At 32.9% G+C, this 72,089-nt stretch overlaps 3 protein-coding genes across 4 annotated transcripts; 2 read left to right on the top strand and 1 right to left on the bottom strand.

The window, feature by feature from the left end:
• Nucleotides 1-6,514: 6,514 nt before the first annotated feature.
• Nucleotides 6,515-9,239, top strand: LOC107478123 (DEAD-box ATP-dependent RNA helicase 8-like). 2 transcript variants are annotated; one of them, XR_008007223.1, is made up of 3 exons: nucleotides 6,515-7,035; nucleotides 7,194-7,465; nucleotides 8,864-9,239. XR_008007223.1 is itself a non-coding variant. In XM_052259454.1 (2 exons), the coding sequence occupies exons 1-2, from the start codon at nucleotides 7,412-7,414 to the stop codon at nucleotides 9,098-9,100; spliced, it is 291 nt and encodes a 96-aa protein (XP_052115414.1). In that variant the 5' UTR covers nucleotides 6,515-7,411; the 3' UTR covers nucleotides 9,101-9,239. The 2 variants fall into 2 exon arrangements, 1 of the variants encoding a protein (XP_052115414.1); XM_052259454.1 differs by having other exon boundaries at nucleotides 6,515-7,465.
• A 19,831-nt stretch (nucleotides 9,240-29,070) lies between these two features.
• LOC107478245 (probable serine/threonine-protein kinase At1g09600) lies at nucleotides 29,071-31,865 on the bottom strand. The gene is given in 5 exon segments (XM_052259586.1): nucleotides 29,071-29,154; nucleotides 30,081-30,308; nucleotides 30,710-31,027; nucleotides 31,214-31,502; nucleotides 31,789-31,865. Coding segments are annotated over 4 exon segments (801 nt in total). The 5' UTR covers nucleotides 31,385-31,502; nucleotides 31,789-31,865.
• Nucleotides 31,866-48,657: 16,792 nt separating this feature from the next.
• Nucleotides 48,658-49,675, top strand: LOC107478124 (uncharacterized). The gene has a single exon (XM_016098275.3). It carries the CDS (start codon nucleotides 48,819-48,821, stop codon nucleotides 49,368-49,370), a length of 552 nt encoding a protein of 183 aa, XP_015953761.1. The 5' UTR covers nucleotides 48,658-48,818; the 3' UTR covers nucleotides 49,371-49,675.
• Nucleotides 49,676-72,089: the final 22,414 nt, after the last annotated feature.

Here is a 72,089-nt window from a genome sequence, read left to right as displayed (position 1 = left end):
AGGGCACGCGGACCCGTGCCTGACGCTCACGCGTCATTAAGAAAAATCCGCGACCCACGCGTACGCGTGCTGCACGCGTACGCGTCGCCTGCGCCGCACAACTACACTAGTTCGCCACTCAGTTTTAATTTTCTTTCCCCCTCTCCCAATCCTAATTTTCTCTTGGTCTTTTATCCTTTTCTTTTTCTTTCATCATAATATTTGTCTCTTTCTATTTTCAGTTCTTCTTTGCTTGAGGACAAGCAAACCTTTAAGTTTGGTGTTGACGCTTTGCTTAAGGGTTTTCTGTTTATTCCTATGGCACCAAAAGGGAGGCGAATCATCTTCACTGAGGAGCACAACCTAAAGAATAAAGCGACCGCTAGGATAACTAAGGTGGTTGAGTTCCTTTCATTTTTTATTCCTCCCCTCTTTTTCTATGTTTTGTTCCGGTTTTCTACTATTTTGCTTTGTTTGTTGCATGATCCTTTATTAGTTAGAATCCTAGTTTTCCCTTAATTGCTTTAATTCTGAAAATATGTCGCATGTATTACTCATTGAGCTTGAATCCAAATAAAAAAATACAGGCGTGATATATTGCATGAGAAAGTGGGTCTATATTGAAGTGTAGTCTTATTTACTTAAATGTGGTGGTATTAATTGTAATTCTGAATGCTTGACATGAACAGTGCATATTTAAATTTTAATCAAAGAATGTTGATGTACAAGGAATAGGAATTTAGAGAATTATTATGATTTCTCTGAAATTAATGAAAGTTTAATCCTTGAAGTAAAAGAAACAGCAAAAGAAAAATAAAAGCAAGGTCCAAGGCTCTGAGCATCAATGACTAGGGATGTCAGACATGATTAAAAGCTCAAAGAGTTGTTTTCCTAGTCACATGCTTGTGGTGTTCTTGTGTCAAGTAATCCTTGAGACAAAACATTTAGAGTCGAGATCAATTGCAGAGGACAAAATATTTAAAGTCACGGCTAGGCTCAAGGTGCAAAGCACCAAAGAAAAAAATTGTTGTATTCAAGGATTAAAATTGAGTTACAAAAGATCAGAGAATTCATAATATTATCCGGATTCTAATTCCAGATGACATAACATTCTTCTGATTCAAAGGAGAGTGAGATGCCAAAACTATTCAGGATTGCAGTTGTAAACCCCACTATAAGAAGAGACATGAGCTTAATCGAATTCTCATTCTCATGCAAATTCACATCCTAAGCTTATATTAGTTTTGGTTACTTGAGGACAAGCAACAATTTAAGTTTGGTGTTGTGATGCGTGAGCATCTTTCCTATTTTTTCTAGTGAATTTGCATCTAATTTGTTGAGTTTAATAAAGAATTAATTATCTTTTAGACAATATGGATGCTACTTTGAGTCTTTTGTAATTTTATTTATTTTAGGTAACATTCGGCTGGATTTGATGGAGTTTCTGCAGCACAAGAACAAAAGAAGATAGCAGTGAGGAGCAACGCGTACGCGTGATTGACGCGTGTGCGTGATTTGAAGATTTGCTCAACGACGCATGCGCGTGACTGACGCGTACGTGTGATTTGAAGATTTGCTCAGCGACGCGTGCGCGTGACCGACGTGTCCGCGTGACTTGCAAAAAAGACCATCGACGCGTACGCGTGACTGATGCATACGCATGACAAGCACCACGTGAAGAAAACACAGAAAAACGCTGGGCGATTTTTGGGCTATTATGACCCAGTTTTCAGTCCAGAAAACACAGATTTGAAGCTGCAGAATGGACAAAACATGTGGTTCCCACCCATCAACTTAAGACCTACTGATTATTCTGATTTAAATTCAAATATTATTTTTAGAAAAACATATTATTTTTAATTTTAGATAATTAGATTTTAAATTTATTAGGATTAGTTATAAAAAGGGGTTCCATTAGTTAACTTTAGGGGCCATCAGATTGGAACTCTGTACATTTTATGAGAATCCTATTTTTCTCTGAACCATGAGCAACTAATCCTCCATTGATAAGGTTAGGAGCTCTGTCTACTTGTATGGATTGATTTTATTACTTTTTCTATTCTAATTCATGTATGGATTTATAATTTAAGAATTATTTCGCTCTTTATTTTATGAATTTGGGTGGAATGGAAGTATGACCATCTTTCTATTTGAGTTCTTGTAAAACTTGGAAAATCTCTTTACTTGAACGACAGCTTGAAAACATATTCTCCTAAATTTTAATTATTTGGATTTAACAGAATACGTGACATATAATCCTCTTATTTTTGGGTAATTAGAATTTTTGTGGCATATAAATTGGAATTTGAACTTCACCCTCTAATTGGAATTAATTGACCAAGGCATTGGCAGTCGATGAATTTTAGAGGAGATTAGAAAGGTCTAAGGAATTAGGATCTAGTCACATGTAGCTTGCCATAAATTAAATTCTACATGATTAAAATAGTTAGTAAGAAAAGTTAATCCGAAAAAATAGATAACTCTAAAGCCTTAACTGTTTCTCCAATATTTTATTTTCAACGTATTTACTTGCATGCCTGCCTTCTGATATTTTCAATTTAAACCTTTTGAATATCTCAAAACCCTTTTCTGTCTGCCTAACTGAGCCAATCACTTAATCATTGTTGCTTAGTCCATCAATCTTCATGTGATCGACTCTCACTCACCTGAGGTATTACTTAGTACGATGTGGTGTATTTACCGATTAGTCTGTGGTTGTTAAATCACCACGCACCATATGTGCCCTAAAAACACATGATAAGTTTATCATTAGTAAAAAATTCTAAATGTTTTCATTTAATAAAGACATATAAAAGCATTGAAATCTTAAATTTTTTATATTTTTAATAAAAAATATTTTACTAAAGATAAACTTATCATGTGTGCTAAGACACATGTTAGGACACATGTTACCTAAACCCTTTAATTAATGGTCAAAATAGTCATTTATTAGCCAATCAAGTTTTCACCATCTAATCATAGAAATGTCAATTTGATTCTCTGTTTTAGAAACATCTTTAAAGCGTCTATCTTTTGAGGTTCGAATTGACACATTTTTTTATAGATGAAATGAATATTACCGCTCTCGAATTAATGATGATACTTTCATTTAAAAGATTTTATTTTCAATAGAATAAAGTTCTACATCCAAGTCATAATTTTAACTAAGTTTAATTAAGTATTTTAAATTTGCACATGCACATTTCTTTCTCTTTTATTATTGTCATCACCAACAGTAATATTTTTCTAACATCTTTATTAGTTTTAATTTTTTCTGGTGTCATTATTAAATAATTTTGGTTCCTTTTTAGTTTATTTGAAGTTTATTTGGATCTAGAAATGAATTCAATGTGTTTTTGTTGATGATTGAGTTTTTTTACTGCTTATTCAAATTTGAACTAATTTCAGTTCGTTTGTGAATTAACTGAGATTCACTTGATGCTACTATTAAGTATTAACCAAATTTTTTATTCCTTAAAAGATTTCGATTCATTTCTTAGTTTAATTAGGTTTATTTGGTTTCTTTTCGTTTGAATTTTCTGAACTTGTTCATGTGTGGTTGTTTAATTAGTTTTTGTTTAAACCTGAACTAATTTCTGTTCATTTGTAAATTAACTAAGGTTCACTTGATGCTGCTGTTAAGTATTGACTAAATTTTTTATTCCTTAAGAAATTATGGTTCATTTATTATTTAATTTAGGTTCATTTGGTTTCGTTTTACTTGAATTTGCTAAACTTGTTTATGTGTAGTTGTTTTGTTAGTTTTTGTTCAAATCTGAACTAATTTCAGTTCATTTATGAATCAATTGAGATCTACTTGATGCTGCTATTAATTATTGACCAAATTTTTTATTTCTTAAGAAATTTCGGTTCATTTCTTAGTTTAATTTAAGTTCATTTGGTTTCATTTCACTTGAATTTCTCCTCCTCATCTTCCGCTTTGTCTTCTTCTTTTTCTTCTTTTTTTTACTTTATCTTCTTCTTCTTATTTCATTTTCTCAAAATTCTTTTTGATTTATTCCCTTTAGAGGAATAAAACTAAGAAAAAAAGAAAAAATATCAAACAAAAGAGAAGAATAAATGACTGTAAAAACATGAAAAAGAAGAGGAGAAGAAAAAACAAAAACAAAATGCAGCAACAACATCACTAATAGAAGAAGGAAGAGGAGGCGCGCAAAGAACAAACGCAAAGTGAAGCGTAGTTTTGTTTGTGTTAGTGAAGCGCGTGTGTACATGTTACGCTACGAATAATAAAAGTAGTTTTTGTTGAGTTTAAACCAATTTAGTTAGACTTGATTGACAAAATTGCTTGGATGTGTAGCAACTCTCGTATTGATAGGATTTTCACATTCACATCTTAATGTTACCATAACGACCCTAGTAAGGAAAAGAAAGTCACAAAGACCTTTTGGTAATTTTATTGGATGAAATATGTGGTATTTTCTAGAGCAACAAGGTAATGATGGACATTCTTTGAATTCTAGTTTGGAGTTTTAGCAATTCAAAATTTTCAATTGGTGATGCCTTGATAACCAAGAATTTACCTACCTTTGTGAATCCAAAAGCATGGAAACCAAGATCCCAATGATTCATCGTCACTAATATATTTGTGCTTTTTTGTCACTATCAAGAACCCTAAGGAAAAGAAAAGAGAAAAACACTGAATATTGTGAATTTGAGTACTAGCTAAATAGAATCATCTATAAAGAGATGTACAGAGCTCTGGAAAGAAGAGAGATTACAATAAAGAGATAATCTACCATGATCTATAGCATAGTAAGCTAGAATTTCTAGTAGAAATTTAAAGCCTAGGAAGAATGAAGCATAGAAACTGTTTAAAATCAGGGAATATGCATGCTTTTTGACAAGGACTTAAATGCAAGATTAAGTGGTTCTTATCTTGTCCCACGTCCAAGTTAGAGTGCATTAGAAGGAAGGTAGAAACTGTTTAAAAGATTTTCCAAATACATATTCCCTTTCTCTTTAATGTTGCTATGAATCAAAGAACCACTACAACATTTTGGGTCTATGGTCACGGTTATCCTTTATAGTCACGGTTTTTTAGGGTGACAAAAAAAAAAAAGCTATGGTCACGGTTTTTTTGGAAATGGTGACCATAGAGTACCTATGGTCACGGTTTTTTAAAAAAGGGTGGCCTAAAAGGGTCTATGGTCACGGTTTTTTAAAAAAGGGTGACCTAAAAGGGTCTATGGTCACGGTTTTGGGGGGTGACCTAAAGGGGTCTATGGTCACGGTTTTGGGGGGTGGCCTAAAAGGGTCTATGGTCACGGTTTTGGGGGTGACCTAAAGGGGTCTATGGTCACGGTTTTTTACAGTGACCAAAAAGGGGCTATGGTCACGGTTTTTCAAAAAAGGGTGACCTAAAAGGGTCTATGGTCACGGTTTTGGGAGGTGACCTAAAGGGGTCTATGGTCACGGTTTTGGGAGTGGCTTAAAAAGGTCTATGGTCACGGTTTTGGGAAGTGGCCTAAAGGAGTCTATGGTCACGGTTTTGGGGGGTGGCCAAAAAGGGTCTATGGTCACGGTTTTAGGGGTGACCTAAAGAGTCTATGGTCACGGTTTTTTACAGTGACCAAAAAGGGGCTATGGTCACGGTTTTTAAAAAAAGGGTGACCTAAAAGAGTCTATGGTCACGGTTTTGGGGGGTGACCTAAAGGGGTCTATGGTCACGATTTTTGGGGTGGCCTAAAAGGGTCTATGGTCACGGTTTTGGGGGTGACTTAAAGGTCTCTATGGTCACGGTTTTTTACAGTGACCAAAAAGGGTTTATGGTCACGATTTTTCAGAAGGGTGACCTAAAAGGGTCTATGGTCATGGTTTTGAGGGTGACCTAAAGAGGTCTATGGTCACAGTTTTTTACAGTGACCAAAAAGTGTCTATGGTCACAGTTTTTCAAAAGAGTGACCTAAAAGGATCTATGGTCACGATTTTAGAGGGTGACCTAAAGAGATCTATGGTCACAATTTTAATCATTTGAGTTTAAATTAATGAAGATTTTTATATACTTTTTTATAATTTTAAATATTTTATCTTTTAAAAATTTTAATAATTAAAACTAATAATAATTTATATGATTTATTTTAAATTTAATTTTATAAATAAAAAATTAAGTTGAATATTATTAATCTTAAATTAAAAAAAAATTAAAACTTAATAATATAAAAAATGATTTAATAACTTAATAATGGAAGTGTTATATAATTAAATTTAAGAAATTTTTATTATAAATAAATTATGGTTTATTTATTAAATTGAATTCTTAGAGTTAGAGATTAGTTTATTAGGAATGATTAAATAGATTTTTGTAAATACTTTAGATTTAAGTCAATTAATATTTATGTATAATTTTTATTTTAATTAGTTATTTTATATAAATTGAAATTAAAGTTATGATAAAAAAATAATGAAAGGTCATATAATTTAATTTAGGTAATTGATATTTTGAATGTAACCGTATTTTATAAAATGTAATTAGTATATTTACTTTATAATTTAAAATAAAAATAATGCGGCTGGGTCCTTCCCGCCGTCGTCGTTGTCGTTGAGGCGCCGGAGGAGAGAGAGATTTGCTTTGCAGAGGCGTTGAGGGAGAGAAGGAGCCGCGCTCTGCTGCCGATCCGCCACCGAACTGCCGCACGCGGGGAGCCATTGCCATCGCGAGCTGTAGCGCCGCACAGTCCAGCCACCGTGACCTCCGTAGAGCCACCGTCGTTGCGCTGTTCCGCCGTCACCGCTGTTGCCCTAGAGCTCGCCGTCGTCATTGAGCAGGACGGAGATGAGAGAGAGCGCGAGCGAGAGAACAGAGAGTCTTATTGAAGACCTCCCTTTGAAGGTGTAAAGTGTACAACCTTTAGACTCTGGTATTTTACCTTAAACTTTTGATTTTCAGTGCTTCTATTTGCATTTACATTGTAGTTCACAATTAACAAAACTATTATTAGTATTTTTTTTCCAGCTTCTAATGAAAAATTTGAATCTCTGAGACTTAATAAGTATGTTCCATCGTGCATTGAACCTCTGGAAGTCATGATTCAGGTATGGATTTATTCTCCGGCAGAAAATTTTATTTCTGGAAATTACAGGAAATTTGTGTCTATGATTACAGAAAATCTTATTTCTGGAAATTATCTTTTGTTGTTTGAGTATATATTTGTTACTAACTTTATTATTGCTTCTTAATTTGTATGATCCAGTATGGTAAAGATTATGAATTTGATGCTCCAGTGAAGCTCCTAGAGAAACATCTACATGCTATGGCACAATCTGTTGATGAGCAACTTCTTGTTGTTTCTCAGGTCTTGGCTTCTTAATCAATGGTTGATTTGAAATGCTTACCCCTCCTCTTTTTGGATTCATATAGGTTATTGCTTTCAATGATAAGCCTGTGAAGAATTTGAAGGGCTTGGCCACCATGATTGAGAACTGTGATGATGAGTTTCTAAAGTTTGATCTGGAATACCAACAGGTTCTCTCTCATGGACTCAGTCGTGTGAATTTTTTTTTGACTTTCTAAAGTTTTCTGAATTAACATTTAATCTAACTTTCATGTATCAGTAAGCTGCCCATTCTTCTCTTTACCCATTCTTTACATATTTCGTTTAAGCATATATTTTTCTAGTTTCTTATGTGGAATTTGACTTGTCATATCAATTAGAAGTTGTTTCTTTCTCTATCTTTTACATAATTAAATTGAAAGTAAAACTACACTTTAGTACTAGGAAAATTTTCATTTAAAAACTTAGCCTGTAAAAGATTAAATGTACTCGCTTTAGTCCTTGTAATATTTATGTTTCAACACTTTAGTTTGTAAAAATATATCAGTTCTAATATTTACTTCATGATGTGATAGTTACTGCAATAGGCACTTAGCGCATGTGTATTTAGTATGTAATAATACTAATTTCTGTATTTTACTAATTTTCTATTTGTTAATGAAGTTTATCTAAAAGTAATAATACTGATTTCAATTTCTCAATCATTCATTTCATCTACAAAAATTGAATACATGAGTTCAAGCATTCAGGCTTCTATTTTGTTTAGATTCATTAATAAATAATTAAAGGCAATGACTAAGAATAATATCAGTTCTAATAATACATAGAGTCTAAGTTTGTGATACTGACTTATAGTTTGTGATATGACTTATAGTCTAATTAAAGGCAATGACTAAGAATAATACGTTGAGTATGCGAGGGGGTGGATCTAGCTTGATATTTTAAATTGATATTATTTGCGGTTGCTGAAATTCAACCTTTAATGCTTTGATTTGTTAATGCTAAAATTGGATCGTTTAGATTAGTATTCATTTGTTGTTATTATTGTCATTATTCGTCTGCTAATATTGATAGTGTCTTTTGGTGTCGGCTAATAGCTAAGTGTTTGGAGGGTTGTTGTTTTAATTTGTCCTATTTTGTGTGTTGATTTTCATATAATGTGCTCCAATTCCAAGATCAACAGCAGTCTTGATCTTCACTAAGGGGGGGGGGGTTTAAACTGAAAATAATATCAGTGCATTTATAATGAAATGCTTCTTGAAGTTTTGGTCATAGAATTTAACTAGCTTCTTTTTTTATTTACCGATGTCATTATTAATATCCTAATTCCTGCTCTCTATTAGGCATTCAGTTCACTGTTTTCACTATACAAACTGCTTTAACTAATTTACTTAAATTGCTGAGAAATTGAGATAAACTGATTTAGTTTTTTCATATTTACACGTTTCCAATATCCACTTGAAAGGCATAATTAATGATACCATTTATGGGTAAGCCACTTAAGGTTCTGTGGTTATAAGATTTGCAGGTAATTTCTATGTTATATGCTCTAGTGTTGGTATTGAATCTGCTTTAATTTTATTTCTCAGGATGTGACAGCAACTAAAAGAAATGAATTTGAGGATTATTTTTTGAAGCGAGAGTTGCTCATGGGAATATATGAGAAGGTTTTTGAAAGGCCTTCTCCTATCCAAGAAGAAAGCATTCCAATTGCTCTTACTGGTAGTGACATTCTTGCAAGGGCTAAAAATGGGACAGGCAAAACAGCTGCATTTTACATTCCTGCATTGGAAAAAATTGACCAGAAACAATCTATCCTGGCATAGTCCAAATTGTATTGCTCTCACGCCTGTGGAACAATTTTGTTAATAGTGTCTACTTAGTGTTAGTATATATATCATTGTATAAAACTAAGATTAAGACAAGTGTATTTACTCAACTATATTGATATGTTAGCTGGTTACTTTAATCACAACTTATCTTAATTGTTGATTATCATTTTTTATTTTTAGATTTATTTTGTAATCATCATCATTTTGGGATGTGATTATTCTTTAAAAAAAAAATTAAATCTCATAAAACAAAATAGATTTTGGTCACAGTAAAAACCGTGACCATAGATAAGGTTATGGTCACGGTTTTGTGGGGTGACCATAGATAATCTATGGTCACGGTGAAAAACCGTGACCATAGATAAGGCTATGGTCACGGTTTTAAGGTGGGGTGACTATAGAGGCTATGGCCACGGCGAAAAACCGTGACCATAGATAGGACTATGGTCACGGTTTTAAGGAGGGGTGACCAAAGAGTCTATGGTCACGGTGAAAACCGTGACCATAGATAAGGCTATGGTCACGGTTTTTACGCGTGACCATAGATTAACCTATGGTCACGGTGAAAAAACGTGGCCTAAAGTGTCAGAATTTGAAAATTGAAACCGTGACCATAGATAAAAAAACTGTGACCATAGACCTATGGCCACGAGAGAATAGACCACGGTAAAAAACCGTGACCATAGGTCCAAAACCGTGACCATAGATCTATGGTCACCCTTTTTACTAGCTATGGTCACGGTTTTTTACCGTGACCATAGGTCTTTTTTTTTGTAGTGAACTTGCTCGTGATTGGGGAGGCAATTAAATTAACATAAAGAGCAAGCACATGTTGATACTCAAGTGGCAAGAACGAATATAACAAATATTATAAATTAGATTTCTTTTAAATCTAAAACTGATATTAATTAATTGAAGGTTAGTTAGATTGCTTCTATATGCATATGAATAAAAAGAAACAAATTAAAAACCAAAGAAAGAAAAAAAAAAGATTTTTCTTATACAGATAATAGTTTACATATAATACATGCTGTAACGAGGGTTAATGCACTTTCTTCTCCTTATTTCTTGCTACGTATTGTTGAGAGATAAATAATTTGTCATGAATAACTAAAGCAACTGAACAATTGATCATCAGTTGTTAAATAATCTGCAAAGGCATATTTTTTCTGAGTTTAGGTGCATGTTGTAGTGTCTGAGTTGAGTAAAGATTTCAGTAAAGTCATAAATATGTTTGCTGTCGATTTTTGTTTTGGCCACCATGTCATCGATATAGATTTCCAAGTTTCGTCCTATCTTTTTTGTAAATACCTTGTCCATAAGACGTTGATAGGTCGCCCCTGTATTTTTTAAGTCAAAAGGCATAATTTTATAGTAGTAATTACCATATTCAGTAATAAAAGCAGTTTTATTTTGATCAGATGGGTACATAAAGATCTGGTTATACCCAGAGTAAGCATCCATAAAACTAAGTGTTGCATAACCAGAAGCATTATCTACTAAGGACTTGATAGATGGTAAAGAGTAAGAGTCTTTTGGGCATACTCTGTTGAGATAAGTAAAATCAATACACATGCGCTATTTACCATTGTGTTTCTTTACCATCGCGATGTTGGCCAGCCATGTTGTGAATATGATTTTTCGAATGAATCCGGCATTGATGAGCTTTTGGGTCTCTTCCAATGACACCTTCTTTTTTTCTGTGCCAAGGTTCTGCTTTTTCTGTGCTATAGGTCGGGCAGAGGGATTGAGTGCCAACTTAGATGATCAAAGGATCAATCCCGGGCGTGTCAGCAGGTGTCCATATGAAAAGGTCAACATGTTGCTGTAAGAAGTTTTGAATTTGATTCTTTTCTTTGGTGTCTAGTGTTGTACCTACATAAGCATATTTGTTAGGATCATTATTGAAATACACTTTTTGTAAGTCCTTTGTTGGCATCGGTAGTTCGAGGAACTCGGCTCGTTGGTCCAAATATGCCATTATTGATACCTCATTGGAACTATGGACGTTATTTACTTGAGCCCCAAAGCTCGGTTCAGTAACTTCAAGCTGATGTTGTAGCATAGTTGCTTCGCGATGATCGCTGTGAATAGTTGCAATGAGATCGTTCTGCACAGGAAACTTAACACATAGATGAATTGTAGATACTATTGCGCCGAACTTATTTAAAAAAGGTTGGCTAAGTATTAGATTATAAGGCCTGAAACAGTTGACAACTAAATACTGAACATAAGATGTTTTGGATAAAAGGTGCTCACCCAGTATGGTTTGTAATCACACAGATCCCAATACCCGAACTCGTTCACCTAAAAATCCGACCAAATCTCCATTGGAAGGTTAAAGTATGTTATCGCTGAGCTTCATTTTTCAAAATGCTGAATAAAATAGGACATCAGCACTGCTCGCTAGGTCGAGCAGGACTTTTCGAACCAAGAGGTCACCCAACTGAAGAGTTATAACAACAGGGTCGTCCAAATTTGTGATGTTCATATTAAAATTGGTGGACTCAAATGTCACTTATGGAAGATGAGGAGCAGAGTTTGGCCCATTTGAGCCTCCTTCTACTGACAACATTGCTTGGTAGGATCGTTTGTGTGCCGAGCTTGATGCTCCTCCTCCTGCAAAACCTCCAGATATACAATTAATAATACCTTGTGGTTGATCAGGGTGTTGGTGAGTTTCTTTATTCTTTTCTTAGAAATATTGCCCTGTAGAGGTGTGTTCAGCGGAGTTAGCGGGTCGTTTCTATATGTGGCCATTGATGTACTTATCCAGATGACCGTGCCGAGCTAATCGCTCCAATAGGTCCTTGGCGATGACACATTCATCTGTGGTATTCCCATGCTTTTGGTAGAACGTACAATATTTAGACTTGTCTGTATTCTTTGCATCTGGGTAAATTCCAGCCTTTCTAGGGGGTTTGATGAGTTTTGAGTTAAGGATTTCTTTGATGATTGATAACGTGAGAATTCTTGTATAGTTTGGAATCAATCAAAACAAGCATCAATTAGTTGGTAGCATAGTCCAAACCAACAATGAATTCTCACGATCAAATGTTAATTCAAATTTAAAGTAACTGAGTGTAATTAAACCTCGGGTTGTTCTTCCCTAGGAGTTGCAATTAAGGTGATCAATTATTGGCTATGAGGGAGCATGGGGAATTGGGAATGCAAGAGAAGCAAGGAATGTAAATGGCACGGAATGTAAATAGACATGCAAGGAATTAAATGGAAGCAAGTAAAAGCAATGAAAATAGAAATTGAATACTAAAAGGGACTCTTGGCAAGAAGTGGGTAATTAAGGATTCCTATCCTAGTTGTGGACCACAAACATGGAAATTGTGTGGAGTTAATCCCAATCAGTTAATCCTACTTGAGAATTAGTCAAAAAGGCATAATTGATCCCAATCCCTAAGTCCTAAGTCAACATTAGTGGGTCACTTAAAGTCAAGGAAAACCAAACTAATTAACAATTCTCACACAATGTGGAATGGACATCCACAACTCAATTTCACCCAAATACCCAATTTCTCAACCAAGAGTGTGAAAACTAAATATGCAAGAAATTAAACATCAAAGCAATAAAAGTCAAAGCAATTAAATGCAAGGAAAGGAAACTTCAAATGCAAGAAAACCTCTTGGCAAGTAATTGAGGGCTAAGGTTACCTATATATCCTAGTCATTGACCACAAACACATGATGATTATGAAGAGTTAATCCTACTTAGTCAACCTTACATTGTAGATAAGTCAAATAGGCATAGTTGATTTCAATCCATAAGTCCCAAGTCAACACTATTGGGTCACTCAGAGTTAATGGAAACCAAATCAATTAACTACTCTAATATATCAAACAAGAATGGATATCAATGACTCAAGGGTCACCAAAGTCATCAATTGCAAGCCAAGAGTATAGAAAAACTAAGTGAAAACTAAGCCAAGCATTTTATCAAACACTTGGTGTGCATAAAAATAAAATAATATTAAATTATATTAAAAATAAATTCTAACTACCAAATGCAAGAAAATCATAACAACAACTAAAGAAAGCAATAAATGAACATAAAACATAAATTGCATTAATTGAAAGTAAAATTAACAAAGAGTGTTCATAACATAAAAATGACAAGATAAAGAAAATAACAAAGGAAATGAAAAAGAATAAAGATGCAATAACAATAAATGACAAGAAAAAGTAAATGAAAACAAGAATTAAAGATAGAAATTACAAGAAATTAGACTAAGAAACCCTAATTCTAGAGAGAGGGGGGAGCTTCTCTCTCAAGAAACTAAGAGAAAAACATGTAAAAGCTAAACCTAATTTCCCCCTTCATTCCTCTTCACTTTGGCCTTAAATAGCTTCAAAAAATGAGTTGGACTGGGTTTTGGGGGCCTAGAAATCGCCCCTAATGATTTGCAATTAATGACCTACGTGCATGCAGTCGTGCGTACGCACGACCTACGATGCGTACGCATCCTTGCACGAAGTCACCGTTGTGCGTACGCACGCATCACTGTGCGTACGCACCATTGCAGCAGTTTTCAAACTCTATTTCTTCATGGTTTCTTTTCTTTTGCATGCTCTTTTCCTCAATTCTTCAATCAATACTTGCCTTGAAAACCTGAAATCACTTAACAAATACATCAAAGCACCAAATGGGATTAAAGTGAATAAAAATTGATTAAATTAAGCACAAAAGAGCTTGTTTTCACTTTTAAGCACATTTAGGAATAAATCTCAAAAGCATGCTATTAGATGAATAAATGAGGGTTTATATGATGAAATCCACTCAAATCAAACCAAAATATATCATCAAATATGGACTCATCAATGATGTCATCTCTTTTCGCGTTGAACTGTGTATATGAGTCGTATCGAGGAGTTAGCTTGAAAGTTTTCTTATTGTCTCGTGTTCTGTCCTCATCTTTTGTAGTTTGAGGTTTTTCTGATTTTCGAGCTTTGTAGAGCTCTTCGATATCCATCTGTCACTTGGCCTTTTCGCAAAACTCTGCGAGACTTTGGCTTGGCCACGGCGATCTCTTCTTGGAATTTTCCCGGCCAGAGTCCATTCTTGATGGCATGTAGATGTACTTCGGGATGCAGGTCTGGTATGGTGATAGCTACCTTGCTGAAACGGGTGATGTAATCTTTCAGGCTCTCATTCTATCCTTGCTTTATTATATTCAGATAATTGGAATCATGCAAGTAGATAGAAGAAGCAGCAAAGTGATCTTCAAAAAGTTTTGCGAGTTCCTAAAATGAGAAATAAAATCTACAGGCAAAGAACAAAACAAATCAAGTGCAGGACCGTCTAAAAAAGTAGAAAAATGACATAAAATAGGGTCAGAAGCACCGTTTACTATCATTATCGATCAAAATTTTTTGACGTGCTTCTTTGGGTCTCCTAACCCATTGTAAGGAGTTAGGGTCGTCGGCAAAGTGAATCTTCTGGGCATTTGAAAATTCATGATGTCAGCTGTGAACGACCCTACAACATTGTTGGGTTGATTGTCTTCATCTGCTGGCCAAGCTTCTTCGTGCCGAGGAGTTTCAAAAATGTGAGTCAGATCCAATTCATGGTCTTCATCCTCCATCGGTTCGATGTGATCACCATTGTTTTCACTCCGGGCATTAGTAAGATCACCTATATGGTTCACCATCCTTTGATTTTTCTTCGCCATGCGTTAGTTTTCTTATTGCAGCTCAGTTACCATTTGAAGAAGTTCGGAGGGCGTTAGATGGGGTTGATCAGCCATGGATGACAAAGAAATTTTGAGGTCAAGAAAAGGGTAATAAGGGTTTTATTTCTCGAGCCCCACGGTGGGCACCAATTGTTCTGACCTGGGTAACCGAGGTATAAGTCGCTGGTGATGAGTCTTTGTACCGAGCTTGCAGGTCATTATAACGAACTTATATATCCAGCAGGGATGTGCCTTGGCGCGGAAGTGAACAATAAAAGAAGGAGGGAAAGTACCTGCGAAAGAAATCTGTCATGATTATTTTGTCATTGAAGAGCAATTATATCGTATTGGGACATTGTGATACTTAGTTGAGCGTTTGATTCCGATTTGTACCGTTTGGGCGAATTATAGCTCATTAAGCCGAGCTATAACATACGATGCTGAGTTATGACTTTTGATTGTAACAACCATACCACAAGGTATGAAATGATTGCAGGAATCTCACATGAAGTGGATAAGTGGTTTGTTTTGAAGAGGTCTTGAGGATTGATTACATGCAACAACCTTGAATTTTCAATACATGGTCGAGTTATGACAAATGTACCCAATTTATAGGAACGGATCACAACCTCAAACTTGGCCTGTTTGTCCAAAAAGCTTATGTAAATTAAGTGGTCAAAACTTGGTATAACTAAGCCAATTATGCATATGAGCCCCCAAGGTTAGAATGATTTTTTGAAAAAGAGGGCAAGATGGTAATTTATTAGCGTAGTAATGACTGTGTTGAAGTGACATAAAGTGGTGCGTCTTTTGAGGAATGGTATGCACCATTAGATGTATTTGTAACCAAAGAGTTTTTTAGATCCAATGGCTGAACTTGGTGCATGATTGATCATGGTGTAACCGTTTGAAATTAGTCTAAAAACTACTTGTGATGCAGTCTGGTCAATTTCCTAGAAGAAACTTTGTCAAGGAGAAAGTTAAGAGACATTCAGAGGGAAAGTCATAAGTCATCAAGGTAAGCTAGTTTTGTTTGGTTGAAAATTTTGCTCTTTAAAATAATTTCATTGGTCTGCTTTCCCTTGCTTGCTGTTGTTCTACTATGTCAAAGGGTAAGGAGGTCGAAGGAGGGTAGTGGCTCGTACAGGTGGGTGAATATGAAAGTGAAGTTACGTGTGTGAATGCTTGATGATGTTAAGTTGCTCTTAAAGTTGAGTTTTGGATACTAGGTTAGGGAAGGGGAAAATATCAATGTCAAGTTCTTTCCGTATGAAATAAATGATAGGGTCTATGATCATCGTGAGGATTGTGCTTTCTTCTATGTGTACACATGTCTCCTAATTGAGTTGGGGGTAAGGTTTTCGTTTACTCCATTCAAGTGTGAAGTGCTGACTCGCATGATCTGTGCACCTTCCTAACACCCTGATTCTTGGGCATTTGTAAAGGCTTCGAATGGCTGATGGGATCTTGAGTGCCCTCCATTTGTTCGAGTATTTCTTTCGATGTTTCAACCAAAAGGCATTTGGTGAGGGCTATCGATTAATCTGAGTAGTCACCCTGACCAAGCTATCTTTGCTCTGTATATGTCTTCTTTTAAGGACTTCAAGGAGATGTATGTGAAGGTTAGGAGTGTTGTAAGTGAGTTTCTATTTTACATGAATGAGAATGTGGGGGAACAAATTTCACTCTGTTGGTGTTCAGAACCTCATCAAGCACTAGATATGGAAGATCGTAGTGAGGATGATAATTTGATTATGGATTTTCTAGTAGAGAATATCTTAGCGAAGAAGTTATTGGTTGTGTCTAAAATGTTCAAGGTGAAAGTCGATAGGGGTACGGTCGATTGGCATATAGGTAAGTATGTAATGTTAAGATAGAGGTGTCATTGTGACATGTTTAATTGAATTTTGAATTGAGTTTTCATGCAAGTGAGAAAGCATCCAATGTAACATCGGTTGGACTTAAGGCTTGGATGCAAAAAAGAAAAGCTGTGGAGAAAGAAAGTTTGACTATTGTGATTGAAAAGAATAGTGAAGTGGAGGTCGCACAGCTGAGTACGAGGGTTAAACCGATTTTAATAAAAAGAAAAAAAGGCAGATGTGTCTGGGCATGAAAAATTGGTCTCTGCATAGAAGAAAGGAAAAGGTGAAGAGATCAATGTTAGAGATTCCTTGGCAATTCACAAAAGTCAAAAAGCGTTGCATGGCCATCGCGGCGATGAAGACTTCAAGTCATTATGGGGTGAGCACTACCACTTTGTGACTCTTATTGACCAAGTGGCACAATCCACTGAGAATATTCAACTAGTAAAGGGAAAAGAGAAAGACACCAAACTGGTAGAGATAAAAAGCAAGTTGTTGAATTAAAAGAAAAGGTGAAGAAGGCTGAGGGGACTTCGGATCAACTGAAGCAAGATGTGAAGAGATTGGAGGAGCTCATGACAGAGAAAGAAGGAGGAGTATACAAAGTCTTTTTATAAGGCTTCGAATGAGATGTTTGCCAAGTAAAAATTATTGTTCCAAAAGATGACCTTAGCACCATGGATATCACTAGGGTCATTGTAAATGGAGCTTTGGTTGATGATGATGTGTTGGCCGAAGGAGATGATGAGTTGGTAACCATGGTAGAGAAAAAAGATTGATTCTATATGTATGAGTAGCTTGAATACATAAGTTTTGAATGACCACTAATGCACCAAAATAGAAAACATGCAAGAAGTCCCTAGTTAAGGGAGAATTCATGAAAACCTAGATTCCCTTATGTTGCTATGGTACTAAAGCTTTATCAACAAATGTTCTAGCAAATAATATTCCTAATGGAACCTCTCACAAATTAAAGCCATATAATGAGATCTAGAATAAGTTGATTTTGTTCCCTTAATAATCAATACTTTTATTCTTGGTTTGACTATTTTAGTGTTTGAGTGTTTTATGATAGTTGTTTATGAACCGATGCCAAGGTTTTCGACTATATTTGAAATAGTTCTTCGGTTCAATAGTATGGTTTGAGTATTTATTAATTGCGTAGTTGGGGTTTACCAAGGTTCATAATGCTTAGATTTCACCTGATTGATGGATAGTGCACTATTTCATTGAAAGATATGCAGAATATATGATAAAAAAAACTGAGTTAATAGTGAATAATTGTTTGATCATTATAATTGGAATTTTGATGATTTGAATATGTAATTGAGGTGTACAGAGTATGCAGATTGTAGGATAGAATTCATTGTACAAAAATAAAGGAAAAATAAGGCATGAAATAATTGAGGAAATAATAAGTAGCTCTCATTGTGGGAGGTGTGGGGTGATGTGACTTGCTAAAACCTCTCCCAACCAAAACCCAATATGGGAAAAAAGACTTAGAAGTAGGAAAAAGAGTACATCCTCATCCCTAAATTTGAATTTATAAATATATTCTAACTATAATATCTCCGTAATAATGTGACATTCCATGTATTTGGTAGGTCATTACCTAATAATGTCTGTAAAACATATGTGCTCTTTCCTATAACACGACTGATCCAAAATGGTCCCTCCTAATTTGCTGCGAGCTTCCTATGTCCTGGTCACTTGCATATGTTCTCGACCTTTCTGAGGACAAGGTCACCTACATTGAATGATTGAAGGACGACTTTATGGTTGTATTTATGTTGCATAAGTTGTTGCATGGTCCTAAGTCTGACTAGCGCTTGTAGTCGATCCTCATCTATCAAATCAAGTTCTGCTTCTCTTGCCATGGTATAAATAGTTTCGACGTGTAAAGGTATTCAAAAAGATTCTTGTGAAATTCAACGGGTAACATTGCTTCAGCCCCATATACAAGTCTAAAAGGAGTTTCATGGGTTGTTGAATGTTTTGTTGTGTTGTAACTCCACATAATCCCTAAGATGAGCTCAGCCCATTCCCTTTTTGCATTGTCAAGCTTTTTTCTCATACCCTGCAAAATGACCTTATTAGCCGCATCTACTAACCCATTTGTGTGTGGGTGTCCGATAGAGGATTAATGCTGTAAAATGTGGTATTGCTGTAAGAAATATTGAAGTTTTTTATCTATGAATTGGCAACCATTATTGGTAACTATTTCTTTAGGCAAACCAAAACGACAAATGACAGACTTACAAAAAAAAATCTTGTACCTTTTCTTTCGTGATTTTGGCTAAAGGTTGTGCCTCAATCCATTTAGAGAAGTAATATATAATGACAAGTAAAAAATTTACCTGTCCTGGCGCTAATGAAAAATGGTCGAGGATGTCAAGCACCCACTTATGGGACTTGTGAGTATGGCGGTTGAGGGCTATGTTGAGGAGGGAGTTCATATGCATATAGTGGTTATGGTTAACAACCATAAGGAGGTCCATCACATCCATTAGATTGGTATGCATTATGGTTCAGATTGTAATCATAAGAACCCAGAGGAGGTTATTGCCAAGAATATTGTCCAAGCACACATTTACAACTCCCCTGCAACGGCATCAAAAACTTGACGCGAGGATTATCGTCAGTTCAAAATTTTACAAAATAATTTCATTGCAAGTATAGTCCAAACCAACAAATAACTCTCGATCAGAGTTTAATTTTGTTTGTCACAAATTCAAACCAATAAAAACCAAGAGTATTAGATTTAACGTCGTCTCTCAATGGAATTGCAGTGAGGTATGCATGTTATCGGTTATGAGAATCAGGGTTTTCCAGATAAGCAGAGAAGAAAATAAATTGCAAGAAAGTAAAACTAACAACTAAAGAGATATAAATGCTAAAAGGAACTCTTGGCAAGGATTGAGAGTTAAGGATTTTCTATCCTTGTCATTAATCATAAGATAACAATTATCAAGAGTAATTCTACTTCGCCATCTCCTACATCAGGAGAAAGTCAAGTAGGCATAGTTAACCTTAATCCTTAAGTAACATTAATGGAAACAAGATTAACTAACAACTCTAGATTGCCAATCCAAATTGGACATTAATGACTCAAGGTCACCTAATTTCTCAATTCCAAGCCAAGAATGCAAAAATCTACTCTAAAACTAAACCAAGCATTTTATCAAACACTTGAAAGGCATAAAAATAAAACATGGTAAATTGCAATAAAAATAAAATCTATGACTACCAATTGCAAGAAAACAATAATAACAACTCAATTAAGCAATAATAAGCATCAAACAATCAAATTGCATTAAAGAGAATCAAAATTAACAAGGGTTCATGAACATAAAAGCAACAAAATAAAGGAAAATAACAAGTAAAGCTAGGAGAATTGAGGCAATAGAACATGAAAATATAAATGAACTGCACTAAAAGAAGAATTAAAGACTAAAACTAGAGAGAAATTAGCCTAAAAACCCTAATTCTAGAGAGAAAAAGGAGCTTCTCTCTCTAGAAAACTACCCTAAAATATGCTTCTAACCTATTCTAATTGCTCCCCCTTTGATCCTTCTTGAATTTGCCTTCAAATACTTTAGAAATGAGTTAGATTTAATTTTGGAAGGGCTGAAATTGTGACCCATGTGTTGCATTAAATGAACTCACGTGATTGTAGTCGTGCGTACGCACGCCTGACCATGCATATGGATGGTTGTACAAATTTGCAAACGTGCATATGCATGCCTGATTGTGTGTACGCATGATCCTGAAACACTCCAAATTTTATTTCTTCATGGAGTTTTCACTTTTGCATGTTTTTTCCTCACTTCTTCAATCCATACTTGCCTTGTAAACCTGAAATCACTCAACAAACACATCAAGACATCAAATGGGATTAAAGTGAATTAAAACTAGCATTTTAAGAGCCTAAAAAGCATGTTTTCGCTCGTAAGCACGATTTAGAAAAAATTCACAAAACCATGCTATTTCAGTGAATAAATGTAGGATAAGTTGATAAAATACACCAAATTCAATACAAGATAAACCATAAAATTGTGGTTTATCACATCTCATCTCCCACCATAGTGAAGAAGCTAGCTCGGTATTTGAATGTTTGGTGGTCATCTACGATAAGGGGAATTATGCCAGTTTGTAAGTAAGTGATATAAGGTGTTTGCCAATCTAATTCCTGTGAGACACTCATAACAAACATTGAACTAATACTCAGCTCAGCAAGTATTAGTTGCAATAATGTTGGAATATTTTTATATTTTCTTGTTGTTGCTAATTTAGATAAGATATCAGCTCTACTATTATGTTCCCTTATTATATGAATTATGTCATACTTATGAAATTTAGAAATGAGATGCTTAACAAGGGATAAGTATTATTCTAGGAAAGGATATTTTACCTGATAATTACCTATAACTTTTTGTACCACCAGGAGAGAATCAGAGTATACCATTATGCTCATCACCCCAAAGTCTGTTGCTAACCTTAAGCCAGTGTGCAATGCTTCATATTCGGCCTGGTTGCTACTTGCAGAAAATGAAAAGTGTAAGGACTATTCAACAACGAAGCCTTTATCACTCTGAAGGAAAATTTTGGCACCACATCCTTCAGTGTTAGATGCCCCATCAACAAAAAGTTCCCATTTTAGTTCAACACTTGTAGGGTTAGGTATAGTGAATTCATTGATAAAGTTAGCTAATATTTGTACTTTGAGAACTCGGTGTGGTTTGTATTCAATGTTGAGTTTGGAAAGTTCAACGGACCACTTAATGAGACATCTAGCTAACTCGGGTTTGGTTAAGGTTTGCCACAGTGGATGGTTGGTTTGAACTATTATCATGTGACTCTAAAAATAGTGTCGTAATCTTCGAGCTGTGATTAATATATCTAAGGCAAGCTTCTCTAGCGTTGGATAGTGAAGCTCGACCTGTTGCAAGGCCTTGCTCACAAAGGATACTAGCCACCATTCCTCACCTGTTTCTGTAATAATTACCGAGCTCGCGACATAAGTGGAAACAGAAATATATAAGTACAATGGTTTACCCTGTATTGGTTTGTGAAGGATTGGTGGGGCAGCTAGTGTTTCTTTGAACCCTTGGAAAGCCTTTTCACAGTCTGATGTCCACCTGAACTATTTCTACTTCTGTACGAATTGGAAAAAATGATATGACTTCTTAGCTAGGCATGGAAGGAATCTTGAAAGTGTTGCCAACCGATCTATTAACTATTGTACTTCTTTTATCGACCAAGGACTTTGCATGTCTAGAACTGCCTTGCATTTATATGGGTTTGCCTCTATTCCTCTTGTAGCCAACATAAAGCCCAGAAACTTACCACTCTGGACACCAAATGTGCATTTTTTTGGTATTGAGCTTATTGAAAGCTCAGAGTTGATTGAAAGTCTCAAGTAAGTCATTACAGTGACACCCATCTATCGGAGTTTAGTCACCATGTCATCTACATACACATCCATGTTCATGCTGATTTGTTGCCTAAAAACTCTGTCCATGAGACATTGGTATGTAACACCTGCATTCTTAATTAACACCAAAGGGCATGACTTTAAAATAAAAGTTACCATGCTCAGTGATGAAAGCTATTTTGTTTTGATCCTTAGGGTTCATTGAAATTTGATTATAGCCTAAATAGTGTTCCATGAAGCTTAACGGCAAAAAACTTGAAGTGTTGTCCATTAGTTGATCTATGCACGGTAATAGGTATGTGTCCTTTGGGCTTGCTTTGTTCAAATTGGAAAAGTTAACACAAATCTGCCACTTTCCTGAGCTCTTCTTTACGATGACCACATTTTCTAACCATGTGGTGAACCCGATATCCTTAATAAAACTTGCATTAAGAAGTTTCTACGTTTCTTGTATTGCTACTACCTTCTTTTTGGTTCCCAATTTTTTTCTTTTGTGCTATTGGTTGAATTGAAGGATTTATTGCTAACTCATGGCAGATGATATTTGGGTCCGCTGGAGTCCATGCAAAAAGGTCAAAATTCTCACAGAGCAAGGAGATTAATTGCTATTTCTAACCTGCACAAAGAGAATTGCCAATATATGTATATTTATCTATATCATGGTATAAGGGCACCTTTTCTAAATTCTCGGTAGGCATTGGCCGATCTTGATCTTCTTCTTGGGGGTCTAACTCGGATAGTAAAGGTAAAGTTTCCGAGTTATAAACTATGTTGATTTACTGAATTGGCAAAGATAAAGGTTGGGGTGAGCTTGATTTAAGATAGACATTGTAGCATTGCCTTACCTCCCTTTGATTGACGCGAATAATAACTATAACACCATTCTACACAGGAAACTTAACAAGAGATGAATAATAGAAACTATAGCACACAAATTTTGGTGAAGGTCTACCGAGAATAATGTTGTATGGATTGTAACAGTCCACTACAAGGTATTGGATATCGATCACTCTTGAGTGAGGGTACTCTCCTAAGGTGGTTTGTATCCATATGTAGCTAAGGATAAGTACTCATTCTCCTAAGAAGCCTACCAGTTCCCTTGTAGTTGGTTGTAAAGCTTGGTCATTAAGCTTCATTCTTTGGAAGGTTGAATAAAAAAGAACGTCGATGCTGCTCCCCAGATCGAAGAGGAACTTTTTCACCATGAGCTCTCACGCCAAAATTGAAATGACCACTAGATCATCTAGATTTGTCTGGTGATTGAAAATCAGTAGCCTCAAAGGTAATTGTTGGTGAATCTTGTTTGGTCAGTTGCAGAATGAGGGAGCCTTCGACAGTAATCATTGCTCTATAGGAGTGATTTTTTGCAAAGCCACCTGAAATACAGTTTATTATACCTTGTAAATATGTTGGGGTGGTAGAGTCCTTGCCTCGACCCTTGTTGTAACCATCAGACGCTGAGAGGCCTCAGGATGCTAAAAAATTATTACTAGGTGCTCGGTGTGTTTGATCTGTAATGTATTTGTCCAGTATCCCTTGCTAAGCCAACGTCTCAAGAAGATCTTTAGCTACAATATAGTAATCTATCGTGTGGCTGTATTTCTAATGAAAAGAATAGTATTTTGACTTTTCTTTATGTTTCTAATCCTGGTAAGTGTCGGCTTTTCTTGGGGGCATGATAATTTTTGCATTTAGGCTTTTCTTGATGATGCCCTCCCTCTTGTTGTTGAACCGAGTATAGGAATCAAACCAGGGCGTTGGCTTAAAGGGTTTTTAATTATCTCAAACTTCTTGTTGTTGGCCGTGCTTACCCCCATCATGATCTAAGGTTGGTTTCTCCAGTTTCTAAGCTTGGCGTAATTCCTCAATTTTCATTTCCTTAATTGCCTTCTCTCTGAACTCATTCAATTTTTTTGGCTTGGCCCTGCTATGGCTTTCTGGAATTTCCTAAGTTATAGCCCATTTTTCAATGTGTGTAAGTGCACCTATGGGTTGAGCTTTGGAATTTACATAGCTGCCATGTTGAACCTAGTTATATAATCTTTGAGGCTCTCATGTTTGCCTTGTTTGATAGTGCTAAGATAGCATGAGTTGTGCACGTAAATCTTAGATGCTACAAAGTTGTTAACGAATAGGTCTGCGAACTCGTCAAAACTTCATATAGAACCTACAAGTAAACCAGAAAACTAGATTAAGGCAGCACCATCTAAAAAAAATAGAAAATGTACGGCAAAGTATGGGATTGGATACATCATTCATAAACACCATTGAATAAAACTTTGTGACATGGATGTTGGGGTCTCCAATTCCATCGTAGAGCTTCAATGTTGTCGGTAGAGTGATGTATTTGGACATCTGTAATTTCATGTTTTCTTTTGAGAAGGGATTCATTCTTTTGGTTATCTTTGAGGTAGCCACATTCTTAAGCTCGGGGCCATGATTATCCTCATTGTCATCTTCATCAGCATTCTTAGGGTCCTCCTCTTCACTTCTGCCATTCTGCGTTTCATTCAGCAGCTAAGTCACTTTTTGGACTTTGGCTTGGAGAGCCTCGTTGGTGGCTAACAACTATGACTGAGTGGGAGGAGGGGTAGGAAAATCTCGTGACTCTTCCCTTTATTTTGACCCTACAAAAAAAAGGAAGGCAGGCAAGAAAGACAAATGTGGGGTCCAATCAAATTTTTTGAGCCCACAGTGGGTGCCAAATGTTCCTGTATGGTAATCAAGGCCAAGGTATAATTCCTGTTGTCGACGAGTTGAAGATTCTTCTTTGCGAGTGTTGGAGAAGAGGTACACGTCAGCCACCGAAGGGAGTGGGTTCCTACAAAGACACTTAGACACACAAGTCAGAAAGGTATTTTTTTTCGAGAAGATAACAAATGCTAATATCCAGCCTCGAATTTTTTATGCTTACTTTGTTTACATGACAACCTTATATAAAATCATACCTGACTTGATGTTGGCCCACTTTCACTATCCGAGATTCGACGTATGAAATGAGTACGAGAATCTCGCATGAAGTGGGTAAGTGGTTTGTTTTGAAGAGGTCTTGAGGATTGATTGCACACAACGGCCTTACTTGAATTCTCAACATATGGCCGAGTTATAGCAAATATACCCGATTTATAGGAAGGATCAGAGTCCATTGTACACAAAAGACAATTTTGATACAATATTGTTTTCTTAGTTTAGCAATTGCATAGGGTAAGGTTTCCAACATTTTCCTATCAACTAGTTATGTTGAATAAATTTATACATTTCTTATGAAAACATCAACCAACAAATGATTAAGAGCTCACTTTGGGCACCACAACCAAATATGGGTGTCACAAAAATCCCTCTTGCTAGACACCAATAATTCTGACATCCAAAGTGATTTATATTTGTCCTTAATTTTTCAAATTTTATATAACTTTGTGATTTTGCTATGGTTCACAATAAATTCACATTTTACTATGATTTTTGGCTTGAAATGAGTAGATTATCAATTTAACTTGCACTTATTCATTTAAAATACATACTTTTGTGAATTCCTTTCTAATTGAGCTTAATTGTTAAAACCATGCTTTGTATACTTTAAATTGTCAAATTTAATTTAGTTTTATCTGATTCGATATCTTGATATGTTTGTTAAGTGATTTAAGATTTAGGAGGTAAGAATAGCTCAAAGAAGTGGAGAGAAAGCATGCAAAAGTAGAAAATTCATAAAGAAAATGAGTTTTGAAAATCTGACAGTTGTATGTACGCATTAGTCATGTATATGTATCTCCTCTGATTTATACATACGCATGGTTCGTGCATATGCACAACTCGCAGCACGTGACTCACTTAAAAGAACACGTGGCTCGCGATTTCTGGCCCAATTTTGGTCTAATCCAACTTATTTATGAAGCATTTGAAGCATGGATCAAGGGAGATCAACCAAGTAGTGTAGAAGTAGGGTAGAGTAGTGTAGTATTATGGTTTAGGTGATTCTAGAGAGAGAAGCTTCAACTTTTCTCTAGAATTTTAGGAGTTTTAGGGTTTATTAGTTTAATTTCTTTCTATAGTTTTAGGTTTTGATCTTGTTTTATTTTAGTTTTCTTTATACTTTGTTGTTCTACCATCTTAGTTTACTTAATTTTTATTGTTAGTTATTTTTGCTATTTTTAGTTTATGAATAATTATTGAATTCTTATTTTCATTTAATGCAATTTGATGTTTCTATGCTTAATTGATACTTACTTGAGTTGTAATTATTTTTTTATATTTGGTAGTTATAGATTTTATTATTCTTGTAATTTATTATGTTTTACTTTTATGCATTCCAAGTGTTTGACAAAATGCCTTCCATAGTTTTAGAGTAGAATTTTGCACTCTTCGCTTGATATTGAGGACTTAGGTGATCTTGAGTCATTGATGTCCAATATTGATTACTGATTTAGGATTGTTAGTTTATTTTGTTTCCACTAACGCTATCCTTTCACTAAGCCTAATTAGTGAGTTAGTTAGAATTTGTGGATTAAGATCAATTATGCCTACTTGACATTCCCCCAATGTTTAGGGGTTGACTAAGTGGGATTAACTCTTCATAATTGTCTTGTTTGTGGTTAATGATAAGGATAGTGATCTTTGACTCTTAACCCTTGCCAAAATCCTTTTATTACTTCAGTTTCCTTTCCTTTGTTGTAATTGCTTTTAGTTTAATTTATTGCATGCTTCTTTAGTTTCTTTCTAGTTAATTTCTCATTTAATATAATCCAAAACCTGAATCCCTCGTAGCCAATGATATGCACACCTGATTACAATTCCGTAGGAGAAAGACCCAGAATTTAAAACTCCCGGTTATTTGATTTGAATTGTGATAATTTTCTAAACTTTGATAGTGCTATTTACCGGTTTAGGACTATGTTTACAACGAATTCAAATTTTTAAACTTGTAAAATTCTAAACCGGTATCTAGCCTGCATCAATTCAACATATCATTCATCAATAATTTCAAATTAATTTATCTGTTTTTCTAGTTTGTCACAATTTTTTATAACTTTGTGAATTAGGTGTGGGTTGACATACCATATCATATGTGTTTGTGCTTAAATAGTAATCATTAATTGGTTGTAAATTATAAAATGAGACCCTTTAAAAAGTCATTTCCAAATACTTAGAATTAATAATACAGAGAAAAGACAAAAAATAAAGAAGGAAAAGAAACAACAACTAGAAAAAGAAATTAACTAGTGTTGACTTTTTAGTATGCCTTTTTTATTTTAGATGTGGTTGAGATCAGCAGTACGTTTTTGTGAGGGAACTAGTTTTCCTTTCCAAATTTTAGAGTTGAATCTTAGATGTTATTAGTCTAGATAGTTTCATATGGTCTATTCTGTGTGAAATAAGAAGCTCATCATCAATTTTATTTTCACCTGTTACCCAACCAGAACTGATAGGAACCAATGGACTTATATGCAAAGGCCTCCAATGGATATGCCCAGAAAGATTTTTTCCTATTTTTTTGGCATCTTTTGAATGTTTGGGTGGGTAAATTAGTTGTTTGGACACATATTTTCTATGAGAGTTGGAGACTTCATTTTGGTTCTTTGTAAATGAATATCATTGTACTTGCTGCATCAAATAATATGATCAGCTGAGAGACAAAAAAAAAGAGACAACGAAAAATAACTATAAAAGTAGTGTAACAAAAATTATTGCTGGAAATCATATCAATGGGTTAATAAAATGTTATATATGAAATAAGCAACCAATAATAGTTATACAAATCTACATCCTTTTTTGTGATTATACATTATCTCTTTTTTACATCTCAAAATTAAATAAGAATTGGTGCCATATGACTAAAAAGTTAATTACAATCATAACACAATTAGCATGTGTTACAAATATCTCAGGAGAAAAAGCATAAGATAAATATTTTTGTTGACTTTAATAATAATATCAGGTAAATAACTGCATATCAAACAAATAAATTTCTTTATATTTTACAATGATTCATTTTCTATATATAAATTTGTTAACTGAATCAATAGAAAGTCCAAAGAATGATAACCTCTTCCTTTCCCTAATTTCTTAAGTACTATACTATACAATATTTTCTTGATTCAAGAGGTATCTAATAAAAATTATTACAATAAAAATTGAATCTTTTTTTGAATTACTTGAATCAACATTATCTTTTATTGTGACATGTGTCCTTGATATTTGTCTAACTCTTGAGTCATCTTTTTTCTCTCTATCTCCAACATAACACTGTCTAAAAAGATATTAAAAAATAGATATGTATTAGTTATATTATCAACAATAGACTTATGTAATAAGGAACCCCTTTTTAAAAATGAATTGATCAAGTGACTTAAAAAGTATGACAAGAAATAGTAATTGAATTATTAGAAGCATACAATTGTGGTTGCATTTGCAAAATTGTTTAGGTTAATTAGCTACGATATAAAATAATATATTCAAGAAGCCACCAAAGTCATTTATTGATCTTCTCCTAATAGTTTAAGTATTGAAAAAAATTTATTCATGAGATTAATTCAAAAATTAAATAATTACAAAGTTTAAACTTTCATATCAGTGTGCAGCAACACTAAAAAAGAATGAGGGATTATCATGTTTGCTATAAGTACATGCAAAATCCTATCAATAATTTTTTTGTTCACAGAAGAGGTTTAACATTCAAATTAACAATAAATAAGAGATCAACTTAGTTAACCAATAATTGTTTATATTAAGACGTAAAATTTATACTAGTAGTTATATAGAAAGCAAAAGAAAAAATCTACCATGTATTATAAAATGTAAAAAAAAAGAGTATACATAGTGCTGAAATAAAAGAATGACTACTAATAGTTATTATAATCTAAGGACTTTATTAGGGGTGAAATATAGCTAATAATATAAAACACTAATAAAATAAAAGGATAACAAAAATTTACTATTTTAGTTTCAATTTTGAGAAAATCAACTATTCAAGTACCTTTTGTTTGCTTCATCTTACAATTTGGCGTCAATTTTTTTGCTGGGAGGATATTTTGGTAAGCTTGATGGATCACAAAGCAGAGGTTCCAATGTAAAGAACTGTCAATAATAGAAAAAGAATCACATACCTCTAATATAAAAAGGATCAAACAATATTACATATAACTCAAAAGTATAAGTAACAATTATTATTTTCTCATTTAGTACTTTCAACTATTATTATTTTGTGAAGTACTAAATGAGAAAATAATAATTATTCATAATATATATATATATATATATATAGGTTATATTTATTTGTAAATTACAAATTAAGCTTCGGTAAATACTGGTCATTGTGGGTGTCATTTTTTGTACACCATAATAAAAAGTTGTTATTTAAACACATAAAAAATTATAAAAAATAAAAAAATAAAAGATACTTTACAAAAATAAATTGAGAACAGTACATTGTTTAAGGGATGTCAAAGTTATCATTACTCCTCTAAGTGTAGCATGCATGATCCACAACGGATAGGATGACATAAAACACATATAAAGAACACTCAAATTAAAATTCAATTGAAATTTTTATGGCAAAAATTACATGTAGAATTGTAAAGATATCTCTACATATCCATCAAATATCTCATCAAATAAATGTAATTTGGATATTTTTATTATCAAGAAATTCCTTTATGTCAGGACAAATGTTTTTGCACAGCTGTTGAAAATTCTAAAAAAAAAGCATTTATGAGTTAAATGAGCATAAAAAAGCATCAATTTTTCTATGTACACTAGAGAACCTCGAGTTAAATTATTTATCAAACAACACAATAGCATTGAGTGATTGAATACATTTTCAGAAAATTCATTAGCTTCCTAGTTATAGTAGAGTTTTGTGATATGAATAAGATGATGAAAAGTTCATGTTATAAAGATTAAGTAAATGATCCTCTAAATATCACTTAGGTTAGAGAAGAGAATGATGAAGCTAGCTAAACTATATCAGATAAATTACTTGCTAAAAAGAGAAACCTTCATACCTCACTTCTGAGAGCAGTGGCAACTGGTCCTCGATGTGTTGGATCAATAGATAGTAGAGTCTCTATGAGCTTCACAGTAGTATGTGGATAATTCTTAAATGTGTCTGCAATACATCTCTTATAATGGTGTGGAGACTTGAATACCGTTGAAAGTGGCAACAGCAATTTTAGCCAATAATCATCAGATGAGAAACCACAAAGTTTAAAAATTCGATGTATCTGCTCAACCTACATGAAAGGAGTTTTAACCTTTAGTTACCTCTTATATACCATCAATAACATGGTATATTAAAATTTGGACTCACAGCCAATAATAGTAAATATGAATTTAAAAACTAGGATTGTACATAGAAAAGTAAAGTTCACTAATATTTCAAAGAGGGCTAAAGTAATTCATTTTAATGAAACAAGATCGATTTGTTAATGTAACAACATTAAGAAAATGCTTTTTCTTGGTAGTTCTATTGGTCATGTTAAAACTATATGTATATGTAATTTTGATAGATCTTAGTTTCTAAAATTGGTAGGCATGCAACAAAATATAAAGATATCATATTAACTATTAACAAAGATAAATGGGCTAATGGAGCATTCATAATAATCAAATGATGGACACTAGAACATCACACCTCTGTTTTTTCTGGCAATATAGGTCTATCACTATATAGTTCTCTCAATATACAACCAGTGTTCCACAAATCCACTGCAACTCCATAATAATTTTCTCCAAGTAAAAGTTCTGGTGGTCTATACCAAAGAGTCACAACACGGCCTATCAATGGAACACTATGATGGGGGTCAAAAAAATTTGTCAAACCAAAATCTGCAATCTTTAAGACATTATTATTGTCAATGAGAATATTTGATCCCTTTATATCACGATGGAGGACACCATGACTATGGCAATGATCCAATCCACTAAAAAGTTGTTGCATGTAGCATTTTAGCTGACACAAAAAAGTATTGTTAGAAGTTTTTCTATCAAAAGTGATATAGAAATATAGTCAATAATCAAAGTTTTGAAAAGGAATAATGCTTCCTATGTTGCTTCCTACCTTTTCAATACACGTATACATAAGGATCTCAATTCTAAGTAAAACAGAAGACATAGAATGGAAAAAAAATACGACTACCTGTGGTTCAGAGAATTTAATGGCAAGATTTTATGCAAGTCCTTTAAGATCATATTCCATATACTCAAAAACAAGGTATAAGCTGTGGGATGTTTGTGATGTTATCAAGCTGTCCAACTTTATTATGTTTGGATGGTTGAGCCTACGTAGAATAAGGATTTCCCTTGCCATAAACTTGATGCTCTCAGAGTTAAGACTGTCAAAATATACCTTCTTCAGTGCAACAATCTTTTAATTAGTTATATCATGTGCCTTATAAACAGTACTATAAGTTCCTTGCCCAATCTGCACAATAGAATGTCATTAAAAGATTCATTCAGTGCCATAGACTAATATCAGCAGTGATAAAAGCATCAGTATACAATTTATTTCACAAGATTCAAAGTATACAATTTACAAAATCAATAACATTTTAACCACAATAAAAAAAGAAGGGTCTCTTTGTCATAGTAGAGTTCAAAAATGCTTTGCAAGAACCTTCACAAAATAGCATTAAGAATTACTTAATAGTTGAATCATAATGCTAACATAGACAGAGAAAGCAAAAAAAAAATAGGAATTAGCATCTTATTTTATGTAACCTTTCAAAAGTATTTGCGCTCCTTGGTATCCATCCCTTAATAGCTTCACCAGCAATAGAAGAAAGCCAATCCGGCCATCTTGCTAAAATTTGTTCTGCCTTTACAGCCTTTGGAATCCTTCCAATAGCAGGATGGTCAATAATAATTAATTCAGGTTTCTCTATCTTCTTCTTCCCAGTTTGATCATCATATGGCTGAACTGAACCATTGTCTTTCTTATCAATTGATGAAACTTCCACATCATAACCATCAAGTGACTTATCTTTAATTCGAACATCCCCAACCCTCTTCGAGGAATTCAAATGTGAAATATTTAGGTCTGATGTCCCGGTACAATATGATAATTTGTTTGTGATCCATTTCCTACAGTCTTCTATGGTTGAATTCTTTGAACATGTACAACCCATGTTATAGTAACAAAATCTATATATAAAATTTATAAAATAATAACTAGGATTAACACCCACCAACTAATACTCCATCATCTTCCAACTGCAAACCAAAAAATCATGAATAGTCACAAATTCAATAAATTAATATTTTAATTTTATTCTATATAAAATCAAAGTTAGAACATTTCCTCTATGAGTATACAAACATTTTTTCCATCACAACACATACCATAAATTACAAATCACAAAATTCTACAATTTTGGAGTTTAATTGAAGATTTTAATTTGACTCAATTAAGTCAAATATACAATTCAAAACTCACACACTACACCAGTAATAGTTAACTACCATAAAGAATAGCACTTTTTACAAAGAAATCCACAAAGTTTAACAAAGAGAAAAAAATACTAGATAGCAACGACAACAAAAAAATTTAGCCATCAAATTAGAAAATAAAAAATTGAAAACCAATTAATGAATAAAAAAATACTTTGGATGGTAAAAACTTAGAATTGAGATTAAGATGTGGTTTAAGGATAGTATCAGTATCAGTATCAGAAGCATAAACAATAAGTGTGAATTAAAGTTGAAAAACTTGTATTCGAAAAAAATTAAAATAATAAAGAGAGAAAAGAAAAATAGAGAAAGAGAATTTGATGATGAAGCATAAAACAACAACCATATATAAATTTTATTAGCTATGTCTATAATCAATCAAAAGAAATCACTTTTTCTCTCTAGAATGAGTGGTGCTATGGTCTGAGTAAATGAGTGAGAATGATGACTTCATCTACAATATTTTTATTCTGACAAAGAATGATTAGTGTTGAATCTATGTTCAAAGTTCAAACTTCAAAGCAGGTCACCAAGTTTTGTTGAGAAGATAAATATGATGCAAGGGCCACATTAAACACATTTTTATTGCATTTAATCTTTTTGACTAATTAAGAAATCGTTTATATTATTCCTTTTTTTAACAAATTAATAGTTAATTAACTAATAAATTCCTAACAATAAACTATCATGAAAATAATCAAGATAATAGATTATTGGTTTAATAAAAATTTTGAATTTTAATAAATAACAAAAGAATTAATGGTTATCCTAAAATTATATTTTTAGAAAGCCAAAATAATTTTTAAAAAATATTTTGGTTTTAAATTATAAATAATTAGTAGGTATTCGTTTAAAATCATATTCTATTATATTTTAGGTATTGTAAAAAAATAACTTATTTGTTTAGATGAAACCTTTAAGAATCGGATTTTCAAGTAAACTGCTTAGCTAGAATATAATAATAATTTAATTATCCAGAATAGGTTCGAGAATATAGAAATATTTTTTTATTAGCGGTGAGATTTGAGTTTAGTAGAATTTTCTAAGTGGGAAAATGTAATTTTTTACAAAAAAAAATTGCTTAAAAATGCGTACCGATAGATTAGCCAGCAGTACCGACTTAAATCTGTCTGATACTATGTAGGAGTAATAAAAATTGTAGAGAAACTTAAAAAAATATTTGGAATTGAAAACTGTGCGCTAGTCTTAAAGATTTTGACCCAAAATTAGGTCAAACGAACAAAAAACGCTAAGCAGTTGGATTGGGCCCAAGTTGGGCCCAAACCCAATATATATATATGCACATTAATGAAGCCATTCAGCTTCGTAACACACACAAACACACAAGTGAGGTTGCAACAGAGAATTGGGAGAAGGGAGAAGAAGAAGTTACTATTAACTTCCATCTTTTTTTGCTTATAACTTGATCTACAGAACTCTGATTGACGAGTCGTTTGCGGCCACGCAAAGCCCTCGCGGAGCTCTTCCTTTCGAATCAATCAAAGTTGGTAAGTAACTCTTTTTCTAGCTCCAGTTTCCTGCCGTAGCCCAAAACTCGAAAATGGCTTTGGATTTTTTAGTTTCTTTGTGTTTTTGTTATTTAGGTGTAATCTAGTTTGGTGAGTAGTGGGTTTTATCCCAAAACTCATTGGACAAGGTAAATATCACTAAATTCTTGTGTTTAGTTGTATGTCATAAATCCTAGCTTTGATTCTTGTTGTTCTTCATGATCTAGAGTGTTCTTGGTGTTGTTTGGTGTTGAGTGGAAGTTTGGAAAGCTTGTGGTGAAGTGGTTTTGTACGTGAAAGATAATCCACTAAGGTATAATTTCATTTTCCTTTATTTAATATGTAATATTTCGTAAAACTTAGACTAGTCGACTTTAGGGTAGGATTGGATTGATTGTTGATGATTGTGGTAGATTGAATTGTGTTTGTGGTATGTGAATTTGATGAAGACTTCATGAATGGTATGAGTTGGGGGTATGTTTATGATGATTGTTGATAATGGATGATGATTATGATGTTGATTGATGTTGATAAGTATTGATGGAGATTATTTATATTGATGATGTTTGAGGATAATTGTGATACTTGATGATGATAATAATTGGTGATAATGATAGTTTGTGGAATTTGTTGAGTAATACATATAGGTAATTGTGGAATACTTGGATGGTTTGGGAGGTGATATGTTATTGAGAGGAATGAAAGTGTGTGGATATGTGTTGAATGACTTTAGTGTTGTTTTGTGTTATGAACTTTTGTTTAGGACTGAGAATTTGGTAAAATTGAGGTTTGGTGCTTCTTGGTAAAAACGTGATTTTTAACGAACTTTAGAAGATCATAACTTGAGTCTCATATTTTGGCTTTGAATGAAACTTGTTTCAAGTTAAGGATATGTTCAAGAGGTTTAAAATGGTATAAATTTTGTGAAAAACAAAATTTTGTAGAGAAAGTTATGGGTGTCGAAAGTTATGTGCCAAAAACTAAATTTTCCTAAGTTGCAGAAAAATTAGGAATTCTGGTGTGTGTGCGTACGCACACTAGTGTGCATAGTGTGTGCATGCACAGACCAGGGAGTGCGTATTGGCTCGTGCATACGCACGAGGGGTGTGCCTACGCACACCCTGAGGACTTTGCAAGTGTGTGTACGCACACTATGATGCGTACGCATAAGCATGGGAAGGCTTGCTGTTGCGTGCATACGCACACCTTAATAAATTTGAGTGGTGCGTGCACATGCATACATGCATACGCACAACACTCTGTTTTATACCAAAACTCTGTTTTTCACTGTTTGACCTTTCCGACAAGCATGTAAACCTCCGAAATCACTGTTTTGATGAAAATTTACCATTTTTGAACTATCGACCATTCCTCTGATTTTCCAAATCTCTAAAACTCTGTTTAGGGTTTGTTAGTTAGGTTTTAGGCTACAAAGTAAGCGTAAGTGGGTATGTTCTATTTTGTATTAGAGACGGTGACTTAGGCTTGGGATGAAACGTGGGTGGAATAGTTATGTGAGTTGATGGGGTGCTGAGTTGATGATGAAATTGAGAAGTTGAGAACTAATGATGGTTATGATGTGTTTGGAACTTGGAAAGAAATGATGAACTTGTTGGATATTGAAAGTGATCTCTGAGACTGATTTTTATATTATTGATATGTTGAATTTTGGTAAGTCGCTATGTACCTCAGACAAGGACAGTGGCGAATCCCATTTGTCGAGGTAGCAGTGCCGGCGTAAGGGTCGTGGCTGTCTCCTGCCTACGTTCAAATGTGAGGGTTGTGGCAGTCTCCCGCTCACATAACCTTCTCTACCATAAGAGTTAACTCGGGCACTATAACCCAAATGAGTTTGCTAGCCACTATATCCACGAAATTGAGAGTGTGCCGGGCACTATATCCACGGAACGTGCACAGAGTGTGCCAGACACTATATCCCAGGAACGTGGCAGGAAGGCTACATCCGAAAGGATGTTTCGGGTTAGCAGTTGAACTAACAAGTGATATCACGAGTCAATAAGACAGGCATTCATCATATGCATCTTCTGTGTGTTTGCTTGCTTTGCTTACTTGCATTTAGTGGCCTAATTATATAACATGATTATTTTGCTTCTTGAATTACTTATTGTAAATGTATATTACTTGTGCTTTTCTTGCTTGTATTACTTGTGTCTTTCTGCTGGGATTGAGGAGGTTAAGTAGACGGTGGTGATGGGATCGCATAGAGGGTAGGTTGGTGAAGGCTGTGGGACAGCGGTGACTGTTAGTTTAGAAATCCCTTAAGTTAGATTACCTTATTTATGGCTTAAGTTACTTATTTTATTAAGCTTGAATATTCTATTGCGGAGTAAAGTTCTAGGATTGCCTTTGGCTTCTCAGAACATTACATCTTATCTATTGGGCACTATTACCATACTGAGAACCTCTGGTTCTCGTAGCATATGTTGTTGTTGTTTTTCAGATGCAGGTTGCAACCCACCTCGGTGAGTTTGTGGATGGTGACAGAGCGGAGGATGGCTCTCTTTATATTTTGTTTATTTTGATGTAGTTATTCTCTCACTTTTATATATTGAACTTGTTGTCTTAGAGGCTTAACTTTGAGAGATAATATGTTGCTATTTTAATTCTAAAAACTCTGTTGTAGTCTATTTGAGCTAGCTGGCCTAAACTCCACAGGCTGTGACTAGTTCTCTTTTGTATACTATATATATATATTGTAATTCTGCTTTATGAGACTCTGAGGTTTTATTCCTTCATCAGGCTTCTAGTTATATAAACTGTTATTCTCTTTTTTTAACCTAATAAGAGGTTATATATACCTCCTAGACTATTGTTGAGTTGAGTGATTAGAAGAGTGCCAAAGCACTTTTTGATTTTGTGATGAAACCACGGTATGAACAAGTTATTGGAAATTAGACTTTCAAAATAATATTTTAGCTACTTTAAATATAATTAAACTTTTTATAGGCAAATAAATTAAAAGAATATTAGAACGAGTTTACTACGAATCATACTAGGCACTATCCTTAAAGATTTATTACCACCCTACCCATAGGTAGAATGGATTCGATGAAAATCTTCCAGAATTAGACGTGGATCATCAAGAATATAGTCCATACCAATATTCTTGGAACACTTGGAGCAGCACAACATTGTTCTTCTTAATTGAAAAATATATTGCAAGTAACTCTTGTTAATATTTGAGAAAGCTTAATATTGTTGAGAGAGAGAGAGAGAGAGATATTAAAAAATTGAGTGTTTTGAGTTATATATATATATATATATATATTATTGTATCTGATATTTCTTCTCTTATATAATTCAATTCATGCAACATTAATAAAATAATTCAATTTAATGCTTTTCTTTTTAATTAGCAATGGTCATATTTTCAAGAAGATTAGCAATGATCACAAATCAGTTTTTATTTTTATTAGAGTGTCTCATGTGGTACTAAATTTGAAACACAATCTTAAAAATACAACACAAGAAAGGTTGAGTGAGTTCCTCTCTTGTTGCATTGCGAAATTGGATAAAAGGTTGAGTAAATCCATTCAATTCAATTCCCAAACTATGGTGTGAGCAAGTTAGGTTGATAAATCTCTTTCTTATTGCATCAAGATATTAGATAAAAAATTGATTGATTCTCTTTGTATTCAATTTTAACCTATCTTTTTTGTTTCTATTTCAATTTCAATATATCTTTTTATTCAATTTCAATTCATATCTTTTTGTTTATCTTTTTTTATCATTTGGTATCAGATTTCATGTATTAAATTAATCCTTATTAATCTATGTTTATCCTTCTTATGTCTTAAAAGAAATAGTTCAATGTCTCTCGCATCCGTCTTCATGTTGTTGTTGTCCTTATCTTTTTTATTTGTGTTTCATTATTATTGTATCGTTCTTGTAGATTTCATTATTTTTAAAAAAATATATAGTGCAAAAAAAAGAAAAAAAAACATAAAAAGTATATCTTTGTTATATTTGTCTTTTTCATATACTATTTTTTCAACTACAAAATTCGAGGATAAATCTTTTTTAAAGAGGAAGAGGATGATACATACTTCAAATATTCGTGATATGAAGAGTATAGAAGTTATTAGTTTATATTTTCATAATATTCAATTTAATTTGATGTATTTTGATTTTATTTATTTAGTTACTAGATTGAATTTTATGTTTGTGGGCTTAGGGTTTTCTTTGTTTTAACCTAATAAGAGGTTATATATACCTCCTAGACTATTTTTGCTGTCATTGAGTGATTAGAAGAGTGCCAAAGTGTTTTTTGGTTTCATGATGAAACTATAGTGTGCACAAGTTATGTTGAGTGAGTCCCTCTCTTATTGCATCGAAAAATTGGATAGAAGGTTGAGTGATTTCCTTCAATTCAATTCTCAAACTATGGTGTGGATAAGTTAGGTTGAGGAGTCCCTTTCTTATTGCATCAAGATATTGGATAAAAAGTTGAGCGATTCTCTTTATATTCAATTTTAATTTATCATTTTTGTTTCTATTTCAATTTCAATTCATGTCTTTTTTTATATAATTTGGTATCAGATTTCAAGTATCAGATTAATCCTTATTAATCTATGTTTGTTCTTCTTATGTCTTAAAAAAAATAGTCTGGTATCTGTCGCATCAAGGGATTGCAAAAAACCCGAATCTGCGGAGACCTGCAGGAAAAATCTGCAATAGAGAGCAAAATGGGGACCCGCAAAATTCCCATGAGGACGGGAATCCATTTGTAAACCCAGGGTAATTAATAAATAGTTAACCAATAAATTAATTTTTATTTAAAAAATTAGAAAATTAAATTTGATAAGTTAGAAGGGTAGAAATAATTAAAATATAAATGTTGACATTAATTTTAAAAATTTTGGTCCAAAATTGAGCCAACAGACTAAACCGATTGAACCAGGCCCATATTGGGGCCAAGCCCAACCTATATATCATCATCATCACCTTTTCATTCAGCCACAAATAAATCTTACCTCGCGCCGTAAAGTGAAGGACAACAAAGTGTCACGACAGTTCTAAGGCTCATATAATATATAATATATATCCAAGAATTTATATAACTAGAATCCCGATGAAGGAATAAAAGCTCAAAATCACATAAAGCGGAATTACGAAACGCAAAGCGTTCACACACAATAACTAAACGAGTAGGTACGAACAGAACAAGACATAATACATAAAGAACCTTGTAGATAGCTCCAAGATACACAAGGTAATAATTAAATTAATAAGATATATATAAATATATATAAGTATGATGTACCAAAAATAGGACTAGTCACAGCCTACGGAGTTTAGGCCGTCTAGTCAAACTGAAATATAAAAGAGTTTTGGAAGTTTAAAACAGCTTATACAACTTATCTCTCAAAATCAAACATCTAAGGCCATAAAGTCTAAAATAAAAAGGTGAGAGAAAGTACTACAACAAGTAATCAAAATACAAAAGAGTGCATAAGATCCTCCGCTCCGTCACCATCTCACAACTCCCCGAGGTAGGTTACGACTTACATCTGAAAATAACAACAACATATGGTATGAGAACCGGAGGTTCTTAGTATGGTAACAGTACCCAATATGTAAGATATAAGGTTCCGGGATGCCAAAGGCAATCATAGAACTTCACATCACAAATATTCAAGCTTAACAAAATAAATAAACTTAAACCATAAGGCTTAAACAGGGTTATCTAAACTTAGAGAATTTCTAACTAAAACTAGTCACATCGTTGTATCCCACTGCCTTTGCCAACATAACCTCCGTGCATCCCATCGCCACCGTCTCCCGATCCTCCTTAACGCCAGTAAAGCACATGTATATACAAGCAAGTAACACACAGGTAATATTCATGTATAGCAAGTAAACAATTAGCATTTAAGCATGTTATTCAAATAAGCATAACTCAAGTAATCAGAGCAAGCAAGCATGTAGAAGATGCATATGATAAATTCCTGTCCTATTGGATCGTGATATCACTTGTCGGTCAATAAATGCCAACCCGACATCCTTTCGGATGTCGCCTTTCCTACCATGCCAAGGATATAGTGCTCTACACACTCATGTAGCAGAGAATCTGCTATGCCAGGGATATAGTGCCCTGCACACTCCTGCAACAGAAGATTTGCCACGCCAAAGTTCACCATCTTTTCATCTCCATCTATTCTCAACCTTATAGCCTCAGAATCCCAAGGATATAATGCCCTGCACACTCTTGCAGCAGAGAATTTGCTATGCCAGGGATATAGTGCCCTGTACACTCTCATTATCCAACAGATTCATCATCCTTTTCCAGGATCTCAAGTTCTAATCTCATCATCACCATCATCAATTCTCAAGTTCCTCAAATACGACATAATCATTCCAAATCTCAAAGTCTCGTCAAAGAAATACCTCACCACACGGCATTCACTAATATCTTCCACAAACCTTCCAAAGCCTAAGTCAGCGGCTCTAAACTTATATCACAGAAAAATCTTGAATTCAAATTAATTATCCCATCTTCACTAGTCTTAGAGTCTAATTGCTAGCCACAAGTCTTAAGGAGAAGTTAAAGAAGTTTAGAAAGCTAGAGAGCCCTTAAAAGTGAAGAAAAATAATTTTTCAGCAAAACAGGGTGTATGCGTACTCATGCCCAAGTATGCATATGCACACTTCAGTTTTGGACCATCATGCGTACGCATACCATAAGTTCGCGTATGCAAGGGTGCTAGACAGAAACCATCACCCGCGTATGGCGCAGGAGGCCGCGTACGCATACCTGCCTTTTGGCCTATCTCGTGTACACATACATAGGGCCGCATATGGATGAAGGCCTGGCAGAGATGCACACCCCTGTATAGGGGCACTCGGGGACCCATGCCATTCCAGAATTGCGAAATTCTATAAAGTTGCAGAAATCAGTTTTAAACACCAAACTTTAAACGTTCATAACTTCCTCTACAAAAATTCATTTTCATCAAACTTTATACCAATTTAAAGATCTTTAAATGAACTTTAATTTAAGACAAATTTCAACCAATTTCGAAAATAGAGGCTCAAGTTATGATCCGTTAAAGTTTACCAAAAATTGGTTTTTACAAAAAATTTGCTAGGTTCTCAAACTTCCAAATTCCATAACCATAACATACACAATTCATCACAAAATACTACCACATACTACACTTTACCATTTCATTGCATTTTAATCAACTCAACCTCTATTTCACTCAATGTCTCCACCATACCTCAACAAAAATTAACAATTTCCAACTCAAGATCTCAATAATCAACGCCATTCACCAAAAACAACATCATAATTCAACAATATCCTTCATCAATCATCATAATTACAAACAACACCAATACTCATCATATTATCATCATAATTCATAATTCACATATTCTAACACTCTATATCATCCTCCTCATCATCAAACATAAATTCACATATAACTAATCATGCACCAACATCATTCAAACCTATATTAGAATCAACTAGCCTAAGTGTCCAGAAACATTACATATTACATAAAGAAAACCGAAATCATACCTTGGATGATTCCTAAAATGCACCAAACACCAAAACAAAGCCACCAAGCTCGATCCACAAGCCTCAAACCAACTCCAACAAACACCAAAATTCAATATAACATCACATAACATACAAACATCAAACCTAGGATTCATAAAAATAACTAAACACAAGGGTTTAGTGAGACCTTACCTTACCCAACGAGATTAGGAGCAAAACCTAACAATATTCCAATGCTAGATCACCCCTAAACAAACAAAATCACAAAATCTACTCAAAAACCAAACATAAAAATGTAGAATTACTTAGGGCAGAAAAATGGAGTAGGCGATGCAAGTTCTTACCAGAAAGGCTTTGTTATAAATGAAGGGCTCAGTGAGAGCTTCGCGTGGCCGTAAACGGCTCATCAATCGGAGCCTCGTAGCTCAAGTTATGACTAAAAGAAGAAGAAGGTGAATAGTGCAAACGCTCACCTCCACTCTTCTCACTTCAGCAGCGCCCCTTTCTGTTTTAGGGCTAGAAATGAGCTGAAATGCTCATTAGTTGTATTTATATATGTTGGGCTTATGCCCAACTTGAGCCCGATTCAACCCGTTAGCATTTTAGCCTTTTAGTGTTAGAGCTGGTACTGTCGACTTAAGTGCCGGTACTGCCGGCTTAAGTGCCGATACGCATTTTTACAAAAGTTTTCTGTAAAAGATACATTTTTCTACTCAGAAAAATTCATTGAATTCAAATTTCACCTTTTTAGTTTCAAAAGACTATTTCTATATTTTCGAACATATTTCGGGCAGTTAAAAAATTATTATTTTATTAAAGCGGTTATTCCATTTCTTACAGAGAGAGTGCAGAATGGTGGTGGGGGGGAAGAAACTTCGATTGACGAGCCGTCAGCGATCACACGTTTGTCTCGGAGTCCTCTTCAATTCTATCTGAACAAAGTGGTAAGAAACTTTGTTATTTGTGCCCATTTTTCTTTCCCTTTTTGAATTCACATTTTAGTGTGAGTATTGAATGATTTTGGTGATTTTGGTGGTTTAGGTTCAATATAGCATTGGATAATTGTTGGGTTTTACTCCAATTTTGAGTTGATAAGATAAGAAACTATTTAATCCCCTATGAATCATAAATTAGCAAATCCTATGTTAATTAAAAATTGGGTCCGTAAAGTTTATATTGTTTGAAAAACGAATAAAGAATCATCTAAAACGAAAAAGTTATACATGTTCAAAGTTAGGTGCATAAAATTGGATTTCTAAAAACTTAGCAGCTTTTTACCAATTCTGCAATGGATGCGCACGCAGAAACACTCCTGCAATTGTTTAGGAGGAAAAATTCATAAGTTAATTCTAAACTAAAATTGTACATAAATCGTGATAGAATAGTGTGGTTTACAAAAATATATAAATCGTCATATCCTACCACTATTTACTCACAAATCTAATAATGTCTATTAACACATAAATCGTGATAAGATAGTAGACTTTTAAAATTATATATAAAATTCACTAGCCTAACATGATTTATATACAAAAAGACAAACACCGAATACCCTGTCACGGTATAGGTACAAATAACCAAGAGTCTATTTATACTATAAATGAGACATAAATATTTGTAGATATAAAAATATAATATTTTTAAAATTTAAAAATAAAAATCTATTTATAATATCATATAGACTGATTTAAAAAACATAAAATTAAAATAATTCACTGCAAAAAAAATCGGAAAATAGCAGCATTTTTTTAGAGAATTACAACGATTATAATACAATTAATAGAAAAAAATATTATAATTACTCGAAAACTAGTATTTTAGATATATTATACTTTGTCTAATTATTTTTCATAAGACTAATTATCATCGGATTGTCTTTGAGTGTATTAATTTTTATTCGGATTAAGAACACTATTGTAGAAAGATATTACTATGATACTAAGTTGTTATTGTTATTAGAAGAATTTTATGATCTTTTTAGGTTTAATTATTTTGTTGGTCCTATAGTTTTGTAAAATTTTTAATTAGATTTTTATATTTTTTTTTAATTGAGTCCTTATACCAAATTTTTTTTAATCGAATCTCTATACTTTTTTTTTTATTTGAGTTCCTGCACCCATTTTTTTTAGTTGGGTCACTATACAATTAAACCAATTACCGCTAAAAGAGACCTAATTTAAAAAAAAAATTGGTGTAGGGACCTAATTAAAAGAAAAAAAATATAAAGATTTAATTAAAAATTTCGCAAAACTATAAAGACCAACAGAATAATTAAACCTTTTTTTATTTTATAAATATGGTCTAACATATTTGAGATATTAATTACTGAAAGATAAATATTTTCAAATATTAGTTTATAAGCAATTATAATATGTTATTCATAACATATATTTTTATATTTGTTTAATTTTTATTCGATAAAATTTAATATGATAGGTTTTTGGTTATTTTTACATAAATCGATATTAAGTGTTTGGCCTTTTTTATATAAATTGTTTTACGCGCGTGATTAATCATAATTTATGTACAACTTTAAAAGTTTACTATTCTATCATAATTTATGTATTAATAAACAGTATTAGATTTGTGAATAAATAATAATAGTGCCACAATTTATATACTTTTATAAAACATCCTATTCTATCATGATTTATGTACCATTTCAATTTAAAATTAACTCATATATTGTCCTGCTTTACTACGATTTCACTACAAGAAAAATGTAAAATATCGTTGAATTTAACGTTGGACATTAGTATTAACTTTGCTCACAAATTTAGTGATGATTTTGTTGTAAAATTTGTCATGCCAAATAATTACCGGCGGATAACCTCTTCCGACAATAACGTCGCTAGTAATCTTTGGCGGGAAGACAAGCCAAATAGGCACTAAACTTAGCGTCAGAGCTACTGTCGGATTTTTCTGAGGATAGACACTTTTAATGAAATGTTGTGTTTAGGTGATCCGCATTACCGTCGGAAATATCCGCCGGTAAATTCGACGGTAACCGTACCCTAAAAGTAAATTGCGAACCCCTCCCCCTTCATTTTGAATTTGCTTTCTCTCTCTTACCTCTCACCTTTCTCTCCCTCTTTAACCACTCACCCTCCCACACACACTCTCTCTAACCTTCTCATCTCTGTTAACCTCCGCCACTGCCACTACTACAAACGTCGCCGCCGCTGTTTGGAATGCTGCTACTGCTGCTGCAAACACCACTGCTGCCGCTGCTACAAACGCTCCTGTCGCTTCTGCTTCTGCCACCACAGCATCTCCACCCATGTTCTCCGCTTTTCACTTGTTCTGCATTCAAAATTTTTTTGTTGAACTCTGTTTCTTTCAAATTCTATTACTTCAAGTTAATTAATTAGTTAGTAGAGTTTAGTTAATTTTATTTTTTGATTTAGTGGATTTAGGTGGTTAGGATAGGTTAGAATAGGTTAGATTAGGCTCTGAAATTGCTGAAAAGTGTTGAATTATTGAGTTGTTTGCTGATTCACCATGCTGAATTGTTTGGAAAATTCTTGACTGTATTAATGAGTCACTATTTTACTGTTGATTTTGATTAATTTTGATACTGAAATTGTTTGGATAATTTTAATTTCGTTCATTCACTGCGTTAAGGTCATTTTTGCTGAAAATTTACTGCTGGACTTGTTTGTATTATGCTTTATAGTTGCTTGTTGTGACTGGACATAACTGGATTAATCCTTGTTTTGAAATTGTCGCTTATCAATTCCTAATTCAGTGCATCAACTTTGTATTAATTTTGCATATAATTTTTCATCTTCATCACATTCGTGAGTGAATTTTGCTTCCAATGTATGTTGAAATATGGAATCTGGCCACAACATTGCTATTTTGAATGTGTATCTGTTGCATTGCATCTTCAGTTTTATGCAATAGCAGTAATTGCAGTGCAATGCCAATTTAAAAAAACTTAAAGGCAAAGAATCATAGAATATATGAAAGTGCAAATATTTCTTGGACATTTTGTATCTACTCTTGATGCTATTGGTCTTGTAATGTATGCTTTATAATTCCATCAATGTAATTAGCTTTAGATATATGGAAGTATACTTCTGTTGAGGGGACTATGATTTGGATTGTTGTAAAGGTGTGTTGATTTGAAAGAAGAGTGTATACGTAAGATGGGCCAGAGTTTTTGGAAGTAGTGTATATTAGTTTGTTTGTTTATTATTGTCAGCATAGTTCTCATACCATTAATATACTATTATGCTTTCTTGTGGCTTGATTTGCCTACTTATCTTTTTTTATTTGTTTGGTGATAATAGATAATCATTTGGAACTTGAAAGTATTTACCTGTGGGGTCTCATCGTCTTAGTAAAGGACTCTCATGCTTTTTTTTATGGATTATCCTGCGAATGATTGAGAAGGGTTGATAGATATTTGGTAGCGATGGAACCTTTGAAGAGTAGAGGAATCCGAATTTTAGGGGAGACTCTCACGAAATTTTATAAGATTTTGAGTGAAATTTGAATCAATTGTTTGATTGTGTGTTGATTGATGCTATGGATTGAGATTTATTGGATTTGTGTAAATAATAATATACGCTGATTATCGTGAGTAATATATTCGCTGTGCAGATGTGACGACAGGTAGAAGAGGTAAGTCGAGTGGGTCACGTGGTCGTGGTAGAGGGCGGACTTCCACCGAATCCCTAACGACTGTCCAGTCGTCACCCTCTACCTCGACTACCCCATCGATCCCTGTGACATCACAGGCGGGTCCAGTAGACTAGTAATTCATCATGCCCCAAACCCGAACTATGTGTCTCCTTATGCTATACCCTCTGCAGATCCAGCAATGACAGAGACCGCGGTGGGTGATATCTCCAGTGCCACCAGCAGGATGCCCCTCTACTACCGCCCGTCATTCGGCTGAGGATTTGGCCCAATGGCATGCAGTCATGAGTATATACAATTTTTTAAGTTTATTATGCGTTTCTATATGTTTGTTAATCTTAAGTTTAGTATTCATTTCTATGTGCTTGTGAATGTTATGCTTTTTCTTTACAAGATTTGCACCGAACCCCAACGCTTGCACACAGGAGATCATCGACGTCATTAAGTCGATGTACGACCACCCATGGCTGACCTACACGCAAATCTCGACTGAGACCGGAGATCGATGGTTTCAGAAGTGGGCGGTAAGAATCTAATAATGTTGAATTAATTAACTGTATTTGAACTGTATCTTATTCCGACTAACTTTTGTAATGGTGAATCACTTTTTGCAGTTGAAATTCCTATGAGATGCGGAGCATAATCTCATTATCCGGAAGATATACGACCATTGGGCAGCCAAACGACTTCAGCAGATGATGAGTGACATTTGGCGGGGTTGCGACCACCTAACATCGTAGATCCGTCCATCCATCAAGAAGGAACTGGAGACCTATTTTGCTAATGATGAGGGGTTTAAGTGTCGCTGTCTAAAGAACGTCGCTAACAGGAGTTCACCCAGGTCGTCGAAGTATACAGATGGGTCGGCAACCTTCATGAAGATGAAGAGCAGACTGGTAGGTTTTTTGTCATTGTTTAATATTTTGAGTAGTTACTTGAATTAGTTGTTTAATTTGTTCATTTATTTTATTGGTTGATATATTAATTTGTAGTCTAAGTCGTTAGACCGTGAGGCGACACTAGCGGAGACCTTCAAGTATATCCATACTTTAAAGGCCAATAAGGAAGGATTTGCTAACTAGCGGTCAGTGGCCCATTATATGAGTTTAAATTAATCCTAAGTTTCAAATTTATTTGGTTTTAAGTCATTTATTTAACTATTATCCTAATCACGACATGTGTGACACAGGAGGGCTACACACAGAGGTTGGAGGCCGCAACACAGCAATCTCAGCCGCTTAGTGGGAAACGAAGTCTGCTCTGAGACCTCAATGGTAGATCTGATAGGGTTCGGCGGGACACCGCCTCTGAACCCCACAAGAATCGCTGCTTCGGATTGGGTCGTTCTTTGCCAGTGGCCTCCGCTCCTCCGCGTTGGCGGCTTTCTCTGCCTCTACCACCAGTCCTACCAATCCCCAAGAAGTTGTCGACTTGAGGGAGGAGGTGCAAAAGCTGGCGCAAAAGCTTCACCAGCAAGTGGAGCAGTCTAAATAAAGGTACAACAACCTTCTTGCACGCATGGGAGGAGTCATTGTCATCAGCTCATACCTGACGGAAAAGTTGGAGCAGCTCGATCAGTTGCGAGAGTAGATGGAGCAGTACAACCATTAGATGCACGTTGGAGGCAGCAGCACTGCTAGTTCCAGCGGCAACGCTGTTAGTAGGGATCCGATGTTAGCACCCTTACCGCCGCCTCAATAAGGGGACCACGACGACGACGACGACGACGATTATCGGGATCTGTATTCTACCTTTGTGACATTTTATTGTATCCAGACCATTTATTTTTAATAAAATAATTTGTTAATTTCTGCTAATTTTAGATTTCTGCCGACAATTTTGTTAACAAGAATTCTAATTTGACTACTACTTGCGACTTAGCTATGCTAAAAAAATATATAAAAAATACTACCGTCAGATTTACCATCCGATTAATCCGACGATAACTTGGCGCCTAAACTTGTGAAATGGCACCAAAATTACTGTTCGATTAATTCAACGGTAATCATCAACTCAGTTTTAACAAATTCATTGAAAATACCGACAAAAAATCTACCGATAATTAGCGTTAAATAAAAAAAATCTGCTGATAAATAATTTTTGGTATCAATAATACTCTCAATTCTTGATCGACTAATTGTAAACTAATTATCGACAAATTTATTTAATAAATTTAATGGACAATATTTTTTTGTAGTGTTATTTTTTGGTACAAAGTTCTCTTAGAACGATATATATTATGAAAGGATTTTTTGTATTTCATTTTTGTTCGGAGAAATCATGTAAAATTAGTTTCTTTTTGTAATTTATTTGGGTAAAAAAGCCGAAGGTACACTATAGTAAAAACAAAAAATAAAACTTACTCTTGTGTGAATCGATATATTATTATTGTATTCTATGTGTGTATATATAGATAATCTTAAATCTTAAAAATATCTTAGTACACACGTATAAGGTAACCGGAGATTCAGACATGCGCAGTGACCAGATTGCGACACAGAAAAGAACCACAGAAGAATAACGAAAGAAAAAGGGGTTTTTTATTAAAAAAAAAAAGAAAAAAGAAAAGAAAAGTTGTCTGTTTGGTTCTGTTCTTTCTCTGGGTTTTGTCTATGGCAAAAGTAGAAGATGAACAACAACAACAACCCCCAAATTCTTCATCCATGGAGCCACCTTCCTCGTACATCTTCCTCCTCAACATCATGAGCAAAAGAAGAACATGGGCATGTCTCTTCTTGCTTGTTTATGGCACCCTCTTAACATCTTCATGGAACTTTCTGAAATCCATGCTCTCTTGGTACAATCTCCAAGCTCAATCTTCATCATCATCTTCTTCATCCTCATCTGGGTGGCCAGCAATCTACACCTCAGTGATTCTTGGCACAGTTTTCGGGATCCTTTCAATGGTTGCAGCTTTGGTTGTGATGGTACCTGCGATTCTTGTGACATGGATAACTATAGTGGTGCTCCTTGCTTTCTTCGGTAAGCCGAAAAGAACTTTGGTTGTTGAAGGTAGGAAGATTACAAGGGAGATTTTTGGGTTTGTGGTTAAGATTCTTTTGAAGGAAGGGAATCTTGTTGCTGCTGTTTGTGCTGTTTTGGGGTATTTTGCTTTGGTTAGGAGGAATAATTATGATGGACAAGCCTCTGCTGCTGTTGATTGATATTTTGGGGTTTCCAATTTGGTCATGATTGGATTTTGGGGTTTGATCATGAAGATTCATAGATTGGGGTTTTCCAAAATCATGGAAGGTTGGTGTTCATTTGGTAAAGTCACTTAATCTCTCTCTCTCTCTCTCTCGTTCTTTTTTTTTTCCCCTTTTTGGGAAGGTATAGAGTAGGGAACTAGATTAGAATTAGAAAAGTTGGAAACTTTGACAATGTTACTGAAATGTATTAAGTGCTAAATATGCTTAATTATCTTGGTATATGATCTTGTTGATTCATTAATTCCAAAACTTAGAAGCTAGTTGTTGTGTTGGTCACCAAGATTGAGCTATTTATTGTTTGTATATACTTGATTCTGAACCAACCTGAAGTTAGTTATTTGCAAATACTCTAATCTTTAACTAGAAAGTGAAAACTAAAGCACATTTGTGTTTTCATGTGAAATTTATAGTTGAATACCGTTTGACTAAATTATATCTAATTGTTCTTCGCCGTCAATTTTATACGCAGACAACTGCATAATGTTTATGGATAGCTACCATTTGGTGGAATCTTAGTTAGGCCAAGTTAGTCAAATTATTGGTAAAAAGACTCGAATGTGTGTGGTTCGGTTTAGAACTTAGAACAGGATAAAAGAGATGTGATTCAGTTGTTATTGTTCCGTGTCTGTTATTTTAGTAAATTGTATCTTTTAAAACCGCAACTTAGAATCCATAGAAATGGAAAAATTATTTTTTATGAAAGAATTATTTGATGACTATTCAAGTCAAATTAGGCTGTTGAGTGAAGATTAGGCCATACTTTTAATCTTATTTTATACTTGTTGATATTGCAAGGATTAAGTGGTTCCCTACCTTTCATATTTAGCCATCAGAGATATCATCTTGTCTCAAGTCAAGTATAAATTATTTCAATATAAAAAGTATAAATTTATTCCGAAATAACTATAGTTACAGGTCAAGTTCTGGTTGAAGAAATTTCTTAGGAAAGGCAACATTAATCATTGAACTTCAGCAGATAACAACCTTTGGCACCAATGAAGTGACTTTGTACTTGGTGCTAGTGTCTTATGATCGATCCTTTTGGATCTTTTTGGTTCATCTTAGAGAGTGAAATGACAAATATACCCATAAAAATAGATTATATCCGGATGGAATTATCTATAAAAGAAAAGTTCGATTTGGACAACAAATCTACCCAAAAAAAGGTATTTTTTCAGATCTTTAACACCAAGTTTTTGCGGATATCAAAAGAATTTATCTTTTTTTTTTCCTATTATTATACAGGTAAATTAGTTCGTACATAATTTTTCCTTAAAGTTTTTCGTAAATAAGTTTGTTTTCTAAATGATTTTTTGACGGTATATTTGTCATTTCATTTTACACTTACACCTATGGAAGTATATTTGGATTGAATAGTGGCAATTGAAAAAGAATGTCTATTCAAATACAACAATTGAAAGTTAAAAGATTATAAAGAAAATAATAGTGATTAACTGATGATGTAATTGATTAATCACCAATCGGTGTGACTGTATATGGTGTTATATAATCAATTCTCTTTTGCCCCATGATTATGTCAAAGGGACAATGAGGTTTGCTTAGTAATTAGTATAATATGCCGGTGATGATAGTAAGGACTAGATTGAAACTACAATAGTAAACTCTTGTTTTGCTTGTACTTCTTCCCATAAAGGGTCAAGCTTCAAACAGATCAAATAATAATAATATAAATGAAATATTTCATTTGATCAATTATTAAGCTCATTGAAGTTTATTTTGAAAGATATCAGCCACCTTATTGATATCTCCCAATAGTGGCAAACATTATGGAGAAAGACCTCCCATCTCTTCAGGTTATAATTTTCTTGGGTACTCTATTGCCTTAAAAATGGTGTTAAAGGAGAAGCTACTAACCAATAAAATAATTGGGAAATGGTATTCAAATCCCTATTTGAAGGAAAATGCTAGAAGATTTGAACCCTCTTTCATTTTGGAATATTAATCTTGATTAAGAAGTGATGTCCCATGAATAGAGGACATTTTTGGAGAAATTCATGTGAAAGTGAACTAACACTTAATAATACATATTTGAATTTTGGAATGATGTCATGTTGCACATGCCAACTGATCCAAGTCTCTTTCAGATTTTCTTTCTCTTGAAAGATCCACTTGCTACCTACAAACCGAACTTGGAATTAATCAATTACTTTTTTAAATGTATTTTAATTTGATATATATCTCTATAATTTTCACTATTTAATAATGTAAGGATTCAGTTTGTATATATTATAGGGGTGAAATTAAAATGTAACTTTGTAATATGAAGAGCGCTTAACAAACTAGATTGCATTAATGATTGATATAGTTTTTGAAAAAACAGAGTTTAGTTAATATGATCTTTATATAATTCACATGAGTTCTTTTGTTATCTTTTCTCTTGACACCATGATTTCATCTTAAGAGCATCACGAATAAGTATGAGACATTGAAACTTTTGAGATTAAATTGACTAAATTGTAAAATTTTAAATGCCATTTTGAGTATTAAACTTAGCTATATAATATACTTTCAAAGGTAAACTAATTTGGATTAGAAGAGACACACTCTTAAACGGAATTCAGATTAGAGACAGATTAGTTTTTAACTTATCGGTTTAAAATTGTAGGTAACAAACAAAAAAATCAAAGTAAAATATATAAATAGAGATAGTATATACAAAAACTCATTTGTTTGGTAGAAATACAAAACTTTTTGTTTCATAAATAAAAAACTCTTCTATTTTTGGTATTCATAAATTATATTGTTTACATTTTTATATTTCTATTTCAGAGATAGAATCTATGTGCAACTTAATAATATAAAACTGATCCATAAAATTTTGTAACAGAAAATGATTGTTACAAAAAAAGTAAAATAAAATAAAATAAAATATTATATAAATATTAAAAATCAATTACCAAATCAGTTATTATTTATTTATGTATGTTTATACATATTGAATCATATATATTTCTAATTAAATAACCAACCACCAAAATATTCAAACCTGCTATAATAGAATAATCAAACCTACAATAAACATGTAATCAAGATTTTTGCAGTAGCATAATAATTGAAAAAATTATAAATCACCAATATATATTTTAATAATAATAAAAATTAACAATAGAGATCTGATTGCGTTTCATGTAAAAGTGGTAGGACTCATGCAACCAAAATCCAGTGAAATTAAAATTATGGACAAGTGGTTGTATTCTTTCCTTAATCACCTACACATGTAGAACCTTTACGCACATTTTTGTTTCTTCTTGCTTCGTTTTAGTGGAAAAGTGGCACAATACCTTTTGTGGCCAGCCACTATAATACTAACATTAATGGGAGTCAGTTGAAAAGTGAGCATGTAGTGCCTAGAGCTAGATCCACCCACCTTTCCCTTTCATTTTATTTATGCAATTTTCCTTTGTCATTATATTTATTAACAATAGATTTTGATTTGGGTTAGGAAATCAGGCCTAATGGAACTTGAAAAGTGATATATGGACTCGTATATATAATTAGCCCATTTTCATGAATAAGTAAAGTTTGGACCTTTGATTTTTGGTTGCTTGCATTCGGATTTGTAAATTTGCCCGTGGTTTCTGCTAGTAGAAAAAGTTATATTAGATTCAATTTGAGGAAAATCCACTTGGTTTGGTTGAGTAATTAATTTACTTATTCACTTAAGTAAGTATTAAATATTTTTTGACTAAAAAAAAAAAGTAAGTATTAAATATTTAAATTCTGTCTTGTAAAATGCCTTGAAAAGCTTGGGGTAGTTTTTTGAATAAGGAGTGCTACACATACAAGTCATTTTGGCTTTACAAGTCTTACAAGTTGGGTCAAATCTAATACGCGCATCACTGAACCATTTTCGCGTGTTTCATCTTCGTTTTCTTTTTCGAGTTTCTTGTCAAATTTGTTCGATCTCCTTCGTGCGTTCTCTTTTTGCCTTCGATCTCCTTCTATTTTTTTTTCCGATTTTCATGGTTTCTGAAATCAAGCTTTGAAATTGTTTTGAATATTATGGAACTTCAGAAATACACCCGAACGATTACAAAAATACACCCAAACGATTACAGAAATACATCCAAAGGATTACAGAAATACACACAAACAGTTACAGAAATAAACCAAACGATTATAGAAATACATCCAAATGATTACAGATGTACAACCAAAGGATTTAAAAAATACACCCAAAAGATTTAAGAAATACACCAAACATAGGAGGGAGACAGTATATTTCTTCTTGAAATCTTTTAATGTTTTGCTGGTTAAGGATGAGGCCCATGACAGAGACAATCTAAAAAAAATCTAGAAAAACAGTAAAACAGTACCTTGAATAATGTTTCTTCGTTTCTTCTTGTGATTTTGATGAAGGAAAAAGAGAAAACGAAAAGAGGAGAAGAAATTTCAATAAAAAAAGAAGTAAGAAGTGGTGTTGATGACAACAATAACGAGAGAGAAAAATTACGAAAAAGAAGAAGAGACACGGCAGTGGCGGAGCTTGAAACAAAATTTTGGGGGGCATATAGAAAATAATTGTCAAGATGTTTTTGATATGAATCCCATTTAAGATAAACTCGTCTAACCTCATCTCTCTGATTTGGGTGATATTGCCAAATTTAAATCCGTTTTCCATGGTCTCGTTCTAAAAAATTAAGGTCAAACTCATCAAATGCAACTCTTTGAACTTTTGGAGGTTATATCTCACTTTTTTCGTGATTCATTAAAGTAGAAGAACTATCTACATGTGTTCTCCTTCTTGAATATTAGCTTTCTTCTTAAAAAATGCATCAATTCTTTGATTTTTCATGATTATTTTATATAAAAATTTGAATATATATCCTCTAAAATATGTAAAAAAAAGTTAGAATTACAAATATTAAAATTTATAATATTTATTGAATTTTTTTATCAATTTATACAAAAACAATAATATCAATACTTATTGAATATTTTAATATTTTTTATCATATAAAAAATTAAATTAAATAAACAGTAAAATATAAAATAATATTAAATAACATAAATAAAAAATACCTAATTTTTTATATTTGAAATCAAAGGTAGAGATAATGTTGCTTATTGAATAGAGAGTTGCGAAATGCAAATACATTCAGTTCAGTCCAAATCCAACATGTTTTAAATATTTAAAACTAAAAATTATTATGCAATAAAAGCAAGAGATGAAGATTGAACTTTGGTATTTTAAGTCATAGCAAAATATTTGAACCAATTGAACTAATTTTTTATTTTTTGAAAAAGTATTACTAATTTTTTTATCAAAAGTTTGGGAGGCCATGGCCCTCCCATGTCTTAACTAAGCTCCGCCCCTGAGACACGGTAAAAGAAGAAGAAAAAGAAAAAAAAGAGACACAAAAAAATGTAAAAATAATGTGAGAATAAATAACTTGTATGACTTGTATAAAATAGTACTTATATGTGGAGAATAATCCTTTTTGAATATCTGTCCTCTATCGTTGGAGAATCCTATCCGAGATTCCCTCACTTGACTCATACTACAAAACTAGTTTTTCTGCGGGCTATTACATTCACTCTATTTTTTTTTTTTTTTGGGTTAACGCTAATTATGCTCTTATCTCCTACTCAGGAGTCAAGAGCTATTTTCAAAGCAATGTCATATGTGATTGTAGAAGGGTTGTCTTGGGTGTGACCAGAAGATTATAGGAACTGTTTTGATTTTTGTTCAACATATTATGTGCCAAAAAAAATTAAAAGTGAGGTGGATAGTCTTGTTCTTTGCCATGCTATGGAGTGTGTGAAGGATAACAAACGAGACAGTGTTTAATGAAAAAGTCCTAAATGTGGACATATTGAAAAGTTAGATTGATCGTTATAAAGAGAAATGGCTTAAGAAATGGGAAGAAGTACATAGATTGGTAGACACAGGTGTTATGTATTTTTTATTGTTGATGTAATTGTAGTGCGTGTTTTTTTAGTTTTTGTGCTTTTATTTTGGGTTGATTCTGTTGTATCTCACTTCCTTTTCAGGAACTAGTGAGTTGTTAGTCATCGAAAAAAATTCAAAGTCAAAACAGATCGCACACATGAAACTTAAAGTGTCTTGGAAAGAGACAAATTTTAAGGAGTTATTCGTATTGTGTTAGACTAATGAAGAATAGAAATTTTTTTTTTTAGAATTTTTTCTCATTCTTTTGTCTTTGGTTCCTATGCATTTAGCATTGTCTGGAAGAATATTACCTTGTGCTGATATGTTAACTTAGCTTTAACTTATTTTTTTTATTATTATTATTTCCTCTATTATCTTGTTCTCCCTTGTATTAGCCAGCAATTTATTAGTCACAACAAACGGTTAAATAGAGTTTAGATTTGTAACAGATTAGTTCTTAATTTATCAAAAATTAACCAATAATTTGTGAACTATTTTTTTTCTTTCCAAAATTATTTTATCCATTATGGGTAAACTACCAAAATCGTTCCAAATTTTTTAAAATACTGATAAAAATATCTTCTATTTCTATTAATTAACGATAAAAATGTCTCTAAAATATTTTAAAATATGATAAAGCACACAACATTACATATATATTCTTAAAATTGCAAACTTGATTAGAAAAGTGAGACAATTTTATTTTTAAAATTTGGTGATTTTACGCTAACTAAATTTTTTGTAATTTTTTATTAATGACCAAAAATATTCTGAAAAATAAAAAATTCTAGAGATCAAATTTTTATTCTATTTTTTGTGTATATTTTTTAAATATTTATTTAAATATTTTTATAAAATTTTAGATCAAATACTTAAAATAGAAAATGGTTTAACACTTATAAAATAATAATATTATTTTTATCATATTTTATAATATTTTAAAAATATTTGTATCCTTATCAAAAGTGAGATTTATTTTAGTAGTTTACGTATTATTATATTATGCACCTTTAAAAATATATTTGAATATTTCTATAATATGAAAGCCGATTAAATAGAATTACTTATAAAGAAAAACAAATAATTACCGAAAACCACGTACAAAAACAACCAAAAAAAAAAATGGAAAGCTGGGGCGGGGGGAGCCAGCAAAGGATTACAAAAACAAAACAAAATGAAAATTTGTGGGGCTATTAGTAAAGAAAACTAAACGATGAAAATGGTATTAAAAATATAATTATTTATATACTTCTTTATATTAACTTCAGTTTTTTTTTTTAATTTATGATATAGTATCAAAAATTTTATGATTAAAAAATTTAGAATTTAATCTTTATTAAACCTTAAAAAGCATAAACTAAAAATAAAAAAAATATGTAAAAATTTTATAAAAACCTAAAAATAATTTTGCATAAAAAAATATATTAAAAATATAACCAACTTAAACTTTTAAAAAATGTGATTTCATCACAAACCACATCAACAATACGCAGAACAACATATATACTACAAAGAAGAATGAGAGAAAACGAAAATCATTTTATCTAAATTTTACATATGCGCTTAATAAACATTACATGAGTGAGCCTCAACACGAGTTGTTAGACCAAGAACTGTGTCAATCAAGTGTGAATGGAAGAACAAATTTGTCTACTAAGTAACAAATTAAGGAGCAATTGGCTGCAGCGTTATTGTCATTCTAGGTTTGAATGCAAGAACAAACAAGTGAGCTTTCTTGACTGAAATAGAAGTGAATACCATAGTCAAGGCAATAGCCATGTCATCATGTCTCTTGAAGATAATTGTTGAGATCACTATTTTTGGCTTTTTACGTAAATAAAATAAAAATCCAAATTATTACCAGAATTTTTTAAATCAAAATTAATTATCCTATTTTAATATTATATAAATCATATCAAAATATTATATATTATTTAGATTTGTACATAAATCATTGAAAGGTGTCACGATTTATATAATAAATTTTTAATATATTATGTTAGTTATTAATTTGGTGAAATTAGAATTATGTTTTAATTAATTGCATTGTTGAGTTTTACTTATTCCTTCTAAATTAGTTTTTGAATTAGTTTCACTGTGTGAATTTAATAACTTGTTTTTTTTAGGACGATGTTAATTTTTATGAGATTAATTGGAGTTCACTTCTTTTGTAGTTTGTGCAATCATATTTTATGTTAATTTTCTATCTTTGAATATAATAAATTATTTAAATTTTATGTCGGACTTACTTTTCCTAGGATAGAGTTTTAGGACGGAAGTGGAAGAAGGTTGCTTAGTAGCGCCTTCTCAAAACTCTTGTTTGTTGGAAACTTGTGGAGTAATAAGGGGTCGCTCACTAGAACGACTAGGATTTGACATTTTATTGAATATGTATTTGTTCTCATTTATGCCTACAGCTGTTTTCTCTATGAAAAGTGTTATATTTATTTGGTGAATGTCTCTGAATTAAGGAGAAATACTGTCGAAATTTTGTTTAAATTGTTTAAAACATGTTTAGTTTGTGAGAAAATAATAATTAGATTTGGTGGGAGATTCTAATTATAGAAGAAACTCTATCGAATTTTCTAAAAATTTTAATAAGTTATATTGTTGGTTGAATTTTAGGATGTTTGTTGCAAAATGATTCCAAATCATCGTCTGTGGATGTATAACGGTGTACGAGGGCAAGGGGGTTTAAAACCTGAGTTTTTTGAGGGGGTTGACGAGTTTGTTGTGTATATCTTTAACATGAAACCGTTTAGGTCTCAAGGGATATCTAGGTGTCCGTGCTATAAGTATTGACTGACTAAGTGGTTAGGACCTTTATATATAACACTTCACCTTTAACGTTATGGGTTCAAGGATAGGTATTGGATGTAGACGGAACACAGAGAAATGGATGAGCAAAGAATCAACTGGTCTACCTCGAAATCCAATAGGTCTAAAGATCGATCAACAAAAGTTCGGGTAGTTAGAGAACTAAACATGGAAGAAATGAATTGGGAGGGTAGCCAAGAGAGATACAACGAGATAGTGTTTGATGCAGTTGGGTTACCTATATTGGAGATGCTGAACAAGAACCTAACCCAAAGACAAAAAGATTTTATCATCTGTTAAAATCTGCGACGAAACTTTTGTTCGAAGAGTGCGTTCATTCAAAATTGTCTGCGTGTGTTAGAATGATGAGTATTAAATTTGAATCAAATTATAGACAAGATTCTTTTGATAAGTGGGCAACCTTTGCAACAAATTAGTACTTGATGGCACTACTGGCATCCTCCGGGGCCACTACGAAGCAAAGAAGTTATTTTTAAAATTAGGTCTAAATTTGGTAAAAATCGATTATTGTTTGAATGGTTGTATGCTGTATTACAAGGGGGCATAAACCTAACTGCTTGTAGATTTCATGATGCACCAAGGTTTTAAGTCGAGAGAGAACGGATTGGTAAACAGCGTTTAAAGGGAGTTCCAAACAAACAGATGCACTACTTATCCCTAATTCATAATCTAAAATGATTGTATGCATCGATGAGTTCGGCCCCTCACATGACCTGGTATAGTAACAACAAGAGAGATGATGGTTTATGACACACCCGTCACACGGAGATGTTTGAAATCACTTTTATCAGGTGCACCCTACATTTGCGAGCGAGTCTAAAAATGTTAGATTAGCTTTGTGCTCTGACGGATTTACACCGAACTCTAATTTCGGCAACGCATACTCTTGCTGGCTTGTTGGGGTAACTCCTTATAACATACCTCCCGAAATGTTCATAGAGGATTCATACATATTTCTAACTTATATCATACTTAGTCCAAGCAACCCAAAGGTCAAAATAGATGTCTTCTTGCAATCCTTGGTGGATGAGTTGATTGAGTTGTAGATTCATGATGTAGAAATATATGATATTTCAACAAACACAAACTTCCAACTGTATGTTGCGCTGATATAGACCATCAACCACTCAAGAAAAATGCTGAGTACTATCAGATTTATTGGCGAATTTTTCATCGGTAGTATATCTACCGATGAATTTTTGTTAGAAAAAATCTGGTAGTAAATTCTACAAAGATTCTTTACCTAAAAATATTGAATTACTAACAAAAATTTTTTCCGACAATTTTGGCACTCCACTATTTTTTCCCCCGTCTAATTACTGTAGGATTTGTCCCACGATAAATTTGACTATAAATTCAATTTTTTTAAAATTTTTATTTAAATTTATTTTTTGCACAATTAGTAGTCAAATTCTAAAAAATAGGAATCAAATATTGTAAATTAAATATCAAATGTACAAATAAAATAAAAAGTCAAATAAATAAGATACAATAAAACACTCTAGAATAAAACACTAATCACTAAAGATTCTGATAGTTGTCGTTGTCGTCGTTTCCCAATTGGTCGTGCTGAGGTGGTAGACTAAGCAATGATGTCAATGCCCCTTCAGCAATGCCGCTACCATTGGCGTGCATCTAATCTTGGTACCATCTGTTGCTCCATCTACTAAAGCCGCTCCAGCTCTCACCTTCACTCAGCCTGAAAAAATATGTGTCTGACCGTTAAAATTAGAGACGAATTATAGATTCTGATGGTAAGTTTTTTGGGAACAAATTTTCACTCGTGACCGTCAGAAAACCGCCGCTAAATTCGTCGATAAATCTGACAGTATTCAGCATTTTTCTTGTAGTGAACGACTTTTTTGCATATGGGATGTTATCAAGTTGGTCCACTCTGGCCAGAATATCATGTCCCATTTGTATGGAGGATACAAAGGCATTTTGGCTGACGAATTGGGGTAAGAATTCATGGTTTGATTGTCATCGAAGGTTCTTCGATATTGATCCTCGTTTTTGGCTCAACAAGGACTCGTTTAGGTAAAATAAAACTGAACAAGAAGAGGCACCCGTTAAGTTAGTTGTTTACAAGTTTTGTATCGTATCAATAGAATCCCAAGGATCGTTGATACCGGGCAGGTTTAAAACCTCCGAGATATGGTAAGGAGCATAATTGGACAAAACTGAGTATATTTTGGGAGTTTTCTTATTGAAAAGACAACTTGATTTGTCATTATCTTGACATGATGCACATTGAAAAAAAAATGTGTTTGATAATATCATGCACATAGTAATAGACAATGAGCGAACCAAGGATAACGATAAGGCAATGTTAGATTTAGTGAACATTTGCAGGAGGCCAAATCTGAACTAAAAGAGACTTGAGAATGGCTGGTGGGCTAAACCAAAGGTGGTGTTCACTCTAATGAAGGACTAGAGACAAAATATTTGTAGGTAGATTAGGGATTGAGGTTTTTCGATGGTTACGCCTTTAAGTTGGGTAGGTGTGCAAATGTCTCACAAGGTAGGCTTGCTGGATTGAAGAGTTGTGATTATCATGTCTTTATGGAGTCATTACTTCCCGTCGCGTTCAAAGAACTTCCTACCAACATTTGAAAATCCCTCATAGAAATATGTGAGTTAAGGAGTTATGTACAACGAAACCTAGTATTGAGTCTCATAATCATGGAGAAGAACATTCCCATCATATTTTGTAAGCTAGATAGGATATTCCCTATAGAGTTTTTTGATGTTATGAAACACTTAGCAATTCACCTGCCATACGAAGTAAGAGTGTGTAGGCTGGTCCAATTCATGTAGATGTACCCTTTTGAGAGGTTGATTGGCTCATTCAAGTGCACCGTAAATAACAGAGCTTGGATCAAGGGTAGCATATGCCAAGCATTCCTAGTTAAAGAAACATTCCTAGCTAAATCCTGATACATCACTCAATAATTTTTTACATTGGTTCAGAAAATATGTCAAAGTGAATCTAACTGACACAACAGAATGAGAACTAGTTGTACTTAATTAGGACCTAATGAATAAGAGCACAAGCTACCCAATATACAATGTTAGTGAATATAAGTTTCATTCTTTATAAAGGTTGGTGGAAAATAAAACAAATAACACCGGAGTCTGGGTTCCTAGGGATGCAGGCAGTGGTTATTCTGATTAGTATGGTGTGTTGTACAATATCATTCAATTAGAGTATTTTTGTCACACTATGTACAGTGAATGGTATGATATAAGTTTGCGACTAGGAACACGAAAGAATAAAGACTATAATATCACTGAAGTAAATGTGATCAGAAAATATCGGCACTACGATCTTTTTATTCTACCTCAAAATGCACGACAATATTTGCCATAACTGGAGTCATACAAGTCTAGTTGGGTGGTTGTGTTAAGACTAAATCAAGAGGTCGCATCGAATTTGATGGGACAAAGGATCAAGAACCTTACCAAATTGATGACCCAATTCTTTTAAAAATGATGGTTGATATTGGTGATCTGATCACTCTTAGGTCGGCTGTTATAGATGATAACATCATTATTCTTAGGGTAGATGACGAGACACTACCACTAGAGGACGATGATGTTCAAGAAAAAAAGGGGGTCGATAGAGACGAAGAAGAAGAAGAAGACAAGTTTGATGATTAGGAAATTAATTACCTCAAAAGAGGAGGAGGATGAACTAGAGAAAGAAGATGATAATAAATTTGAATAAGGTTAACCTAAATATATCTTAACTAGCTTGTTGTATATTTAAACTTTATTTAGTAAGATCATATAATTATAATGTATGTTAGCCTTAGTTCTATCTATATTTTTTTTATCAAACTTTGATTAGATTGTAATATAATTACATTGTTTTGGATAGGGATGACGATAGATTGACGTGTCATGAGCAGACCTTGTTTTGAATACGACAACGATGGCTATTAGGCTCCATAGTCATTAGGGCTTTGGTTAAGGATTTGTTTTGATTAGTTTAGCGACATCTTATTCCTTCATGTTTTTAACCGTATATTTGATATTTCACATCATTTATAAATCATTTTTTTCACATAAATTACTTATTTATTCTTTACTAATTGGGAGTTTATTATCAATTTTTAACTATCAAAATTAAATCTATCATCGGAATTACTTGACGGTAACTGGCATTATATTTTTATAACCTTAGCATCATATTCCGACACTAATTTCACTACAAATTATCATTGAAAAAATAAATTCGTAGATAATCAGTATCGACAAGATTTATACTGTCGAATTGTATCCGATGCAAAATCCGACAGTAATTAATTTATCAGCGAATTATTTTAACATTTTTTTGTAGTACCTCTAAATGTCACCAAAAACTTGTAACAAATGAAAATTGAGTTAGAGCCAAACTCAGAGTAAAAAAATGACACTAAAAATATCGAAAAACTTAACTAATTAAAAAAATTAAATCAATTAAAATTGAAGAAAAATTCACCACAAATACAATTACAGTACTGAAATTTAGATCGAAGATACGAGGAGGGAAAATTTTTAAAGAGAAGGCCTGGTAGAGTGAGAAATAGAAAGGTTAGACAAAAGAATGGAAATGAGAAATGGGGAGGGAGAGGGAGGAGAAGGCTGTATAAACATACAGCGATGACACAAAAAGCAATATTTCATTAATCCACTTTTATCGACAACTCACCGACGACTTGAATATATAAACACCCAAAATATCAAAATTTAAATTATTAATTTACCAAATGTTAATGTTATATCAAATTAATTATAAAATAAAATAAATATTTAATTATCTTTACTGACGGCCGAGTTGTCAGTCATGATCAACGTTTAATTAATTTTTATTAAAATTATTTTACACGTTAAAGCTTACTGTAAGCTAAACCGTCGAAAAGTTATAAAGTTATTTTTTTATAAAATTTAATTTATATTATTGATGGCAAAGTTGTCAATAAATAATTAACTTATTTATAATTAATTTCTAACGGATAAATACTTGCCATGAACTAAGTCATTAATAAGGGCGACCCGTTGATAATAATATTAAAAAAATATAGGTAGACAATAAAAATAATAAACAATGTAAATAATGAATATATCGTATGTTCAAGATGGTTATCCTAATATTAAGATTTAAGTAGGTAATTTAGAGGTGTAGTATGTTTTATTTTATTGGGCTAATTTTAAAACCTATTATTTACATTGTTCACAAAAATCATTGTCTACCTAACAAAGTTCAATAATATTACATGCCAAAATTCAGCGTTGGCATTGACCACGCTATCAATTTATAAATTCCTCGAAAAACTTTTTGACTTATTTTAGCGACGTTATTTGTAAATTCTGTCTTAGGATGAGTGTCGGAATGCTTGTCTGTAATGAAATTTAGTGTAATAGTGAATATTTTAAAACATAAATGTATTCAAAAAATTAAAGAAATACAAAAACAAAAGTAATTAAGATACACTATAAGATAAAAACCGCCTCAAAATCAAAGGCCGGTGGTTTTTTGGACCGCCATGGTATGGGCGCGGGCACTAGGTTTGGCGGCGATTTCCAGCAACCGCTGGTATAACCGCCACTAAATAAGTATTTTGCGGCAATCAGTTAGAAAACGCCACAAAATTCGCGTGCCATGATGGCACTATTTTCAGCATGTTTACCGGTGGTTTTAAAACCGCCGCTATTTACTTCAATAGTCTCAAATTTGCGCATATTTTGCGGCAGTTATAAAACCGCCGCTAATGTCAAATCAAATTGAAAAAAAATAATATGCTATTTTTTTGGTTTAATTTTATAGATATAATTTTTGGTCTTTTTGGATTCTTTAATACTATAAATCTTAATATTTTAAAGCCATTGAATCTAAACTTGTGACGAAAACAATAAAATTAACTAGAAAACAAAAATAATATATTTATAAAAATATCAACATAACAAATTTCTTGCTAAGAATTGCATAGTCAAATTTAAAAATATGTTTGCTTCAAAACCAAAATAAGTCCAATCCTAAAATTCTATTTTTCACTCTATCCTTTCACGGAATTCATCCCTGCAGCAATGTCTGCTGGCAGCTTCTCGCCCTGCTGTTGAAATAGATATCTCAGAACACTCTTTTTCTTCTCTACTGCTGCTTTGAACTTAATAGATTACAAGCGTTACAATCCTAAGACTGTAAGTAGAAAAATGAAATAAAGTAAACTTAGACACACAAAATTATGAAATATAACAACAATGAAGCATTTTATGCAACCATACAAGTATTGTCCAATATTCAAAATATGCAACTAATAGAAGGGTTGCTCTCACCAAGTGTTTTAGGGAATATTTATTAAACCTGTAATATAATAAGAATACATAAGAGTTGAAGTTGAATTCTACACATAATGTGGATAAAGTGAACTTGTTGATTAAATACATAAATATCAAAAGCATATAATTCAGAGGCAAAGTATCTAGTACCTCACATGTTCAAGGTGTTTTACCCTAATAACTTCCCTAATGCAAACTTTTAAGCTTTTTGATTGCGCAAAAACTTGAGAACTACCTGAAATTCAAGCACAAAAGGAAAACTAAATGGATACGACAACTAATTTTAAGTATAAATCAAATAGTATTTTAACATGTTTGATTTAGTTTTCTGGAACCACAAAACCATGGCTTGAGGCATTCCAAAAAGCTTAACTAAACATGCTGTATAACTCAATGTAATAAAGAGTAAGAAAGACACAAGTTTACCAATTTGCAAACCTCCGTTCTGATATACCTTGAAAAAAGAGAGTTAACATTAGTCAACCAGGCATATCTTATTATTTGATACACATGTAGTACATAACAAATGCCATATCAATAATTCCTTACATGACGATAAGAATCTCCTATATATGCACAAGACAACTTTAACTGAACCAAACATTTCATTACGCAAATCCTTATAACATCTTTGCTCCAAATTCTTATTTATCTGCAAAGATATAACAAAAAAACTTAGATTGAAGCAAGTACAATATTCGGACCTCCAAAATAATAACTTCAGACTTGGTCAATGATCTAAGATATCGTTCCACCACAATAGCATATTAAATATCAAGACTAACAACTATTAAAGACTAAAGAGAATAGCTAGCTAAACTGCCATGCATAATTCGTCATGATTACATTATACAATTGAACATGGCAGTGACAAAGAATAATTACCTTAGGAATTTTTAATGGATTCTTAGAAGCATACTCGCATAGCTTTTCAATTTTTCTATCATTAAGCTTAGCCTCCTGTCAAACACAGTAACGATCATGCACATCAGATCATGGGAAGTGCATATAAGAGACAAAGGGCTGCGAGTAGCTACAAAGCAAAACTTCTCATAACCATGGTTTTAAACAATGACCTGAAATAGATGTGGCAATCAAGGCAACCACATCATCACAGAAATTTTAAATATATTTTTCAACTATGGGAGTAATCACAATGTAACCGCAATCGCAAAACAATCTAAAACTATGCTCATTCCAAACTTACAAACCAAAAAGCAAAGTACCTGAAGTGAAAATGGCATAAAAACATTAACATGGAAAAGAATGGATTTTCCATATGCTTAACATTAATCATAGAAAAGAGAGCAAATATATATACAAATGTGGTGCACACAGTGTAGTTAGCAGCCAAGGGTGCAGTGGTGCCTCAGGATTGCTAAGGGATTTTGAGTGTGACAGTACACCAATTCTAAGAATGGATTTTCATAATTTTCTTATCAACATGGTTTTTGCTGGATATCTTCAATTAATTTTATGATTATACTAAGCTTCTTCACATTTTCTTTTACATTAGATAGTATTTTCTAACAGATTATGATTAATTTTAGCGAGGTCTAATGGCTCTTGCTGATGTTTTGGGAGGGGCAAATTTATTTGAAGGATTTAAGTATTGCACATCACATGGCCAGTTGAGAATCTATTCAGGAGATTCTAATTAGGCATTACAAAAGCAATACATTTTTTATGCAAGTTATGTTCAATTAAGTTAATTGCCAAAAAAAATTAGACCACTATATGTATATCACTTAGCTTGAATTTAAGAAATTAATACCACTAAGCCTGGAACTGGAGAATCTGTCTGCAAAATGGAAGAATCTCCTTCTTGTTTTCCATCAGAAGAAAGAAAACCTTGGCAGGAGCATTAGCAACTTTGAAAGCTTCTGCAGTTTCCTGTACTAACCACAAGCTAGGGAAAACACTTAAAATTCAGCACAAGAAACTCAGAAAAGATGCACATCATGATGATGAAAGTCAAAATAGAAAGAAAAGGAAAAATACACAGTACATACAGTTGTTTCTGAACATGTTATAGGCCTCGAACCTCAAAGCATAGCATTATATGCTAGCGACTCGAAAAAGCATATTCAATAAGCAGTTAAGCACATACAGTTGACCCTCTCAAAGAACATATATACATACTAAACACATTCCTTAATTTCCCCAATCTGAGAATAGAATTATCTTCCTAAGATTACGGAGGAGAAAAAACCCTAACCTGAGACATGATTGCAGCGAGCAGTGAGGATTACAGCAGAGACGGCTCAAGTAGAGCAGCGAGGATGTGAGGCATTGACGAGCCGATGACGACCAGAGACGGCTCAGGCAGCGCAAGGTAGAGAAGAGGGATTACAGCAGCGGCGGATCCGGCTGCACAAGGTAGAAACGACGGATCTGGCAGCAGCGGCGGATCCAGCAGCGCAAGGCAGAGATAGCTCTAGAGGTGCAAGAAGCGGCCGTGGCGACTTCTCTCTCCATTGTCGCCTTCTCCATCTTTCTCTTCTTCCTCCTTCGATGGCAGATCTCCCTTCGACGGAGGAAGCCGTGATGACGCCATTCGAGAAAAGGGGGAAAAGGAGCCTAGGTATCTATCGACTGAGATAGAGAAGAAGAAGAATGAAGATTTTCGCTAGATGTAACAAAGAAAATAAAAATGAAGATTGGGGTTTTTTTTTCCTCTTTATCTAATATAATAGGATTATAGGATAGATGTTAATTTCGGCAGTTTGTTCTAAATCTGCCATAAATCAAATGATATGGTGGCTGAGGAATTAAACCGCTGCAGCAACTCCCCAAGATCACCAGATAGTGGCATTTATTTAAACTGCCCCAAATTTATCGCCGCTAACTCCCGCTTTTGTTGTAGTGATACTATATTTATTCAAGTAAAAATTAAAAATTTGGAGTTACCTTATATGATGTTTTTGACTAGGGTTTATATGTTTAGTAAGATAGAAACGGAAAGAGTAATAAGATGACAAGGAAGAAAATGAAAAAAAAATCATGAAATTGGTGAGAGTGAGATTCTGAATTTATGTATTAAAGTTTGTGGGTTGAATTATGAAAACTAGAAATAAAAAAATTGAGAGAATAATGAAAGTGACGAGGGAGAGGATGCGAAAGTGAGGATAACCATTTTGATCGAGAAGATGAAGAGTGCAAAAGTAAAAAATTAAAAGAGAGCGGTTTCCTGTATATTAGAGTATTCTATTTTGTGGGTGAGAAATTTTAGACCAAAAAATTATTAGGCCAATTTAAATAAATAACAGACTTAATCATGTATAGTAGCTAACAGATTATGGGCAGGATTATGTTTTATTGCGCAGGCATGGACTAAAGGCACAGCTTCTCCTACAAAATAATAATCCAAACATTGAATAATAATTGATGCTAAAAGCTAATCGTCATATAAAGCTTTATGTACAAAGGAGTAAATAAAATGGGAAGGGATGTATGTATAAAATCATAATGATGATAAGGTTTGATTCTAATGTACATTATTAACATTGTAGCGTAAATGATACACATGCACATGCATGTATATATAATATGAGATAAAAGATTAATCATTCTTCATTTGGTCAAAGGCAAAATGATTTCCATCCTCCTTTGCCTTTCTCTACTAGCAATTAAAAACACATCAACCATATCTATTCTACCTGGCACTATTATTGATAATCAGATGTGTTCATGATGCAAAATTGGTGGTTCATTCATTTTTGGATTATAAAAAATCACATTACGTGTTTGGTATCCTTATTAAAAAATATTTTTAATTTTTTAAAAAGTTAATTTAAAGTTTTTGAAAAAGTAAAAAAAATATCACTTTTTTTCTTATTAAAAGATTTTATTATTTTCATTAAAAAAATTTGACTTCAAAATAAAAGAGACTATTATGCTCCTTTTATTCTTGATCTGTGAAAAATATTTTATATTTTTGCTGAAAATACTAGCCCTCCATTATCATTTTCAGGCAATATTTCATTTGCTAAAAATTTTGGCCTTCCACCACTATTTTTACGCAATATTTCATCTGCCGAAAATATTGGCACTCTACCACCATTTTTCACAATGTTCTATCTGAACCACTTGCTACATATAGTCCTTTCAGGTATTTATTTTTATCATTCTACCACTTTATTTTTATTATTAAATTTGTATTTAACATTGTGTGTAGCATGAAATTTCAGTTTTAATTCTATTTTTTTCACATGTAATTTTGTTTTATATAACTTGTTATTTTTTTATAGTTGTTACAACAAGTTCTTGATCCCAATACATGTCATCCTCTTATTTTGCAATGAAAAAAGTTTGGTAACAAAAAATTTTCAGCCATAATTAGCCAAAATTTTTCATAATTTACTTCATTTACATCACTTAATAACAGTTTTATTTTTTATCTCATTCTCTTATCATTCCATTGATCATATTCTTATCAACTCCACTTATTAATGATATTAATTATAATATCATATTTTTTACTATTAGACATTTTTGTAATTAATACTTAATATTCTCTTTTATAATTTAATTTTTATATTTAATAATAATAATAATAATAATAATAATAATAATAATAATAATAATAATAATAATAATAATAATAATAATAATAATGATGGATGGTAATGATAATATATATTGAGTTAATTGCAATTGATTCTTTGTTTCCTTAAGGCATTTAATATCAATTAATAGAGATACAAAAAAATCATTAATTCTTTGTTTCGTTAAGGCATTTTAATTGCACTTGATTCTTTATAATATATACTTTCCATTGATTTAATTATGATCATTCAAAAATTATGACTCTAATACCATTGCAAGCACAATAGTGTATAAGCCAAGAAATTTTACAAAAAGTCGCGTTTATCATTGCAAATAGTATGTCATTTGAATTCGACCTTAATACGGTACTTATGGTAGAAGGTGCTGATGAAGAATTTGAACAACAGACGGACTCACCCGACAAGGTTGTTGTCAGTCAACTAATTTTCGAGAATATGAAAAACACACTAGCTTTGATGAGGTATGGTAATAAACTAATTTAATTTTTTTGTGTTTTTATGTGCATTTATAATTATATTGTACTAACTAAGTTTATACACATAATATTCATACGTTTATATACATAGCATCCATAATTACATACAACTAACATCTAAAAATTAAATTTATGTTTATTAGATATTATATCCATACATATATCATTTTTTAATTATTACAAAAGTAACTATAAAGTTAACACAGATGTTTTTAAATTTTATCATAATTGAATTTTAAAAAAATATCAAATTCTTAAATAAATTTATTCAATTGATAAATTTACTCATAACATCCATAAATTCATATACATAACATCCATTATTTCATGTTAATAACATCCATAATTTTTACTCATAATATTCATAATTTTATACCTATGATGTCTATAATTTATAAATTTTTATAATTAATATTATCAAATTTTAAAATATATGTCTTATTGTATTTTTCAAATTATCTCATGCACTAATAGGTCATGATTTTAATATTTTTATTTAATATTCATATATATGCTTATTTATTGACTTTAATATGGCGAATTAATCATTTATTTTAAAAATTTATTTTTTTAATTTTTGTTTATATTTTATATTATATTTTTTAATAGTCTATATGTAAAATATAAGTTATATAGTAGAAGTTGTTAAAAATTTTTAATTTAATTTTCATAATTTTGCAGAGAATTATTGCATTTTAATGGATAATAATGTAATTGAGAGATGTTAGAGATTTGATTTGGGAGAAACTGAAATTAATTTTGAAAAGAACATTAATGACTCCAAACATGTAGCAAAATAATAGGTGATAAGGAGGTGTATGTCACTTGCTTATCAAGAGAATAAGAATTTTTATGTAACATTTCTATATTGTAATTATTCGTTGGCTACCTAGCATAAATCTTTTGCAATATCTCTCCACTTTTTAGAAAAATGAAACTAATAAGAGAGCAAATAAAGAATCAATTGCCTAATCGATTGCAATATTAGTGATTAGGTTATGTAAAATCAACATTCAATATTGAAATATATTTGTTATCATCGTTATTTTAATATCCATTCTCTTGTATAAAAAAAATGTTTTTTTTTTGAGTCATTTATCCAAACGCTACAATTTTAAAACAAGTACTTCTGTAACTAAAAATTCAATACAAAATAACTTATTTATAAACTATTATTAATAAAAGTCCTTATATTTTAAATTCTTTTTTCAAAAGAACTTATTTAAATTATTTACTCAAATTGGGCCTAAATTACAGACAAAATTTATCAAATAAATCATGGATTTAGAAATATAAATAAACATTAGGGTTAAGTACGATTTTAGTCTCTAAGATATAGGCTGAAAATTTTTTTCGTTCCCAACTTTTTTGCATACAAAATCTTTCCTAAGGTTCAACATAATTTTAAAATTATCCTTCTTCACCAAAATATTTAGTTTCTATTCTTCTTTATCCTCTTACTTAAACCACTTGGTTTCATATTTTCATGGTCATTATTACAAGAACACTACACTATGAATTTATTTTTAGTTTCTACTTTCAAAAAGCATAATATATAGTAGCTATAGCAACCCTTCACAGCTTCATAGTAAATGATCAACACTAATAACTAAAAGACAATTTTTTTTGGTCAAATTGACAATATACATCCTCAAATTTTTTAGACATTCAAGACGAAGATAAAAGCAAACCTCATCACCCCTAAGAAACGGCGATTCCTTCGACAATCGGACCTCAGGTGGTTAAAGAATATGCCGGTAACCGCCCCGATCACGGGAACTGCCAGTCACTCCAGAGCTAAATTGTAATGTAGACATTGACGAGTACCACCTCCCTTATCTCCTTCCCTTCTTCGACCTCCACCGACACCATTTGAGCATCACTCGTCATGTAGTTGCGGCTCACCATAGCGTGAAGCTAGTGAACCATGCTAATGCTTCCATTCACCATCCCAATCTTATTCATCCTCCTCCCTTTCGACGAGGATACGCCGCTACCATCACTGCTACTACTCTCTCCCTGTTGCATTGTCCTGAATCCGAACCAGTCCCAAGGACACAAAATGACGCTATTTCGGAACCAGAAACCGTCGCTGAAGATCTCGCATTGGTCGTTGAATAAAGAAGTGGAACTATATCCTTTAGATCGAATTGGAGGAGTGACTCTAACAATAACAGAGAAAAAACTGCATAGTTTGTGGTCGTTCTCTTTCTCTTATTTTTTTTATAATTTTTTTGTTAAAGGTAATTTGGTCCAAAATTTTAATATTTAAGTTAAAAAGATGATTTTAAAATTACGTTGAATTTTAGGGGACAATTTTATATGTAAAAAATTAAGAATAATTTTTTTTTAAACTTATACCTTATAAACTAAAAACGTACTTAACCCTAAATATTACAATAAATTTGTGTTATATATAGAGTTATAGACCAATGTCATGGGACGTACTCTCCTACTATTATCTCTAAGTACTAGTACAGTTTTGTGCATCGCACTCATTTGTTTTCCACCCTAAAATCAAACCAAATATAGTCTTGAATAACTATCAATTGAACAC

The sequence above is a fragment of the Arachis duranensis genome, chromosome 3 (genome assembly GCF_000817695.3).
Source record: "Arachis duranensis cultivar V14167 chromosome 3, aradu.V14167.gnm2.J7QH, whole genome shotgun sequence".
Classification (NCBI taxonomy): Eukaryota; Viridiplantae; Streptophyta; class Magnoliopsida; order Fabales; family Fabaceae; genus Arachis; species Arachis duranensis.
Note: the sequence above shows the minus strand (reverse complement) of the source record. Positions and strands in the feature narration are given on the sequence as shown.

Coding starts and splice junctions, on each gene's coding strand:
- LOC107478123 (XM_052259454.1), top strand. CDS start 7,412: ATGATTGAGAACTGTGATGATGAGTTTCTAAAGTTTGATCTGGAATAC. Junction 7,466..8,863: donor TTGATCTGGAATACCAACAG/GTTCTCTCTCAT, acceptor TTTATTTCTCAG/GATGTGACAGCAACTAAAAG.
- LOC107478124 (XM_016098275.3), top strand. CDS start 48,819: ATGGCAAAAGTAGAAGATGAACAACAACAACAACCCCCAAATTCTTCA.